This window comes from Petromyzon marinus, chromosome 18 (assembly GCF_048934315.1).
Source record: "Petromyzon marinus isolate PM22_M1 ecotype Great Lakes invasive population chromosome 18, UKy_Petmar_22M1.pri1.0, whole genome shotgun sequence".
NCBI lineage: Eukaryota > Metazoa > Chordata > Hyperoartia > Petromyzontiformes > Petromyzontidae > Petromyzon > Petromyzon marinus.
This window is the reverse complement of record NC_133684.1, coordinates 2,813,346-2,885,434: the sequence shown is the minus strand read 5'-3', so window position 1 is coordinate 2,885,434 and position 72,089 is coordinate 2,813,346. Positions and strand designations below refer to the sequence as shown.

Sequence of the window (72,089 nt, the reverse complement as noted above, 5' to 3'; positions counted from 1 at the left end):
CAGATGGCATGTGTAAAGTCTGCCCCCCCCCCCCACACACACCTCCATACTTTGTCACGAATAAGAGGAGTTGTGCTCTTCTATAATAATCTTAAATCTACACAACTACTGGCCACCGACTCAGTACCGAGGCAACTACTCCTACACTGCTGTCTATTTAAAAGTTCCAACATCAGCAAAATCAGCATACGTGTCGCCTTTTTTAATGTAGATAGACTAAAAAAAAGGTACCTCTTGTCCAACATTTTGTGAGTCTCTGAGCCATATTTAAATATTTTGCGGTGTGTCTGAACACCCACAACATTCAGAGAGTCGCGGGGAAGCGGGGGAGCAGCCGGGCGGTGGTGGCGCCTGCCTGTAATGCAGCAGAGTCATGCAGATTAAGCTGGTGCGGGGCCTGTAGCACATGTTATAAAGGGGCTCTGAATAAAAAAACAAACAAATAAATATTAAAACGCAAATTTTTCACTTGCATAGTAATGGAATTGTTTTTTTTTATTTGCTATACCGCCAGATAATACGACAAATCGACAACCTTAAACACCCAGTCGTTCATAAAAGTGTAAGGCGGTATAGTACTATAGTAATAGAGCAAGTGCAGAATCACTGAACCGGAATTGATAGCTTGAAAGCATTTAGCGCGGGGCCCTTGAAAGTGCCTGGCCCGTAGCTACATATGTAGTAGCTACGGGCTACTACATATGTATATATATGTATATATACATATATATACATATGTAGTAGCTACGGGCTACTACATACGTAGCTACTACATATGTATATATATATACATATGTAGTAGCTACGGCTGCTACGGGCTACTACATATGTATATATGTATATATACATATTTAGTAGCTACGGGCTACTACATATGTGGCAGCTACTTTTGTTACGAGGATAATCCGGCACTGAGCAAGGTGGTTGGTGGATCGGACAGATGTTGTGAAATCTCCTTCCCGTGAGCATCGCGGTGTCATACCCTGGCTTGTCAGAAGCAGGCAGTACAGAATGTGGACTTATCGCCATTTGTTTCCATCTGTAGGGGGAGCGAGTGCTGCCACCTCATGTGCGTTGAGTTTTTTTCCCGGTGCTCCGGTTTCCTCCTGCTTGCGTGAACACTCATTAATTGGCAAAAAAAATCTGAGAATAAAAACCCAATGTAGCAGGACTCTCCTGAAAAAAAGAATCCAACGACCAAGTGCGGATTTCCTGCATAAACTAAGTACAATTATATAACAAGTTTAATTCTCACTGCTGCGGGCTGAGCACCATGAGGCAACAGGAGGCATGCTGAGCCAAAGACGTGGTCCCGAGCGCGGCTGCTTTGCCTCAAATCTTCGTGATGTAGGAGGCAGCAATATCATCGGTGTGGAAGCTCAGCGCGAAGCGCTAGCGGTAGCAGAGTTCACTCTAAATAGCATATATTTGGCGTCACAAGGCCGACTCGTAATGCCTCTTAACGTACCAAGTGTTTATTTGGGTTTCCGGTTTAGTTGATTTACTGTTTTTTTTAAAAAAAACAACATGAAATGCCAGCCAAGTGATTTTGAAGAATATTTTTTGTGGTTGTTTATTGGATGACTCGGGTTGCCCGAGGATGTCCATTACGAACTTTGGGAGAGTTTTGACTAGTGGCAAACGTGCATCTGAAGATTTTCGAAGTGGGCAAATTGTTTTCACAAATACACATTATGGGGAACATGTATGAAGTTATCAAGTGTTCAATATCTAAAATGAAATGTACATGAATCATGACTAACGATCTTTTCACAATTTTTAGTGTATCAAATATAAAAAAAATAATCATCTATGACATACCAAGGGCCGTCCACAATGTTTTGCCACCCTCCTCTGTACACCTCAAATTTTTACCACAAAGTCAAATGGTATAATGTCTTGATCAGGAGCCTTTAACCTTGTGAAAGCATAAACTCTATGCATTCTATATTCAATGAGAGAGAGAAATTCCATTGAGATTATCTTCTTTGGTTCTTTCGGTAAAGTCACGTAGAATGAGAATAAAATAATAAATTGATAAAATAAAATAACACAATAATATTCTCACGACGTTTCGGCCACAACACAAGCGGCCTTCATCAGGTGAAGGGACGAGACTGTCTGGTAGGACAGCGCTGGAGCGCTAGAGCGCTGTCCTACCAGACAGTCTCGTCCCTTCACCTGATGAAGGCCACTTGTGTTGTGGCCGAAACGTCGTGAGAATGTTATTGTGTTATTTTATTTTATCAATTTATTATTTTATGCTCATTCTAAAGCTTTAAATCGAAATCCATTGAGATTAATTTGCAATGGTGACCCGTGTGATTATATAGACTTACATTAGGATTGTTATTGTATGATGAATCTTCTCTTAAAAGGGTAATTTTTAAATGTTACAATTTGGACGTGACATCGGCATGCAGTAATGTGCTCTCGTCATGGATGTCACAGAGAGTTCGAGAGCACGCTGTGTATCTAACAGCAAACTGCTGCTCACTTTTGAAATTCCACACAGCATTTACCAGGCGGCAGTACGCACGCATCAGACTGGCAGCTTTGTAAAAATCGACGCAGTGTTGACCATTAAACCATCCTAGATGAGAATAGGTTTTCAGGTGTTAAGATGTTAAAACACCAAACTGCAATCTTTTACAAGGAATCATGTCTGCATTAACCACGATACTTGTGGTCAGAATGCAAACAAAAAACATACTCTGATAATATATGCATTGTCTTTGAAAATGATTGGTCCACACCAGAGACAGCTTTCTTTCGAGCCTCGTCTCAAAACGGTGTTAGACCAGAGGACGCCAAAAGGCGTACTATAGATATCTGTGGAAAAGAGCATCATAGCTCATCGGATTCATCCAGTCTAAATCAAGATTCTGATCTGATCCTCCCCACTCGACCTTTCAGAAGTGTACATTTGTGAGCTGGTAAGCCCGGACAATTAAATAATATGAAAATGCATTGATGTATCAGGGACTTAATTTCTCACTCAATATTTTCCGGGTCAATCGAGGACTGCAGGTGGAACGACAGAAGTAGCCAGGATGGGGCGTGCCAGGTATGGAAATTTGGTTGCGTAGCTGACTCGGACAGACTCGTCCGAAATGGATCCCTTGATGTATTTATATTCAGAATGTAACTATATCCATGGATTGACTTCCTGAGTATTGATTCTTAATGCTCAGGGTGCTTGCATCGAATCTCGTCTGTAAGAATGAATGTATGAAGCGAAATGATGCTCACATAAATGTCGCACATCTCACAAGAGGGATAATAGAGTGAAGACAAATGTACGAGCAAGCCTTGAGAAAATGATCAACAATACAATCGGGTTGGTAAAAAAAAGAAACGAGGCAAAAATGAAACAATTCTTGAGTCGAATCGTGGCCAAGAATCGCGAAATCAATTCAATATCCAGGGAGATTGCACCACTGTGCTCCTCGTGTATTGTGTTTGTTAGCACCGTTACACTAACGTCCACGTACGAAGCTGTTCGATGTTAAGACAATCAACAGAGGCAAGCAGAGGAAGACTTGCAATTAAGGTGGGCGAGGCTTTAATGGAGCTACCCTTAAGGAATATCGGAAAGGAACAATTGTATAAACCGCAAACGAGGCACACACAGGGTACTTGAGAAATGGTGAAACATAACCCTGTTCTACGAAGCAGGATGACACCACTACCACAAAGACAAAGTTCACCCGTAAAAAATGTTTTACAGACTGTTGGGGCAAGTTCTGTTTGCGAGCACCTTTGAAGGCCGGCACATCACACGAGGGGGTGGGTGGCCAGCAGCACGCCTAGTGACAATCTTTGCACACCACACCAGATACTAATTTGAGGCGGAGTCGACCTAGGTGAGGCCCAGGACCGGTTCATAAAATCGTCACTGGTGTTGACCACGAGCGGGAATCGAACCCGGCCGGCTGGGTACGTAGCACGGCGCGCGAACCACTGCAGTGCTGCTTCCCACGGATGACACCAACACCACCACCACGCACACACGGGCACAGGCGGCGGTGACGTACCCAGGATGTGCGTATCGGCCATCAACACAGAGTTTTTTTGGCAGAGTGCATTAAAAAATAAAAATAAATACCGGATGCGGGCTGTAACAAAATAAATGGCAAATAGAAGAAAATACCACAAGTTACAAAAAAACCCCCACAAAGTTTTCTTGCAGTCACGTCTGCACATTTCAATTATGGCTCGGATAATTGTTCGGTTTTAATTATGGACTAAAATTGTTGATAACAAGTTAATAACTATACTTTGGGGTTTGTCTACATATTTGGCTAGCACGAATGGAAAACAATTGAAGGTATAACACTGCCATGCTGCTTTGAGTGTGGGAGTGTAAAGCCGGTAACCCTTTAATTTGTTATTCAGTAAAAGGGAACGGTGAAGCAGTAGGATCATGTATGAAATAAACGAAACAAAAATCTAAAAGTGGGAAATAAGCATGGAGAGATGCATGCTCAGATCTAGATTGAAAGATAGAAAAAGGAGCACATGGATTATAGAATAGAGCCAGGCTCAAGGCATCATTCTAACTGTTAAAATAAATAAATGGGCTTATGCGGGATAGATAGGTCACTATAATGGATGATGGCCGAGAGTAATAACAGTGGCAGCCAAAGGAGCGAATGCGCTCAAGAGGATGCCCACCGAGGAGATGGAGCGATGTAATCAGCACATGTGGTGGATTGTCACGTTGCAAGATCGTGAGATATGCCAACGGCTTGGGAAGGCCTTCATCCAGCAGTGGATTGATAATCGATGATGATGATGTGCTAAGGGCAGCTCCTCACATGGGTGGGGGGGGGGGCTGTGGGTGACGTTTATCCAGTTTACAGTCACATTTACCCCACACATGGCCTGAGAGTTTTTTTGTGGGCAGACTTTTTGAAGTAAATGTTAGAAATTCCATCGTGCTCCTATGAAATGCAAACGTCGAAAGGAAAAAAATAAAAAAAATGTTTTAAGCGTTTGTTAAAGCTTTTTGAATTGTGCCAAGTTACATTTTTAGCCCTCTGCTGCGGTAATGTCCAAGAAGAGGCATCTGCTGATATTGAACAGCCTCATTAAAACATGCCTGTCAGCCTCTGCATTCACATTAATCTCCATTATGGAATGAAACAAAGTTACGTTATTAACTGTTACACGATAGTACTGCGACGTATTTCAAGATGACAAATGCGCGATCTTGATCCGAGGCATTCGAGGCATAATTGGTGGCATCCTTGGAGTGAGCTTGAAGGTGAAAATACACAGGGTTGGTGCCTCTGTAGCCTAAACTTCCGCTTGACTCAAACCTGGAAGCTGTGCTGGATCCGGAGAAGATTCCATTGGATGGCTGACAAAATCCGTGACCTCGTTACGAAGTATGAGAACTCATGCTGAACGCTGCGATGCGATTGGGTGGGCGGTGGGATTCGGGTGGACGTTCCATGCTGTCTCCGCAGTCACCTAAAATAAAATAGGCAGAGCTGCATGATTGCCCAATTGCAGAGTGAGTCAGAAGCAAGGCAAAAGTTTTTTTTTCATATTTAGGCAAGTGCCAAAAATAGGAATCTGACGCATCTCATCATGTCAATTTCTGTGTGTTTTAAAAAAAAAGTTAACAAAGTTTCGATTCAAAGCTTTCGTGACTGCAAGGATTCATCTTCTTTGGTTCTTTCGGTAAAGTCACGTAGAATGAGAATAAAAGAATACATTTGATAAAATAACACAATAATATTCTCACGACGTTTCGGCCACAACACAAGCGGCCTTCATCAGGTGAAGGGACGAGACTGTCTGGAGGAGAGCACTCCAGTGCACTCCAGCGCTGTCCTCCAGACAGTCTCGTCCCTTCACCTGATGAAGGCCGCTTGTGTTGTGGCCGAAACGTCGTGAGAATATTATTGTGCTATTTTATTTTATCAATTTATTATTTTATTCTCAATCTACGTGACTTTACCGAAAGAACCAAAGAAGAGGAGTTAACAAAGTTGTTTCACATTAGGTTGACGCCTCGGCAGGTTAATTGTGACCCTTCGGATGCCCTCGTTTGAAGTAAATTTTACCATCGCTTAAATAAGACAAAATGCTTCAACAGGGCACTTGGGATTATGTGAGTGAATACAAAGTGCGCTCTTTGCAGAATTCAGGCGCTGGCCTCGTTCGGTCTACCCCATGCGTATCAACGCCGAGAAGAAACTCCGTAGATTCTTATGACAACATTTATCATTCCAGGTCCTGAATGAAGGCATTGTACTATTTTCACGAGCAAATACACATTTGCAGGAAATGATCTTCTCCGGCATTAAATCACGTGCTGCTCTAAACTTCACAACGAGCCGATAGCGAGAGCTTTCTTTTCCCAGCGCAGTCGTGACTTCACGCCACTCATTGCTTGTCGGTGTGGGCTCTTCACAACGGCGAGGTGGAAGGTGGAGGGGCTTTCAATGGGACGCGATAAAAAAAGAGTATGCTGTCCTTTCACGGCTACTCGGCTCAGGGAGTTGTAAATTATTCTGCGGGTCACCAGTGACCCGCGTCGGCAGTGAATGGCTCCAGGGTGATGTTGAGCTAACCCGTGCCTGAAAGCCCCGCATGTCAGCACCACGGCCACCTCTAACATCGACACCCACCCACCACCCCCCCCCCAACGCGGACCTCCCACTGTCGCGGTGCAAATCGCCCGCCTCTACATGGGTTCGCGTGAAAACATCACACGCACGACTTTGACTCAGGCTAACTGTTGTACCACTGGGTACGTAGATAGGGGCCGTCCATAAATGACGTCACACACCTGGGGGGGGGGGTCAGACATTTGTGACGATGTGTGACGAGGGGGTGGTGAGGAATGTGACGTCACATCAAAATGCGCAACTTTAATACATAATTAAATATTATTTTCAATAAATGTTTTCTCCTACAACATCAGAGTGCAGCGCCCCATTAAATACGCACTTCAATGACAATAGTTTAAAGCGATTTGAAGGATGTTTAAAAAAGAAATTGGAAGGGGGCAGAGCTTTGTGACGTCATATTTGAGGGGGGGGGGGTCTTACTTTTTGTGACGCCGTGTGACGAGGTGGCGTGGGGGTCAAAAATCGTCAAAAATCGCGTGACGTCATTTATGGACGGCCCCATAGGGCGTGGATGGGTAGGTTGGTAGTTTTAAGTAGTTTGTTGAGTATCTAGGTGAATAGACGGGTGAGTAGGTAAATATGTGGTGGTTGGGTAGGTAGGTGAGTATTTTTAGGTGGGAAATTGAGCAGGTAAGCAGATAGGTTAATAGTTAGGCAGGTAAATAGGTAGTGGGTTTGTAGGTAGATAGGTAAGAGGTTTTCTCTTAGGTTGTAGGTAGATGGATAGAAAGATAGGTTGGTGGTTTTAGGTAAATGGGTAGGTAGGTTGTAAGTATATAGTTTTCGGTAAGCAGGCAGATAGGTAAATGAGTGAGTTGTCAGGAAGTAGTTAGTGGTTAGATGATGGGTGGATAGTTAGTTAAGTTGTTATATAAGTAGGTGAGTGGTTGAGTGGATCGGTAGATAGGTATTTGGGTGGACATAGGTATATAGCTGGTTATGTATGCAAATAAGCAAATAGGTGCTGATACGTCAGTAGGTATGCAGGTGAGTGGATAAGAGGTAGGATCATAGATTGGTAGATATGTAGGTAGGTGAGTGAGTGTATGTGGGGAGCGGTAGTGTAGCGGTTAGCGCGCTGCACTATGAACCCGGCGACCCAGGTTCGATTCCAGCTCACGGCCAACACCGGTGACGATTATCTGAACTTGTTCTGGGCCTCCCCTAGGTCGACTCAGCCTCAAATGAGTACCTGGTGCGGTGTGTTAACATCGCCACTGGGGAGACAAAGGCGGTCGGGCGTGGTGCTGGCCACCCACCCCCTCATGTACCGTTCCGGCCCTCATAGGTGCTCGCTAACAGCACTTGCCCCTACAGTCTGTTAAGGCTATACGGGGGATCTTTGTCTTTGTATGGATGGGTAGGTAGTAGGTAGGTGGTAGGTAGATGGCTTGCTATGTATGAAGGTCGGTGATTGATAGGTGAGCAGAGAGCCACATAGGCGAGTAGGTAGGTGATTTAATTGTGGTGTGCCAGGTATTCATTCCCAGCAAAATAGAGTCTCGGAACAAAACAAACAATCGCAGTAAATTCACTAAAGTTAACTGCAAGCAATGTACATCTTTATTCCAAACAAATACCCCGTATTTTAGCACGTAAGAAAATACACTGTGTGGTTGGCCACGCTTTTGGTCGTCTTTCTTGCCAAGCAAGTCTCTGGCAGCTCTCTGCTTAGAACTGTTTGTAATTTAAAAACCCTTTGGCTGGCCATAGGTACTGGCTGTTCCTATCCGGTGATAAATGTTCCATAATTATGAAATACCAAATTGTAAATCTCAAATGCGCCATTAGGTAATAAAAGCAATAGTGGTGAAGGGTTAAACAACATACTTCAAGCGAGTGAGTTATGTTTTTGAACGTGTATGTGGGACCTGTGAAGTGGGAGCTCTGATGTCTAGCGGCATCAGAGCTGATGCTAGATTTTGCCATGCATAAATTAATGTTCCAATAAAAAAAAATATACAGAATATATGCAACCATTATTAACAAAGTAATGCCACAGCGTGAATTAAGCTGCCATGGTGTAATGATTATCAAACTGGACTAAATAATAATACTTTCATTTTATATAGCGTCATTCATACCAATAGCATCCCATAACGCTGTACGTTACTACAAGCAAATGAAAGCCCTGCTACAACCAATAAAAATAAATCAATGAATAAACAAATTGAGAGATGGCACCATTTCGATCTCCCAGCAGAGCAGTTGAAACAATGAGCGAGTTTCTTGAATCCCTCCACCTCTGTCCACTGAGCACAATACACAGGTTCAACCACAGTGATTGGAGAGGCAGGTCACGTGTGGTGGAATAAAATGCAGGTACTCCCATCTCTACCAAGACATTTGGTCAGCATGGAAGAGTAGGCCAATTAGCATCTGGAGGTGTATGAAGGTAGGTGATCTGGAGGTGACTCTCTGGAGCTGCCTCTAGTAGAAACAATTCCACCAGCAGTGGCATGAGCAAGCAATTGCAGGGATGGACATTTTACATTACCGTATCACACATGGCATTGGCAATTGACTTTCAGAGTTCTCGTTTCGCGGCAAAGTTTGGATTTTCCTATGTGTTTTGGCTGTACAATTGAAATTTAATATCGGTATTACGATTTTGCATTTAAGACAAACAGTGAGGGAAAAAAGTATTTGATCCCCAGCTGATTTTGTACGTTTGCCCACTGACATAGAAATGATCAGTCTATAATTTTAATGGTTGGTTTATTTGAACAGTGAGAGACAGAATAACAACAAAATCCAAAAAAACGCATGTCAAAAATGTTATAAATTGATTTGCATTTTAATGAGGGAAATAAGTATTTGACCCCTCTGCAAAAAATGACTTAGTATTTGGTGGCAAAACCATTGTTGCAATCACAGAGGTCAGGCGTTTCTTGTAGTTGGCCAACAGGTTTGCACACATCTCAGGAGGGATTTTGTCCCACTCCTCTTTGCAGATCTTCTCCAAGTCATTAAGGTTTCGAGGCTGACGTTTGGCAACTCGAACCTTCAGCTCACTCCACAGATTTTCTATGGGATTAAGGTCTGGAGACTGGCTAGGCCACTCCAGGACCGTAATGTGCTTCTTCTTGAGCCACTCTTTTGTTGCCTTGGCCGTGTGTTTTGGGTCATTGTCATGCTGGAATACCCATCCACGACCCATTTTCAATGCCCTGGCTGATGGACGGAGGTTCTCACCCAAGATTTGACGGTACATGGCCCCGTCCATCGTCCCTTTGATGCGGTGAAGTTGTCCTGTCCCCTTAGCAGAAAAAACATCCCCAAAGCATAATGTTTCTATCTCCATGTTTGACGGTGGGGATGGTGTTCTTGGGGTCATAGGCAAACACGGCGAGTTGAGTTGATGCCAAAGAGCTCCATTTTGGTCTGATCTAACCACAACACTTTCACCCAATTGTCCTCTGAATCATTCAGATGTTCATTGGCAAACTTCAGATGGGCATGTATATGTGCTTTCTTGAGCAGGGGGACCTTGTGGGCGCTGCAGGATTTCAGTCCTTCACGGCGTAGTGTGTTACCAATTGTTTTCTTGGTGACTATGGTCGCAGCTGCCTTGAGATCATTGACAAGATCCTCTCGTGTAGTTTTGGGCTGATTCCTCACCGTTCTCATGATCATTGCAACTCCACGAGGTGAGATCTTGCATGGAGCCCCAGGCCGAGGGAGATTGACAGTTCTTTGTGTTTCTTCTATTTGCGAAAAATCGCACCAACTGTTGTCACCTTCTCACCAAGCTGCTTGGCAATGGTCTTGTAGCCCATTCCAGCCTTGTGTAGGTCTACAATCTTGTCCCTGACATCCTTGGAGAGCTCTTTGGTCTTGGCCATGGTGGAGAGTTTGGAATCTGATTGATTGCTTCTGTGAACAGGTGTCTTTTATACAGGTAACAAGCTGAGATTAGGAGCACTCCCTTTAAGAGTGTGCTCCTAATCCCAGCTCGTTACCTGTATAAAAGACACCTGGGAGCCAGAACTCTCTCTGAATGAGAGGGGGTCAAATACTTATTTCCCTCATTAAAATGCAAATCAATTTATAACATTTTTGACATGCGTTTTTCTGGATTTTTTTGTTGTCATTCTGTCTCTCACTGTTCAAATAAACATACCATTAAAATTATAGACTAATCATTTCTTTGACAGTGGGCAAACGTACAAAATCAGCAGGGGATCAAATACTTTTTTCCCTCACTGTATGTGTATGGAGGATGTGAGCTACCTAGGTTAAATCCCCGACCACAGCTAACATTAGTGAAAGTGATGTACAAACTTGTACCAGGGCGTTCTCATCACCAAAACCCACGCTGACCAGCGGGATTAAATATTGTGAAACAATCCCCATGACCGGTACGGCGTGGTGTGGCTTTCATGCAGTACTGGATTGATTAATGGCCGAACATTATAATTGTTGGCTATATGTGCTTATGTGTGCCTATACGAATACATTTCCTTATACAGACAGCTTTTGGGGGTCTTTAAAGCATTTATTACGTATGTGCATCTAAAGTGTAACGGTTTTGTTGACTTTGTGACCTAATTTCCACCCCAACCCCCCCCCCCCAAATGTAAACCTACATACATTTTTACTTTGTACAACGTACATAATCTGAGACATAAAACAAAAACTTTCTTTTTAACACAGCATGGACGTGAAACCATAAAGTTGTCTCGAACGTGTAGACATTTTAGCACATGCTATTTATATTTGTTTTCACGATTGCTGGCTTACACAGCTGAACGTATTTCCATGAGGACACATTGTTTTTTTGGCACCAAAACGTGGCGTGCAGACTCCCCTGCCGACCCCGATAATTATAAGCAGAGGCGGAGGAAGCAAGGGGGATGATGTTTTCGCACTTAGCCTGCCACCTGCTGGCTTAAGTCTCCCTAGGCGCGGGGTACTGTGTCTTCTCAAAAGAACATGAAAAAAAAGAGCGGCTGCAGTTGCCTCCTCCTCTCTATCGGCCACTGTGCGTACATCACACAGATGATGTACATACACAGCTGTTTTGTGGCATTGCCGGCTGGAACGCTCTTCCTTCCGATATTAGGAAGCAACTGGAGCTATTTACTTTTACATCATCTCGATTGAAAACTTATTTATTTGAAGCTGCTTTTTGTGCTTAGTTTGTTGTCCTTCCCCCGCACCTCCGATTGACACGGTTCGCTACGTACGGTGCGAAAGAAGATCAACATACATACAAACTGGAGTTCTCAAATATATTAGTGAGCTGCTGGTGTCAACCCAGTTACTAATGACTGCATAAACAAACTCCATTCCATTTCGTCTGTTACTTGATAATATAAGTCATAATAATTTACAGCTCTTTGTCCATCCATTACTGGATGAAGGTCTCCTCACACCATGGCGGACCATACTTCACCATGTCAGTGCCGGGTTGGTGAAAGAGGCCAGGTTTGAATCAGATACTATTAGCCACTGATGTTAGCTGTGGCCAAGACTCACTCTCAGGGGGTTCAAACTGAATAATTCGTGCAGTGCGCTAACCATTGCACCGCAGCTCCCCAAGAATAATGTGTAATCCATGCTTTTTGCGTTTTTCTCAGCACAAAGAGCACTTTCTGAGAAATGTTGTAACATCGCTGGGCAATTCGTTGTCTGTGTGAGGCAATCAGTTTCAAAGACAATGCATATATTATCAGAGTATGTTTTTTTGTTTGCATTCTGATCACAAGTATTGTGGTTAATGCAGACATGATTCCTTGTAAAAGGTTTCAGTTTGCTGTTTTTACATCTTAACACCTGTTTTGTTGCCAGAAAAAAGGGGAAAACCTATTCTCATATTTTGGTACTGGCAAAGGAGGTCCCATGATGTGTGAGGCAGTAGAGCAAGTAGGTTTATGACCTGTCTGTGTGTAGTGTTGATTATTATTCTCTCATGCGTGTGTGTTTTCTCATGGAACTATGGCTTCCTACCATAGATAAATAAATATAATCAAGGGATTGACTATGAATCTCACACATGGGCCTTTCTGAGAAAGATTATCTGACACTTATGCAGACTTTCATAACAGGTAAATAAATTGCTATATTATGAATACATTCTTCTGTTTTATTTTAAGTTTGCCAACCACGTTAGACTTCCGGGGTACAAAAGAATAATTATACCAGGCACACTGTGGACTGTTCTTCAGCTTTGAAGATGCTCCGCAGCAGTGAGGCTGCTACCCTGTTGGCTATAATGAGTCCAGAAACTGGTGAGTCTCATCTTTCCATATTCCAATTCAATACAATTCAGAGCTGCCAGGTGGTTGTGGAGATATGGGGTTTGGGGCTATGTGTGTCCTGAGATTACAGGGCTAAAAAAAAATATTATCCTGGCGTCGGGCGCAATGTTATCCAGTCCAAACATGAGCCATCACTGCCGTTATTGATTCTTTGCAGTTTCCATTGGTTCTCCCAGATGGTAGCGATCTCTTCTGAGAGGCGATTGGCTAAAGATAACGCCAGCTTTTATCACACACCTGAGGCTGTAAAGGGCCCTGGCTCTGCCTCGCCTGTACATATGTCGAAGGTGAACAGCCCAATCGGTGGCCATTTAGAGAGAGCGATACGTCGATTGTGCAATGAGGTGCTGTTTGCAAAGTAACCGCATGTATATTTCGCGTAAAAAGTGTGAGAATTAATACAATGTGGCTAAGTTAATGTACAGAATGTTTCCACTAAAAGCCGCAAATGGAACATTTTACAAACGAAGCTTGACAATTCATTGTGCAATTGTGGATGTTTTAAAAAGTGTATTCGATTGCATTCTTATTTTAAACGGTGATAACAGATTTATGTATTTTCAAACTAGCTGTTAATTTTAATCTTCTAATTTTAATGGTCCTGCATACATTTAGATGTTGCGGGTTTTCTTCTTATATAATTTTATTGTGTACGGTTTAAAAATAACCTGGTTTTATTTGTATGTATGTTGAACTTAGTTGGCACTATATGTAGCCAACCGCATTAATCGGAGGTGCAGTGCGATATTAAAGGGGCGAATATAAGAAGAAAAGTATACCTTTAAAAATAATGAAGCTACCAAAAACATTTGAAAAAGAACATACTACGGAGAAGAACGCAAGTGGAGAGGTGGAGTGACTCATAGCCAAAGTCCAGCCAGTGTGCATGCACGGCATCATAAATCTATAGACCTGTCGTCATTGCAGTATCAGCTTGAAGCCATGGTAGATTTTTGTGGTTGTATTGGCGATTGCAAACTTTGTCATTTTTCTTTCCCCCACCCCAGGTTTTACTGCTGTGTACACAAATTGATAACCCTTCTGCAGGCAGCCTGGTATCTCGCATGCTACCTCCAGACCAGCCACATGGCGTTAATGATTAATGTCAGTGCTCCCCCAGTGGGCCTGTTTCTATCCCGTGCCTCCCCACCCTTCCTCTCTTCAGTTCACCTACAACATCCCTGCCCACTCTTGCTTGTTCTGACATCTATAGTCCAGACTAAAAACTCAGGAACAGAGAAAATGGTAGTGTCGGCAAAAACTGCTTATATAGTTTACAGGCAATAAAACATATTGCGATGGCACTGGTACACAGTTAAACGTTGTGACTAGTTTTCACATCCTCTTTACATCTCAATGGTGTAAGCTACATAAAGCCACTATTGGAATTAGAATAAGTGAATGTGTAAACTGGTGGATTTGCAGTCATCCCAGAGACCACTAGTCTAACCACTATTTTCATGTCTGTTTTGACAGTCTATATGATGTCTCTAAATGTATAGTTTTTCTGTAATGTGTAAAAAATATACATTTTGTGTACATGTAGTGCCTATTTGTCAATCCACGTGTGGGTCCTGGTGGTTCATTGCCCATGCACTAGTCAGTGCTGGTTTGTGAAGGCGGGGAGCATACCGTTTATGCCATATACTCTGGGCCATAATTCTGGACAGTACAACAACATATTTTTCTGCACTGTCATCTATTGGCAACATAGCTCCGCTGCAGCCTCACACACCTGTCTGATGCATGGTGGTCGCCCATCTAAGCACTATTCAGGCTTAACTTTGCTTAGCTTTCGAGACTGACAAGATCAGGGACATTCCGGGTGATATGGTCCACTTGTGTAACTGTGGTGCGGAACATTTTTCATATGGTGGCATGCTCACGGCATACATATGTACCAACAAAATGTTTTCAAGTCACAAAGTTACCACTCTGCTTTTTCCACCCCTTCGCTTTCCCAGCTGGTCAAGACGATTGTGATTACCCCACGTGTGTATGCCACGCAGGTTGCACGGCGTGCCAGACACAGACAGTTCAGGGTCCTGGTGACCTGGCATTCACACTTGTCTCACCGTGCAAACAATACGCGCCCGGCTGAAACAAACAAATCTTTGACGCAATAAAAAAAAGTCGTCTTTCAAACATAACCTTCCCTGGGCTCTCTGGGCGAGATCCCCTTCGCGGTTCGTAAAAAGAATCCTCCAAAGTCGTAAATGAGCAGTAAAGACATCATGGAAGGCCACGGTGTTCTGGGACAGACAGCGAGACACACTTTGAATGATTTGCTCAAAAATCACTGACAAGTCGACTAACGAGTAGAATAAGTGCATGGTTATAGAAAGCAAATTCAGTCAAATATGACGTGTTTTACAATTCGTCAAATTCAATGCAAACCCGCAAACGGCGTGGGGAGGCCTTCATGCAGCAGTGGATTGGAACGGGCTGTAAATTCATATTAGTGATGAAATGGGCACATCTATAGTGTGTTTACTATGGGAAGGGAAATTATGTGGTTTAGTTAGGATATCTGTTATTGTGTCTGAGCCATTGTTTACTCCATTATCATTAGGTCTACACGTCTGTACTGTTTTGCCAAGTTCTAAGTAAATCCGTGATTTGTTCACTGCTTTGAAAAATATAACGAGGGCTGCTTTTTTCAGGTGGCTAACCATGTCGGCATTTCAGCTATCCACATTTGTTTGCTGTGGCATGTCCACTGAAACAGCAACGTCTTTTCGAGTAGGCGCTGACATAATTATATAACTAAAAAATGCAGGGTAATAGTGGCACAGTGGCTAGCGCAGTGTGCTATCAACACAGAAACCTGAGTTCGATTCTCAGTCAGCTCACGCCCAACATTGTGTGAATAGGCCTTCATCCAGCAGTGGATTGACAAAGGCCTGCAAATTATTCTTCTTTTTCTTCCAATGCCCATCACTGCTTACACAATAACATGAGTATAACTTAGTGATGGTGTGGCTGGGGAAAAAAAAAGCAAAGCACTAGACGCACACAATGTTTTAATATTCTATTTCAAAAGCCTTTTGATTGACCCTCTGTGTATACATGTGGCCGGCATCTTATCTCCAGCTACCGTGGCCACACACAAGTCAAGCACTCTGTTTAGAACATTAGAGCACTCCATACATTAATGGTTATTGCCATTGTAGCGGCGCAATTAGCAGACTTAACTGGCCATATATGTTGAAATGTTATCTTGTTCCCGGCAATAGGACGTGTAATGCACTTTATGGTCCCATCAAGTGCTCTCTGGCAGAGAGCTCATTTGATTGTTACAGCCATTCCCTTGCCTATTCAAGTGACTTCAGCTGAACTCTGCTGTGTTTGTGCAGTTTGCATACATTGTTGTTTTAACAGTTATCGATGCAATTTAAGTGTCTTCTTCATTACACCAGATTTAAATGCGCTGGTTGGGTTTTACACTCGCTTGAAAAAAGAAAAAGCGCTTGTGTTTTTTTATTGACCTTTGTATTTATACAGTATGCAATTGTGGGTGTGAATACTGTAATTTAAATGGTAGGGCGCTCACCGGTGACTATTAAGCAAACAACCAATTGCACAGCAGTTACAATTTAGGAGTGATTATGTTCTGTGTGGAAAGAGTTAAATATTCACCCGAAACAATATCCTGTTTTCAATGAAATGCTGCCATCTACTGTTCAGATGTATACCTAAAGTAATTTTACATTGTGAACCAATTTTCCTCTGGGTGTCGCCTAGAGGAAAAATGAAGTTTACACTTTGTATGTACTGTACATTGTTAGCTGCTTCACAATGTATGCTGATACAACTTTATAAAGGGAATATTAACTGACAATTTGGGATATATTGACAAATTGCAGTGTTAATCATACATAAAACAGTCAACATAGGACGTTCATTATTTATGACTGATGTATCAAATACGGCAAGATTATTTCAATATATTTTTTACTTCCATTGCATAGCACTTTAAAGGCTCTAAGATACATACAAGTCCCTTCAGGTGTATGCGTTTTCTTAAGATACTCCTCCTGAGTATTTCAATATTCATTACGTGTATCAGGCTAGGGAATCTAGGTGAGATCAGAATACATCCAAGTCACACATCGCTATTACCAGCCATTATCTATCCACTGCAATACCATGTCTCTGAATTGTTCCCAGTGAACACTGAACGTTATGCGAACGTTGTTCCGAGCATGCATCTCTCCGCGCTGCTTCGCACACTTGTCCAGTTTTTGTTCCACTTGATTTGTCAGTGACAACATTTCAGGTCTAGGCATTGATGACATGCGTTGTTTAACCGTGTTTATTTGCGCAGCTTTCAGTATTTGTTCCAAATTATTGTTAATAAACATTATTTCGGAGCCATGCTGTGAGCAAGGGAATACATTGGTGTAACTTTTGCAATTCGTATTTGTATTTACCTATAGTGACTTGCTTACCTTCTCTTTACTTTGCACTCCTATCGGTGTGTGCATTGGTTGTTGTTGTAACTTCTAGATTTGAAGCTCTCGTGATTGCAAGGATCCATACTCTTTGATTCTATTCGGTAAAGTCACCTAGGTAAAAAATAAAACAACAAAAATCAGCGCTGTCCTCGAGACAGTCTGGTCCCTTCACCTGATGAAGGTCACTTGTGTTGTGGCCGAAACGTCGTGATTTTTGTTGTTTTATTTTTTACCTACGTGACTTTACCGAATAGAACCAAAGAGTATGTTGTTGTAACTGTCTGACCCCGTGGGCCCCCTCCTGGACATCTGTGTGAAAGAGCTTCATAACTCATCGGATTGCTCCAGTATAAATCGAGATTCTAGTTCTAATATGCGCTGATAAAAAAAACACACGTTTATATTGTCGTTCCCAATTTCTAATTTGCCAGTGGTCTTGATAAATGTCACGGCCAGGTAATGTCACAAATATTTAAAACTTTTGAGTCCACGGGTTGAGTTCAAAGACTACCCAAGGACACGTGGTGTCGCAAAAGTCGACGGCGCCGATCGCCTTTACGGCACAAGGCCATGGCGTCGTACGGAGGGTTTTTCGAAAGCACGCAGAGCATCGACGAGCGGAGAGAGCAGAAGAGGGAGGCGAGGCGAGGGGTTCTCGCGCAGGTGAGGAAGCGGAAAGGGGGGCGGCCCAGTGTGGACGAGCCAACAGACAAGTGTGGGTTCGGGGTTCCAAATTAGTCGGTGCTTTGTAGCGGTCGAGCGGCCGACTGGTTTTGTAGGCCTCGAGCACCCCCTCGTCTCTTTCCTAATTTGGGTACCCGGTTCGCGAGAGGGGGGAGCGGGCAGAGAGCCGAGCGTGGGGCGGCTGTGGGAGGTGCGGTGAGCAGAGCTGTCAACCCATACGGTTTAGCCCCCGTGTTATTGTACAGGGAAGTCGAGTTTTCAGGTCCATACGTCGTACAACCGTTACAATACGGGCAAATAAAACATTTTGTTTTATTCAAAACCTTTTGTTTTATTTGCCCGTATTGTAACGGTCACCGTTTGTACCCCGATGTGCGTTCGGTTGATTTCATTTTGTAGAACGACTCTCAGTGAAAAGGCAGCGCTACTCGTTGGTGTTCACTCATACTGTGGTGATGTGGAATTGTTTCGCTCCTGGCCCAGGGATGTAAACAGTAGATGTGTGCTGCCAACCCTCGTCTTAGAGAGATTAACCTTGTGGTTTATTTAGGAATTAAGAATGTAAATGGAAGATATTTTTGAACATCCAGAAATTCGTTAAATGCACGTCGTGGCCAAGGTGTACAGCAGTTGTCAGTAGAACTTTTCCTAACCATAAGTTCAACCATTAACCACTATTTAGCATTGTTGGGATTTAAGAAGCACTACACTAATTTGTATAATCTGCCCACAACATCAATGGCCGGTGAACTTGTTATTTAAATACTGTATACATGTTTGTAATACATCAATTGCATACCAATTGTGTAATTAAAGTCAAGTAGTGAGGTGGATAACAAAACCTTGCATAGCTCTTGCAGGTAGGAAACATAAGAGTCCTGGAAGATGACTTGAAAGACCTACATAACTTTTTGAGTCGCTACAAACTGCTTGCAAGTTCTTGCTTCTGTCTTATTGCAAACATGTGTCATTGAACAGTGCTATAACACTGAGAACAGATATACTAAACATGCTTTGTACATATTGTGTTCATTGTAACATTTAAACCAGGTAAAAGCTGAGTACGAGCGAGATCAGAAACGTCAGGAGCAGAAGCGACTACGTGGGGAAGACACATGGATGCTTCCCGCCGTAAACGAGCGTCTCGAGGAAATGGAAAAGGTGTGTGACATTCTAAAGGGGCAACATAAATGTCCAAAAAGACACAATGAGTATCAATAACATAAAATGTATAACACAGACATTACACTCAAGACAGCGGCACCACATGTTTAGCGGTCAAAGGCAAGTAAGTTTTAAATTATAGGTTTGTTAATTATTTGTGTTAATTGCCACATCTTTAAGGCAGACTACTTGTTGGAGAAATACATTCCTGAATTGAGGAGCAAAACATAATAGGAATTTCTGCCTCCTTTCCACGTCATTATTACGTCACATTTCTTGTGAATATTTTTGGTGATAGTCACCAACTCAAAAGAGACAACATTGTTGTTTTTCTAACTTTTTAGCGACTTAACGATAGCTGGGCAACTTGTCTCCCTGTTGCATTGTTATTAAGAATTATTAGTAAGGCATAATGGCAGTCTTCTTCTTTGGTTCTTTCGGTAAAGTCACGTAGAATGAGAATAAAACAATAAATTGATAAAATAAAATTATATTCTCACGACGTTTCGGCCACAACACAAGCGGCCTTCATCAGGTGTGAGCATATTATTGTGTTATTTTATTTTATCAATTTATTATTTTATGCTCATTCTACGTGACTTTACCGAAAGAACCAAAGAAGATGAATCCTTGCAGTCACGAAAGCTTTAAATCGAAATATAATGGCAGTCCTTTACAAATGCCGCTTGAATTTTACCACAAACCTCTCATTCGGCACTGTAGGACAATTTATACAGCACGTGGTGTATGTGAGCTATGATACTTTTAAGACAGCCTAATTATTTTACTTTTTAGACAGCCTAAAGGAACGAAAGAGAAGGATGTCCACAAATCTGGCTGTCTGCCTGATGATGCTAGTTATAATCACTGGTGAAATGTCATACTCAGTTGCTAAATGTTGTGGATTTGCTCTCCAACACACCGGTGTGCTGTATAAGTAATGCATTGGCATGTTATGTTCACGTGACAAACCTTGCTAATTGGCTAGTGTCGGGTGGTGGCGGGTTTAACGACACATTTATTTGTATGCGATATAACTCAAAAAACCTATATTGTGGATATTTTAGTTAACTTTACTGTCATAATTTCTTCTTTACATGCACGTGAATAAGTAATAAACTATTATTATATTATTACTCTTCTTTGGTTATTTCGGTAAAGTCATGGGGATAGAAAACAAAATGAAAGTAAAGTTAATTAAAAATATCACGACGTTCCCATCGCAACACAAGCGGTTGTCACCTACGTGACTTTACTGAAAGGACCAAAGAATATGAATTCCTGCAGTCACGAAAGCTTTAAGTCAAAATTATTATTACTGCCTATGTAACCTTATTTTGTGTTCGTTTAACAGGAACATGGCAAGAAACACAAAAAGAAAAAAGAGAAGTCGAAGAAGTCTAAAAAAGAGAAGAAGAATAAAAAATCTAAGAAAGCTGAGAAGTCTAACAGTGCCAGTGACTCTACTTCTGTACGTAACCTTGTTTTACGAGATGACTCGCAATGAAAACACTGCTTGGAATAATAATAATTGATACTGAGTGCACACGTTGGTATCCGCGATGAACATATGAAACGGGTTTAATGACAGCCTTGCCATTTTTCTTCCAGGACTCAGAAGAGGAGTGGGTTGAAAGTACCGCTATTGCTGCTTCCGGAAGCAGCCAGTCATCGGACTCTGCCAGGGAAAGATCAGCTGATGCTGTTAACGCTTCAGTGGATGCCCCCTTAGTGGTACAGTGCTCATGTCCTCGCGTTGGTTGCCCTGTTTACCACCTTTATACATCTGAATTGCTCGCTTGGTGACGCGGTTCTCATGCATTTGTCATCATCAACATGCTTGATCTATCCACTGTCGGATGACAGCCTCTCCACGTAGGCATCCTTTTTCACAGTCTTGCAACGCCGTAATCAATCCCGCTCCTGCACTTGAACATTTTATATACGTGTGACAGGAGGTTAGTGGGTCTAGTTCTTCAAATCAGTTTTGCCTGCCTTCATGAATAGAAGAATGATGAACACTTTAATCGTGAATTGACGTGTATTTAATTCCTGTGGATACATCCAGAAATTAGGTCCACTAATGTTTTTTCAACAGCTCGTCCTGCTTCTTTAATGACGTTCAGTTATGTCATCTAGTCTGGGAGTTTGCCTTATTTCCATGCTGTGAAAGGCAATTTCAAGTGTGACATCTTAATATTCCACTTCCTTTGAAAAAAAAGATTAGTTTCCCATAGTATAATGTTTTGTTGATATAGAGATCTGCATAAAATGTATCTGCTAGTTTTGCAATTCTGTCCCTATCATGCTGTCTGAGAGCTGCTATTCGTTATCTACCCAGCATCACTCTTTTTGCTGCTTTCTTGCTTCCATTTGTGTGATTTTTGCAGTCACCGTTTTGATTTCCTATCCCTTTTCTCGTGATTTTACCAATGTTTGCTCGTTCTATCTTTTGTTTAACATTTTTCATCTCTATTCATATATCTCATTTTATTCATCTTGGTTTATCTGGTTTCGGATAGTTTTTTCTCTATTTAGATTTTACTTGCCCCCCCCCCCACTTTCACTGCACTATCCATTTTAATGCAAATTAATCCATTATTTATGGTGGTGACATTATTGCTTCTCTATAGATATGAAACTATAGCCAAGGATTGGCTCAAATTCTCCCACCCCAAATAGATGTTTGACGTTACCTGTGTGTTTTGTCTACTTCCACTTGAATATGTTGCAAAGGCAATTTGAATTACCTAATTTAAATCTTCATAGTATTTTATTAATGTGCCATTATGAGGACTAAAACGGGAAAGACAGGAAAATGCAACAAAAAAACTGAAATGTTTTTATTTCTGCATAAAATGTACTGTACTAATCATTGCATTGCCATCTGTTAGAGGGATGATTGGATGAACTTCGACTTCCTGACTATGAAGTCATATTCTAGAACAGACGTCAAATCAGAAAAACAGAAAGCCAAAGAATTGGATAAAGAAATCAGGGATGCGATCGACAAGGTATGTATTTATCGTCACGGCACAACTCCGGCGTGACTTTGGGTCAAGTGAGCCCGGCTCAAGGCCATGCTTCACTTGATCTGTCTCTGAACACACTCCCAGCCATGCTTGGGATATCTGTGAGCTGAGCCTGAGCCAAGTCATGGCTGAGCCACTTGTGCATCTTTGGAAGCGACGAAGTGGCTCAAGCCAGAGCCGAGCTGTGACTTAATAAAACAGCCCTAAGTGTTTTGTACACTAAATTCGTTTAGAATTTTATCACATTGCTTCTGGGTTTACGTGTGTATAATTTAATGCTATGAAATGTTGGCTTTAATACATGGACAGTTTTTGAGGTTTTTATTACATAAGAGAGCTTATTAGTCCAAGTGCTGCTGCTCTTCATTGGAAACCAGGTTATGGTCTTACCTTTTGCTTAGAAGGTATAATACACAGGTAAATGTTAAAAACCGTTATAAACCCTATGTCAAAATGTAATGATGGAGCTATTTGTTAATTCGATTTTATCGTCACTTTCCCAATAATGCCTTGAATAATTTGTATAAGAAACCATTATTTTTTATTCATTGATGGAATGTGACTGGTTCACACGATCCTGACAGCCACTAGAGGTTAGACACAATCCACAATGGTAAAACAGACAATTTCAGAATCGAATTGTGACTATGATTGGCAACAATTTATCAAATCGCCATGGCAGTAAATTGTTACTTTAATGAGCACCAAAGTGATACCTGCAACATCTTCCCTCGGCCAGCCTGGTGTACACGCTCGTGAGCTCAACCCATACTGGAAGAACGGAGGAACAGGCCTCCCCCCACAGGAGAGCGAGCAATCCGTCGCCTCGGGAGCTTCTCAGGGTACGTCCAGCTCTTGTTGTTTTACCCCAGAATATACCCAGACCTGGGTCTGTTTTAGTGCCCTGTATTTTATAAGCTTTTGGTCACCTTTTAGGTTTTTGGCTCAGAAACGTGAGTAGACCTAGCTGACCAGAAGAGCGTCACGAAAGCTAGTGCCAAATGGGCATGCTGGTGCCAGCATTGACCATGGACCTCCCCACCCAGAACTGACACTGATGGATTTGCGAAGTGTTTCATTTAGATGGTTAATGACATTGCAGCAAGTTGCTCACCGCTTGTTTAATGGTGTGGCATTCAGGACCATCAGCGGTTGGTGACGGCGGGCTCAGCTGGCTGAGACGCGCTCGGCAGAGAATGCAAGAGCAGGCAGACAAGGAACAGAGGTCACTGGATGAAGTTCTCGAAGAGCGATATGGAGTGAGTGTACAGGGATATTTCGTCTACGTTCGTTTCCTGGCAATTATGGCCCAGAACCTCTAAATAACGTTTACCCTCCACTTCCCAGTTTTTGTTTTACATATATGTACAATAATTCGCTGTATTTGACAAAATCACTCTGAATCCCTGGCATGGATTGCCAGAAGCTTTGCCTGGGTAGTGCATTGGTGGTTGATTGCCTTGCTTTCAAAAGTTGGTATAGGCTGTGGCTTTGTTGTGGGCAGCAGAATTGACTGTTTTATTTTACTTCTATATTCCCATCCATGCTCTTGCCTTCACTAGGCTACACTGTCCAGCATGCTGAAGTATGGTCACAAAACCCCATGACCCTATTTCTCTGGGGACGTCCTAAACCAGCAGTGAATTGAGAAAAAGGACTGCACACATACATAGTTGTAATACTTGTTGGCACATTTTATACTTTCTAGAGAAGTTAGAACAAAAACATGTTTTTTACATTGACATGAACATTAAAACAAAGTTTAACGATGCTTTAATATGTTTCTGTACTTGTTTTTCCAATAACATTTGTAATGCTTGTGGCTGAACTATTGTCTTCCCATTTTTTCAGTGCAAAGAAAAATTTTATTCGATGCTGGCAGAAGCAGAGCGCACGGCAGCATCTCAGCGGTTCTATAACCGGGGCGGTCAGAGGTGGAGGAAGACTGCAGAAAACAACTCGTCAATTCCTCCGGCGTGGAAGAGGGAAGAGAGACACAGGGACCGCACGGATCGTGACAGCCATGAGGAAGGGGAGAGAAAACAAGATGTAGACGGCACACAAGAAAGAGACCGGGGTCGCTCTGCTGGTTCGGACATGGACCGGGATAGGCAAAGAGACACTCAAAGAGATAGACAAAGAGGGGAGCAAAGAGACAGGCAAAGGGACGGGCGCAGGGATGATGAGAGAAGTCGGCACCAATATCAGGGGAATCGCAGAGACTGGAGCAGGGACGGCGAGCAGGACAGGGAGAGGCGGTCGCACTGTAGTCCGGATAGACATCGAGGTCAGAGAGATCGACATAAAGAGCGTGACCAAGAAAGAGAGGGAGGAAGGTGGTCTCGAAGAAGTCCTGATGTCCGCACCACCACCAACACATCTTCATGTTCTCTTAAGTCCAAGTTCATGAAGCCTTCAGACGACGATGATGTGGATGCATTTTCTGGAAGTGGCTTGGCCTTGAAGGAGCCACGCTCAGTGGAAATTCCTCGGAGTGCCTTTCGAAGGCCGAGAGACGATGATGATGATGGTGGTGGTGGTAATGCTAAAGATGTTCTTTCTTCCAGCTCAACAGTACCACAGAGAAAAGAGGTTGCTAAAAATGACCAAACTAGGGAACGTTCTGAAAGCCCAGCAGAGGAAGACAGACAGGAAACAAAGCAAAAAGCCCACTTGCGGGGTATAGGTAAAAGAAGTGAGCCCTCGTTAAAGCAAGCAGCAGATGATCGGTAAAACATGTTCTCATTGTTCTATTTACTTTGCATTAAGCTTTTACTGTGGTAATGTCCAACCAGATTCTGTGTCATATATTGAGTGTGCATGTTTGCACATGTTGCACACAGCGAATTGATGGCATGAGGACGGTTGCATTTTTTTATGAAAGTCTGTGGTTCACATAGTTGTCGAAGAATTACATAATCTGTTGACATTTCATCGACAAGTAATACGGAAAAATCAGTTTGCTAAAGCCATAATTTGTTTTTCAGTCCTAAGGACAAATCTTCCGCCACTACCGATGGTGCTGAATCTGCTCCAGTGGCTCTGGTTGCTGAGGCTACCCCAGCTGCTCCTTTGCAGGTGCTGAGTGAAGGAGAAATGAACCAGCTGGGGGCACGGCTGGTTAAAGCGGAGCTCCTGGGCAACCAGGTTTGTGGCTTTGTGTGAGCACGAGCGCTAACTGTGGGCCCAAGTAAATTGATCATCAATTGAACGTCAATTGGCTCGCCCATTGTGCAGTAACACGTTCTTGATTTTATACCCTATGTATATCTCGGCCTATGACGAAATCATCGGGACTGCACCCGATATCAGATCTTTGAAGCTCAGCAGCATTTAGTCGAAGGATTGCTTGGATGGGGGACAAGCATGCTGCAAGGCGTCATTGCCAGCAGAGGGCTTGTACATAAATAATATAATGTTGGACTGTACTATTCTGCAATGTATTTTGCTCCCTACACCAACCCACATTGTAAAGCATGGTGAAGTATGTTCAAATGACCCGCACGGTGTGGGGAGGTGCTCATCCAGCGTTGGATTGACAAAGGGGCTGTAGGTGTACATGTGTCTATCACACTTCACTGTGTGGGGACTGCTCATATCCTGTTTACAACCTTCAGCCTACTCGGGCAGCAGCGAGTCTGGCTATACGACAACTGCTGTGAACCGCCCACATAGTGGTACTCAAGTTAAATCCAAATTCTATTGAGTGTTATTTATTGAGCCCAGAGAGAGATGTAGAACCACGTTGACCGCAACCAGGATTTGAACGTGCAACCTTCCGATTGCAAGTCATGCACACTAACCGCTGAGTAGGTTAATTTGTATGCACTATTTATGATTCATATTCTTAGCTCTTTTGGTAAAGTCACGTTGAAGAGAAACAATAAAATAACAATAAAAATAACAATAAAATAATAAATTATATATAAATTATATATAATTTATTATTTTATTGTTTCTCTTCAACGTGACTTTACCAAAAGAGCTAAGAATATGAATTACTGCAGTCACGAAAGCTTTAAATCAAAATTTATTTATGATTGTTATTATTATTACATTTACTACTTTGGTTAGAAACTATCATTATAACTACAAAGATGAGCACTACATGTTGCATACCTTCTGGTGGCCAAGAATACTGATGGGGAGAGGCAGCCAGGGCAAGGAACATGCCTGAGACATCGACCACCACAGGGATATGGAGCAATAAAAGCAGCTCGTGTGCGCATTCTGGGTTGATTGTTACGTTAAAGGACCATGAGAAATGACGACGGCTTGGGGGATGCTTCATCCAGCAGTGGATTGCACTTGGCTGATGATGATAACAGCTGAGGGAAACCCTCTTTAAATCTGTACAACCTTTTTGATGTGATTTTTGGCGTGTGGATGCAGGAGCTCGCTGAGAAATTGAAAGCCCAGTTGGACGAGGCTCGGAAAGTCAAGCAAAACCAGACTCAGCAGCCGGGTTTTGCAGCCAGCCAGCAGATGACCAAGGTTGGGCACACTTATCATCTCCGTCAATCGTGATCGCAGCATCGTAAGAGCACAGTTATGATGTGGGATGATAAAAGGCCATGGTGACAGTTATGGCTCATTCCTCTTTTTTCGTGACTTCGCTTGTTGCTAGGCTCCTGTAAGTGCGTAAATTCTAACCTTTTCACCCCAAATGCATTATCGTCAATCTTTCCTTTTAAATTGCGTAAAATTCCGAGGCTTTTTTTGAGCTTTGTAGAGATCGTTGGCAAAATAATGTTGCGTTTATCTGTAATGGTTGAAAAAAGCCTTTATATAAATTAACTCTACAATGGCAGACTAATTTTGCAGTGCAATCCATTTTGCAGTGAGTGGTATTGCAGTCTCCTTTATTTATTTGCGTCTCATTAACAATATTTGTATGTATGGTCACGAATTGGAGTTCTCAGCTCCGCCATGGAATGCTGTTCTGCATTTGCAGAGCCTAATTTAATTTCAAAGCACTGAGCATATGTCGCTTTATTTGTGACAACTTCCATGACTTGTATAAAATGTCTCTAAGCCAATTTTCCCTTGTCTCATCCCACGTTTTATGTGGTCTTCCCAAGCATTTAAATGTGTCTTAAATGGCCTTTTGAAGTAGATATAAATACTGTCCATTCTTCCCTTTATCTTGGATCGTGGTGATATTCTCATTAAAAAAAGATTGGATAAGTGTGACCTACCTTTCAGAAATCCTTAATTAATATCCGTAATTGATTTTCACTTGTCTTCTCATGTCTGCAATTATTTAATGATTATCCAATTTTTTTTCTTGCCGATTAACTTCAAGCTTAAGTGGCCCACATGAGTCATGTTCATCATCATCATCATGGGACCTTTCTTGCCAGTATCAAAATATAAGAATCGGGTTTTACTCTTTCTGGCAATAACACAGTTTGTGTTAAGATAATAAAACACCAAACTGAAACCTTTTGCAAGGAATCATGTCTGCATTAACCACACACAGTACTTGTGGTGAACATGCAAACAAAAACATGCTCTGGTAGTATATGCGTTGTCTTTGAAACTGATTTAACCACACACCAGAGTATTGCCAGAATGGGTAAAACCTATTCTTTTTGTTCATCATTTGAACAGATTAGAGTTATAGCAGAATATATTTTTGGTTAAATTGTGTTTTTTCTTTGTTAGCCTCGGTAGATTAATTTCGCCCAAGCAATATGTTGTCGATAGCCTATCACCAAATGACCTGGAATGTCAGATCTTAGAAGCTAAAGCAGGGCTGAGCCTGGATGGTGCTTGGATTGGTGACCACCACACCCAACGTGTCGTTAAAGATTATAGGCTACGTCAATAATAATAATAACGGTGATATCTTTAGCACTTTAACACCATGACAAGGACAAACCATTACACACGTGAGCAGCCTAGAGCAGTGCACAACAATCCATTGTTGTGCCTTACGACTTTGCTCCCGAGTCTCGCTCCCCGCCTTTACCTACCCACACTGGCCAACATTGTGAATTCTGGTCATATAATCCCCTCGACCTGCGCAGTGTGGGGAAACCCTCATCCAGCAGTGGATTAACGAAAGGGTTGTACATGTAGTGACTCCTCATGTCTGAACACTCATCAATATGTGTGTGAAACATCACATGTACGGAATATAAATATTAAACGATGCAGATGAAAGCGGCATACTAATATCTGGCAGATGCTTTGACGCAAGCTGTGACGTACAATGTCCCACATACCATTGACTGTCTGGCAACAGATAAAAACACATCAATGCATGTTGTCTCAATGTGTGCCTTTCTTACACACACCGTCATACAGGCTGCAGGTGCAAGAGGCAGAGGAGCGGAGGATGAGACAGACGTGCTGCTGTACAGGACAGATCGAGCTGGGCAGTCGTGGCCTGTATCCGCTCCCACGCACCTCGCGGAGTCCAGAGGGGGACGACACAAGAACCGCCCGGTGAGGAGCGGGAACAGAGGATCGGGGCAGGCAGATGACGATCGCCTGCGTAGCATCTTACCAGACCGGCGCCTTCACACGAGTGTCATATGTTGCATATGCTGCTGCACTCGGGTGAATGTGCAGCACTGTGGCATCACCGACCATGCTGTATAATGCACGCAGCCTTGTTTTGAGACCACCAACTGATGACATCGAAGAAATACAAATATTGGCTGCATTGTTTCATGCAGCAGTGGGACAATGAGACAACTGAATTACCGGTTTCTTGCTACGAATTATCGGTAAAGTGCTGCCATTGACCACTGCTGCCCTTTCCCTTTGGGGCTGTTACGTCGATAAGCCCTCCCTGGTTACTGTGGATACAGTTGCCACTGCCTAAGGGTGACAAACGTTTTTTTTTCATCATGATCAATTTTTGCCTAACGTTATCCTGATTGTGATATCGGTGTCATGTCATGAGGTGAAGTGCCCATTTAGATTCCTCGCAGAGCAGTGCGACCCTTCGTGTTACGAACCCGCAGAACCGGATATCACAGAGCTACCTCCAAAAATGCCTTTAAGTGACCTCTGGTCTGCACAATAGAGGGCAGTGCTTTCCCACCCACTTTGCATATGACAATTTACTAAGTCTACCACTTTCTGTGCGATAATAGGCTCGTCAGACAGATAAGTGCTCGCTGGCTGAAAAACAATAAAGCATATGCACGTGTTGTGGGGAGTGTAGAACGACGGTGAGTTGGTTGCCCCCGTCATGTGCCGTACAGGTGGAGACGCACACAGCCGGGGAGCGTGCGCGTTACTTTGGCGATGACGATCAGCACAGTCTGCAGGAGCTGGTGCGCAGGGAGCGCATGAGCACAGCCGAAGATCAGAATGCGATGTTTGCTCGCCTCTCCAAGGTGAGACCTCATCGTGTCAGCGACCTCGTCACTCCTGTCGTGACATTGTCGCAAATTGTAATTTTTTTTCTCTCCCGTCCACTTTCTATCTTTTTTTTTTAGTAATTTTCACTTATTGTTGACTATTTCGATTCATTGTTTTCTGCTGCCTTTTTTTTTTTAAAGCAAATTTCACTTTGGCTCACGCTGCTGAGATTGTACACCCATTCTGAACAAATTGACTGACTTTTAAATTGAGAATATCGTTTAGGAAATTCTAAAGTACAGTATACAGTTGACACGTCAATCATTCGCGAATTATGAAACATTCACTGAAGCATCCCATAATATACAAGTTAACTTAGAGCATTGACAGTACCTGATCCAATCCAGGAATGTTTTGCAATGTTTAGATGAAAACATTATTTTGTTAGATGGGCGACAAACACACAAAGTACTTGCCACAAATGAATCACAATACCCTGCTGATCTCATCAAGAAGTATAAGCCATCACGCAAACTCCGGTCATCCTCGCATCTGCGTTTTGGCTAACCATGAAACAAAGAAAGACGGTCACTGCATCGCGCGCTTTCAGATGTGCTTCTGCGCCCATCTGGAATGCTCTTTCTTCCGATATTAGGAATCCACTGGAGCTATGCACTTTTAAATCTAGATTGAAAACTAATTTCTTTAGAATGGCTTTTTGTGTTTAGTTGTCCTTCCCCCACACCTCCCGATTAGCATGGTTGTCTACGTACAGTGCAAAATAAGTTCAACATTCATAGAACAAACCCCTTTTTGTAGGGGTAATGTTCACAAACTAAAACCACTCATCTCTCTCCCCTGGGGTCCGCTCCACCACCACCTGCCGGCATTATCCCCACCGCCCAGTTTGCGGAGAAAACGGACCGTGAATATTTCACGCTGGACGACATGTTCGTGTCGAAAGCGGCGAAGGGGGAGAGCACGGGCCGTGAGGACGAACGGCACAAGCAGCGTGCTATGGAGGAGCACCGCCGCCTCGTCGGAGAGATGGCCAAGTGCAACCACTGCTTCGACAGCGCCGACCTACCAAAGCACCTGGTGGTGGCCGTCGGCAGCAAGGTACTGGCACGGACGCACGTGCCGTGCTGGCCTGCGCTCCCATTCAGCTTTGCTCATATATACAGGATGTAGAAGCAATATAGGAACAATTGTAGGTGGATAGTCTCGTCAGGTCAAAATGTGGAAATATTCAATTTTGGTCTTGGTTTGTGTCTCCCAAGTTTTGGTTAACCCCTTGATCAATTTGGCCAGTTTTCAATCGGGTGAGGCTATAAATAGCAACACAACTTATTCTAAAATATAATTTATATCGCTTCACCTTAAGGTGAACTACAATACCCCCCTTATTATGGATGGACAGAGCTAATGAACCAACATTTTCAACCTTCGTTGGAAAGCCTTGATAAGTTGCTTTATGTTTCCATTAAGTCAGTAGCATGTGGAACGTTGCAACGTCACAGCCCGCATTACATGGTCTGCAAAAATTATTCTTATGCTTTCATTTGCATTATTATTTATTCTTAAGATTGATGCATAAATACATTTTCCAACATTAGGAACCGTTACGCACACATGTAGCTTATATACACGAATTGGCACGCCATTTTAACCAATAATGCATTGAGCGGAAGACTCAGCTCCTCTAGGATTCTTAGGGGTCATTATTAATTCCCAAGGCTCACAGGACCAGCAACAAAGATGTGCAAAATGTTGAAATCCTCGACAAAGAGTGAGCGGAATGGAATTGGGAAACCACTTGGCTGTTTTATGCTCAGAAATCATGCAATCCATCATTTAAGAAACAATAATTTTCTCCATTTGCAAGTTATATGCGAATATGGCCTCAAGGCTAATTGAACAAACGAGGCAGAATACAGGTTTCCCGCAATTTAAGCGGGAGATGCGTTCCAAAAAAGGGCACACAAAGAAAAATTCCATTTAGTAAACCGCACAGTCGCCTAATCCACGCTATATTTCTCCTGCCTCAACAGTTTGCCTGCTGTATTTTTTCACCTGAAGACGATTGCTCGTGTTGCGATCGAAACGTCGTGATTTTTTTAATTGTTTTTCTATCTGCGTGACTTTACCGAAAGACCCAGAGTACAATCCACAATGCACCGTACGAGGAAGCAGCTGCCTGCCGAGTAACGCATACTGTGCACGCAATGTTGTCTCACATCCGACCGCGTAGCCGCATATGAGTGAATTCAAACGGCATATAGCGAATTTGGGGCAGAAATAGGTTAGTCGCATATGCAACGCGAAATTCCACAAACCGAGACTGTAGCCTGGTTATTAAGTTTGGTTAGTGTACTGGTAGCCTATAATGTAGACTAGCCTGGTTCTTAACCTCGGTGAGTGTACTGGCAGTCTATAATGTAGACTGTAGCCTGGTTGTTAACCTCAGTGAGTGTACTGGCAGTCTATAATGTAGACTGTAGCCTGGTTTCGACCATAACTCAAACGGTCATCATCAGGTGTGTCGGTTTGCATAAATTTATTTTGAAAACGGCATATTTATTTATATATATATATAAATAACGTTTGCGTCACGCGCAACGATTGGCTGTTTGCCAGGACTAGTCCATCTATTTTTTTGAAAAGAGGAGGGGGGAGACGAAATTTGTTTTTATGTATGCTGTCTGAAAGCCACTGTAAGCATGAACAATCAATCAAGAACTGAAATGATTTATCAAATCTTTCCAATGATTGCTAAGATAGAATCCATCTTCTCGGTTGAAATTGTCTCTGTGTTTGTATATGTGGATAGCCTCATGAACGAATCTCTCATGGAAGCCAGATGGCTTACAAAGAACCTCCGTCTTGGAAAAGTCAATGGCATGTGAGCCTACTGAATTAGAACAATGATCTGCTACGGCCGAGGTGTTGGTCCTACCGTGTTTAAGGTCTGCTTTATGTTCACGAATGCGGTCCGAGATATGGCGTTTGGTTTCTCCAATGTAACTACTACCACAGAGGCAACTTATTTTGTAGACACCAGGGTATTGTATGTCCGGAATCACATCTTTTACAGACGGAACCAGATCACGGATTTTATGTAATGTGTTGAAACGGACCTGGATCTTGTGTTTATTCAAGATTTTGGAGATCTTTTTTGTGATCCCAGCAATGTAGGGTAAAGTGATGGTTTTGAAAGGCTCCTCAAGAGGGTTCTTCATGGTTTGAGTGATAGCTTTGCGGATTGTATAGTCGGAGTAACCATTAGCCCTAAGAGCTTGGTGTACGTGCTTGAGTTCACTGCTTATGTGTTCCTGGTCGGATATGCATTGGGCTCTATGATACAGAGTCTTGATGAGAGAATTCTTCTGTGATGGATGGTGGTGGGAATCCGGTTTCAGATAAGCATCCGTATGGGTAGCTTTCCTGTAGACAGAGTGGCTCATTGAACCATCAGGTCTCTTTTTAATTAGGACATCCAAAAAAGGTATCTTGCCATCTATTTCGACTTCCATGGTAAATCTGATGGCTGGGTGTATGGAATTGATGTGGTCGAAGAATTGGTCTAGAGCAGGCCGGCCATGTGGCCAGATGACAAAAGTGTCATCCACGTACCTCTTCCATAAGGTTGGGCGCAGAGTGGCAGTCTGGATGGCGTCAGTCTCAAATTTCTCCATGAAAATGTTAGCTATAACTGGAGAAAGGGGGGAGCCCATTGGGGTGCCCTCAGTTTGTTTGTAGAAAGTTCCATTCCAAGTGAAGTATGTATTGGTTAAACAGTGTCTCACCAGGGGGGGTACCTCAGTGTTTAGTCCTTGATGAACCAAGTCTTCAATGATTGCAATGGTGTCAGGTACAGGAACCTTGGTGAATAAGGAAACTACATCAAAACTGACAAGCAGGTCGTCTGGGGACAGGGAAATACCCTTGATTGTTGATACCAGGTGAGTAGAATTTTGTACCGCAGAGGTGGTCTTTCCAGTGAAAGGACGCAGGATTTCAGACAAAAAACGAGCTAGTTTGTAGGTGGGGGAGCTGATAGTAGAAACTATGGGACGAAGAGGTGTATCAACTTTATGTATTTTTGGTAAGCCGTATAATTTCGTCTCCCCCCTCCTCTTTTCAAAAAAATAGATGGACTAGTCCTGGCAAACAGCCAATCGTTGCGCGTGCCGCAAACGTTATTTATATAAATAAATAAATATGCCTTTTCAAAATAAATTTATGCAAACCGACACACCTGATGATGACCGTTTGAGTTATGGTCGAAACGTCGTGAGAATTTTTTATTGTTTTATATATATTTTGTTATTTTGTTGTTTCTCTTCAACGTGACTTTACCGAAAAAACTAAGAATATGAATTACTGCAGTCACGAAAGCTTTAAATCAAAAATGTAGCCTGGTTCTTAACGTTATTTGTATTTTTTTATTCACTTTATTTTTATATCTAAGTGACTTTACCGAAAGAACCAAATAATAATCGATCTTTACATGCTCAATTCGATCATTGCATTCTGAGCATAAGAATTGTTTTAATTTGAATTATTCCACACCTACACGAGACCCTTCTGCTCCGACTGTTTTCATTATGAAGTGAATTTCATTTGAAAGCAGGGTGCTCTTTGATGTGCTTTTTTGTTCAAAAGGAAAATTATTTAAGCCACCATTGAACACTGAACAGTTGGCATATGCACCCAGGGGCGGTTGCCTTACTCTGATGTGCTGCCACCGAAACCCAGCGGGCTGCAAAATCACTGCCGCTACACTTTCTACCATTGGTTAATGCAGTCTTGAATGCGAAGCTAGGATTGGCTGCCCTGAAATACAAACTTAAAGCCAAAGCCTCTATTCACATTAAAATCAAACACACAGCTTATTTCATAAGATCCAACGCTGAGAACAAATCCCATCAAAATGCAGCGACTTGCTGTGGATTCATGGGTTGGAGTATTTTCCGCATAGTACCTGCCAGTCTTATTTTTAAATCTGTGAGCCTGAATACATATTGAATGGTTTACAGGCCGTGTGTGTGTGTATATTCTCATCGCTTAGGTGTACCTGCGCCTGCCCAGCCAGCAGTCGCTGGCTGAGGGCCACTGCCTAATTGCTCCACTGCAGCACTTTTCGTCCGGAAACATGCTGGATGAGGACATCTGGGCTGAGATACAGGTGTTTGCCATGTTACGCTCTTGTGTGTCGCAACACCTCTGCTTGAGGTTCACTTCACGTTGATACGGGGTGGCCCAAAAGTCAGAACACATCGGGTTAGCATATTTAATTTAACAAATCACAAAGGATTATTTCATTTATTTTAACAAAAGTTAAAACTGACTTGCATTGATATTATAGCATGCGTGAATTATCTTCTGAAATGAATTTAGGACTTTTTTTTAAGATGACAATTGTAATCTCTGAGCATTCATCAATTATGTTTTGTCTAAATCCATTAATGGATCTTGGTCAGGTTTTAGAAAAGACTGATTTGAGGTGACCACACAGGATGAAGATTAAATATTTACTTAAAGAATAAAAAAAATCATTTCAGTGTTCAAATTAATTAAATAACCCTATGTGTCCTGACTTTTGGGTAACCCTGAATATACAGCCCTTTTTTTTTCAATCCACTGCTGGTTGAGGGCCTCCCCATGCCTTGTGCCCATGAGGGATATTTGACCATACTTCACCATGCTAATCGTTGCAGGTTGTTGAAGGTGGGAGGAGAGCAGTAAAGAGATGCATGTTTTTCTGCACTGCCTTCAATACCTATTAACAACTCTTTTGCGCGTTGCAATCACCCATCCAAGTCCTCAATTGGCACGAAACCCCCTTTACTTTCGAGACCTGCTGGTATTGGCAATCCAGAGTGTTTTGTTCATGGGCAAAATACTGTTGAAAACGATCAAAATTGGGGGATAAATTGGGCAATAATAGTGGCCGAGCTTAACAGCAAGTGAAATCAGTGCATATGATGCAATGATTGATGGTTTTAGGGGAAATCACAGCAACATCGTAATTTACTTGAAATCCATATCCTCTTGTCAATTAAATACCCCTGCACTTGTACAAATTCCACCGTTCCATTAGCCTGAGAGTTATAAACTATCTTGCGATGGATGTGGGGTGAGAATTGAGCACCCAGGACATTGTGTTAAAAGAGGCCCAAGAGAGCGTGCCATGCGTGGAAGCTGTACGTGGCCCATGTGTGGATTAATTGTCATTAATCTCGGCTTCTTTGTTATGACTCGCGCTTTGTGCATCTAATCGTATATTGATATGGAGTGACAGGCCCACGGATGTATATGATGGGTTGCGCCTTGTTAAAACCCGTGCTTTGTTATAATTTTTAAAAATTAACTTGGATGGCTTGTCAAAGTGCACATTATCAACAAATACAAGAAAACATTTATACAGGGAAAGGAAATATTTCAGTAATTTAGTACTCTCTTTTATTCACAAGCGAGAACAAATACTTAGTGAAATAATATTTCACGGATATAATTGTAATGACGTCGATGGAAATTTGATGAGCAACATAATGTTCTATTTTTTAATTCGCAGTAACAAGAGTATTGCAAGTAACAGCACCACAGATCATTATAACTACATTTGTATTTATTTTCAACTTGTTTAAATGTGCTCTGACTTGGCTAACCACCACGATACATACTGGATTTCCATTCAGAAGTAGGAGAAATAACTTGTTCGAATCACAATTGCCATGTTTTAATTAGAATATGTTCAGCAGCTTAATGTTTATCAAGATGGAGTTGTTTCTTTTTAAGTCACTAATATGTACAGTGATTTATGCACTGATGTATAACGTTCATAAGCTCGTGGAATCTGTCACTTGGAGCTTAAAACCCTTACACTTTGAAAGGACGTGTAAAGTATTGTCCTGATTATGAGCACGATACGTATTTTGAACGGACCTACGTCTCAACCACCCCATCTATTTCCAACGAAAATAAATTACGCTTAATTCTTAATGAAAAATGTAATTGGAAACCCAGAATCAATTGGCTTTTTGGCGCTGATTTGCAGGTATCAGCTATGCGTGGCAAGACCAGTCGCGCGAGTTTTTAACTGCCACGGTTTGCCACGCAGTCTTTCCGCCGTGCGCTGGTGAAGATGTTTGCGGAGCAAGACGAGGACTGCGTCTTCATGGAGGCGAACATGCACCTGAAACGCCGACCACACATGGTGTACGAGTGCGTGCCCCTTGCCCGTGAGCTGGGTGACATGGCTCCCATCTACTTCAAGGTGAGCTCATGTAAAACAGCCCCGTGTGCATCCGCTGCTTGGGTTTCTTCAGCTGTAATTTCCGGCGGGCGGGCTGAATACTAAGACGAGCGCCCTGGCGAGCCACGTGACACGATACATGACGTGTATTGCCGTTGTGACTTAACGACGTGTGAATACACGTTGGTGATAATCTCGACCCCACGTCTCGGTCTTCCATCATCCCGTTTATTTTGGTTTCTTCTCACCAATATTGGTCTCTTGTGTTACAGCTCTGTCATTTCTGTCTTGCTTATTTCTCTTTCGTATCACTCAATCTTTTTCTTTTGAGGCTGATTATGTTGGCATGCTCTTGACATCTTTTGGACAGGCAGTGGCACTTAAAAACACACACACTTGGAAAATTATTTGGTTTCAACAACATTTAATAATTTTTGGAGGGAGAAAAATATTCCTTGACAAATAAGAAAATTGTCAAATGTGCTTTTACAGAGGTATATTTTGGATTATCCTGTAGGTTTACTTATGTACTTTATTAAATGGCAACAATGGTTTCGATATTTTTGGGGGCATTTTGCGAGCAGATAAATAGAGGATTTTTCAGTGTTTTCACAGCCATGAAAAGTTAATCATTTGTAGCCCTTTATCAATCCACCAGTGGATGAAGGCCTCCCCATGCTATTGTCGGTCTTATCGGTTGTTTTACCATACTTCACGCTGGTAAGTATGGATTGGTGAAATGCATAGCCAGGAACGTGTCAGATGCCCCTCACTACTGTTTGCTGTGGCCAGAAATCAAACTCAGTTCTCTGGGTTCATAGCACAGTTCACTACCAACTGCACCACCACTCCAATCACAAGCACACGTGCACACATACAAATAAAACCCATCTGATGAAAAAAAAAAATTCAGATAAAAATAACAGCTGCAGCTTACAAACTAGATGCTATGAAGACACGTTTCAACCCTGTATTGGAGGCAGCGGAAATAATGGATCAGTGGGTGTTCATGTCTAGAGAATGCCAGATCGGCAACTTCACAAGGTGACATTTTGGAGCAAACCGTAATAAAATACAATTTTCCATGATCCAGTTTTTTTTCACTTAGATTTGAGGTAGACCACAGTTGTCCTATGGCCTCTGATGAAGTGGATGACAACAATGGTTAGTATGACTGACGACGATGATGGTGGTGATAATGATGGTCGTGGAAATGGCTGTTGTGTTCTGTAAATGTAGAAAGCCATTCAAGAATCGGATGAGGAGTGGGCCATGAACACCAAGTTGGTGGACCTCTCCCAAAAGGACATTCGCAGAGCTGTAAGTTACATAACCGTCCATTCTACAGTGCCACACACATACACCAAAGATTGTTACCGACTCGATAAGTGGACGAGCACAGATAGCCGGCAGAAATGGCAGGCAAAACAGTGTTCATTTGCTCATCGACAGTTCAGTTAATCTAGAATTGAAGCTTTCGTGACTGCAGAAATTACTATACTCATTGTTTTTTTTAGTAAAGTCACGTATGTGGAAATAAAATAAAATTTAAATAAATAAAATAAAATTCGATTCAAATAAATCACGACGTTAAGTTTTTGTAGATTTGACCGAATAGTTCAGGTTGACATTTGTCCCCATTACATTTGCAGTCATGTTGGTTTTTAATCACTTTTCTGATGTGTGCGTACAGTGCATTAAAGAACAGTGTTAAATATAAAAAATCAATGTTTTTTCTGGATGGGATTAGGTAATTATGCTTAAAAAAATCCAACTGAGACATGAAACTTGCTTCGTAAAAACTTAAGGGATTTAGAAAAGTTTAGGAATTATACACGGCTTGGCACGTTTCCACCTTTCTGGAACACTGATCTATTACCAATCTTAATTGCTCGGTTCATTCGGTGCAATGGCCCATTTCATATGAATCAAACTTACAACATTTTCATGCATATCATCACACACACTAAAAACTGTCAGGAATGCAAATGTATTTGTGCGTAGATGCATGGTGATAATTTCTTTAAAGCTTTCGTGGCTCATTTATATTTTTCCATATCGATGAGCCAGCAGTAGAATTTTTCCTTGACCTTTATTGAATTTAGGTACCATTAAGTTGTCATCATCATTATCATCCACGCCTCGCAAACTGTTGCCGTCAACGCGAGACACTCAAAGAATAAATCAAACCACGGAAAAAACACCCAAACACCGCATTTTAATGTTTGTTGAAAAATTATTACAGGTCTGTAGAATTACATTTTTGTACAATTTCCAAAGTGAGTTTGGGAATGCTGATTGCTATCAAGGAGACTATAGGCATGGTAACATTCCCTCGAACAAAAAATTATGACGTTGACAACCATATGATTCGGTTGAGCTGAATTATTTCAAATTGCTGCTTAGAACAATATTAGTCATAATCGCAATTTCACAGTGTTGGATTTTAGTGAGCATATTTTGTGAAATTATAATGATGAATATGCTTAACCCTCCACGAGGCCATCATATTTGTAAAATGTATACAATCCATTGCTATACTAGTAGACCCTGTACAGTTCTCATTTGTAGAGGGTATAACAAAGTGCCAGTAAACTTGTTACACAGTAGACAATTACAACGTTATACTGGTTGGTACAACAGCACGCAGTGGGGGGGGGGGGGGGGGGGGGGTAGGGAATGGTGTGGCCAGCATCATGTCTGCCCACCTTTGTCTTGACAGTCCTAATGTTGCTCATTTAAGTTTGAGCCAACATAGGAAAGGCTCAGGACCGATTAAGGTATCCGAAAATCATAAACTCGGGTATTTGGGTTTACAGTGCAGTCTGTTAACCACTATCCCTCCGCTCCACCCTACAACAACAACAGTGGCCGATTGCCACCAAGTGGCGGTGACGTCTCCATGACGCCTGTGCCAGGCAAGGTGCACTAAGAGGCCACGTGAAGTGTCGAAGGCTCGCTGACAGGAGGTCACGGTACAGACCCAGCTGCTATGTGTTGACTGACTGAGATAACTGGCAGATGCACCAGCTGCGCCCACTACTGTGCCAACTTTTTGAATTTTAGTCGCCCGGTGCTCCACTCGTGGTGAGCATCCTCTGTTCTCTGTTATTGAAGGGCGACTCCTCCAACTGCCCAGTAGCGCCCTTCATGAGCCTCCTCCATAGAGGCTGATCTTTATACTGCTGCTACCAGTCCACTCAGCTCCACATCCTCCTAAACCGAATAAGTCCATCACTTTTCCAGCTCATGTCACACCCCTTTAGCCCCTCTATCCAGTCAAACAGAAGCCGCGTGGGCATGTGGTAGCTGGGCATGCAGGCTACGTAACCCAATCAATGCAGCCTTGCCCACCGGAGGAGCTCACTGATGGGAATGTGTCCAGATCTTTCAAGGCACACACACAGAAGACACAAATGTACCTACTTTGGGATTGTGATACCGCAAATCCACACCTTTTACACCATCAGGAGAAGGGACAAGATACCCCACTGCAATTTGGGTTTTTACAATGTGGCTCAAATTGGTTTTTCTTGCTGCCAGGAGCAAAGTGGAAGTCTTTAGGAGATTGGATATTGATTGAATGTGTTTGTACCTCCATGCTTCACTACACTTATTTTATTGGACAAGGATCTTTGTATATGTATGCGATGCACAGAAAAGTCTCTCTACCGTAGTGTTTTATTGGGTTCTCAATGCACGTGTGTCTCCTTGTGATGCTTTGGGTGGAGCAGTAGTGCAGTGGTTGGGCGCACCGTGCAACTAACCTCTTTGATTCGTGCTCACGGCCAACATCAGCAGTCCTGGGCCTCCCATAAGTTAACTCGGCCTTTAACTGAATACCTGGTGTGGTTTGTAAAACATCGGTAATGGAGAGCTCAAGGTGGGGGTGCGTGGTTCTGGCCCCACCACCCCCTCGTGTGCATTTCTGGCTCACAAGGTGCTCACATACAGCACTTGCCCCAACAGTATCTACTGCTATATGAGGGATCTTTGTTTGTGTTAAATAAACACAACTTTTTTCCTGTGTACACCATGGGAAAGAAGTACAATAAGCAATTTAATATTACCCAAAACATTTTTTATCTGTACACATTTTCTCATCCTGTTCTTAGTGGTGTCAAGATGCACGTATAAAATCGCACGCATTCGATGTTATTCGGTTAATGTTGAGTGCATTTTTTTATCCTGCAGCCACTCCAGGTTGCTACATCCATCACTGCTACAATATATATTGAATTTAATTGTGACCCTGAATTGGGATTAATGTATCCTAATTGCCAGGGAGCAAGAGTGAAGCTGAGAAAATCATACTCGTGTCACTGTCTGCATAAATATCGACAGCCTCTGGCCAAATCACCTGCAATGCACGCAAACTCATATCTCACAAGCTAAGCAGGTTTAGCTGGTTGAAAGCAGGAGAAAGTGCTGCAAAATCCATTGTTGTACTGTATTGCTATGCTTCCGTGTTTTCTCCTCGCCTTCTCCAACCCTGAGGCCAACGTGGTGATGTGTGGTCAAATAACCCCCACGACCGGCATGGAGTGGGGAATTTCGCATCCAGCAGTGGATTGCATAAAGTGCTGAACATGTGTACATTCAGAGAGACGAGCACACTAAACATACCTCGATCATCAGCCGAGTCGGCTGTATTTTATTGAGACAATGTAAAAGGCAAATGACGTGAATGAATTTAATCTAGTTGTTAATGGTGACGCTGCTTCCCGGTAGCAATGGAACATATTACTATTTCATTGAATTATTTTTGTGAGGTCCACAATGTGTTTAATGGAGAGAAGGCCCAAGTTCTGACACAACAAGCTTAAAATGTTTTCAATCACACGGTCCCATTATGTTATTTTCCTCATTTATTGCTAACTAATACAATTGGAATGCCTATCTTTATCATCATAATCGGCCATGATCCATCCACTGCTGGATGATGCCTTTTGAAGTTCATTCATTCGAATGACTATGCCAACTTTAAATCTGGTAAATACTCGAACCGTTTATATTTCAGTGTTTCTTTCTCAAATCCAAAGTTTTGGAAAATATCATCCTATGTTGTTTCTGCTGCTGCTGCAATTAGCCTTGATGAGATGCCACTGTTACCGTGTATTGTAGTAATAATCCAGCCTGTCCATTTCCTTCACTCCCTGTATATCGGCAATTGGCGCTGCTGTTCCACGGCTGGCGTCCACGGGCACGATGCTACTGTTGTTCAACGTATCACGAGTCATGTGACTGTGTGCCTTCCTTGTCGTTTCAGATTCCAAAGGGCTTGCCATACTTCAGCGTGGATTTTGGCATGCAGGGTGGCTTTGCTCACGTTATTGAAAACGAGCAGAAGTTTCCCGACTATTTTGGAAAGGTGAGCGTTCACCTCGTCACCTTCACTGCCGCATGATACGGGTGCATGTATATTTCCGCCCAGCATCTACGCTGCTGGCTCTCACTCCCATTGTTATTCGATTGTCATCCGAGGGGATGTTCCTCGATGTGGAAGGAGCAAATTAAGTCGGTCCATTTGCAGGTGCAAGGTGAATTGTTACATCACATGATCTTGAGAGCTGTCGGTGGCTTGGGGAGGCCTTAATCCAGCAGTGGATTAAGATTGATGATGAAGAAAGATTGACGATGAAGTGCTTGCCACAGTGGCAAGTGTTCCCAAACGCACGTCTGCCTCTCATAATCAGAATCTTTGTTCATCCTGGAGAAATCCGATGGGTTGTGATGCTCATTTTCACACACGTCCAGGGAGGATGGGTCAGAAAGTTACAACAAACAATACAAAAAAAACAGATTGGAGTCCAAGGTATAGGAAAGTTAAGCAAATCACAAAAAATGTCAGCTAGATATAGTATATGAGTACAAATTGCAAAACTATTGAAATTCCTGTCGATTTTTCAAACATAAATGCGAGCTTTGGCAAGGCACTTGGGAAGGGCTGGCAAAACAAAACCCCTGCCAGATTGATTTTGTTTTCACCAGCAGTGCTAGTGGTAGGCGTGTACTGTTTTATCGCTTAACTTGTCACAATTGCATATATATGGATTGATTACATCATTTGTATGCACATATGCAATCAGATTGCGACCCTAACAGTTAATCGAATTGCGGGTGGTAAGGGGGGAGTGATTACTTGCCCAAGTGTAATTCTCCTCTGGTATACAATTTTGTCACCATGGCAGAAAGTTCTTCCCAAGCAAAACGGTGATACAACCAACATTCCTCCCTTGAAATATGGATTACTGTGAGCTGCTGTACTCCTGCATTTATACTTATGTATGAGTATATGAATATGTACATATCATTTTTAAGATAGGATGCGACATCAGTTGCTGCGAGGCTATTGGCAGGTTTTTATGTCTGCGTTCATTATTTACGAGCTGTCACTGCGATGCTATATATTGTATATCTGCAGGGGAAATGCACATATCTGTGCCTGTGATGACACATTTGGGACGGTGACACACTGCCCGCTGCATTTTATTGAAGCATTGACTGTACGATTTATTTCTAGTTTGGGAAAGATTAGGTTGATGTAAAACATTTATAAATGCAGCATAATAGTATGATGCCATCTTAATACTTCCAACAGAGGACTTGGAGTCTTGGAACAGAAAACAAAAACTTTAATCTTGGCATCATAGGTGGTGTGACTTCACACACAGCTTAAATAAATGCTTGCACACGATTTCAAATAAATCATCTCAGTGCATATTGTATTAGTTATCATGGTAATGATATTGATGTCACATAAGAAAACACATTTGCAGTGTATATATTAATACCAGGAGTGATGTAATAAAGCCCTGAAATACACATTTAAAGCAGCTGCTTCCAAAAATAAAATGCTAATACTCTGCCAGGCCCAGTAATCCAGCACTTTGGAGGCAAGGATTGGTGGATGGCTCATATTTGTAAAACACCAAAACCCGCTGGGCTGGGGAGATGGCCATGGGTTGGTCATTCGGCAAATGGATTGAATCCATCTGTGCGGAACTTTTGTTCTTAATCTCCCACATGCCAAACATTAAAGAGTGGAACCGGCCAAACATCTCAATGCAGGACCTTTTTCTGACAAAAAGCGGGTCTTAGGGTGAGATTGAGGAATTCAACGAATAAAGCCAAGGGTAGCAGCGTTATTGTTGTTACAATAATACGACAGTCATCACGATGGGGCATGCTGATGCATGTTGCGGCGGGGCGGGAGAGCAAACTGACGCTTTTTGTGCTGCCTTGCGAGAGATTTGAGGCAGCCAATTGCGGGGGGTTGTCTCAGATAAATTGCTAGCTTTCATGCTCAAATGTCCCGTGTGCCTGAAACAATTTGCCATGCCTGCGATGCCGGCCTCTGACGTTGTTATCGTGCAAGACAGCTGGTATTTGAGCTTGTGGTATATATTTTTTCTTTCTCTCGCTTTTCCATGCTCATTGGCTGTCAGTGTTTTTTTTTGTTTATTTTGAATTCGCTGCGGTGATTGTGTGTAATGAGCAAAATGCCCCGCATCTTTTCAAAACGCATTATCTATTTTTCTTCACGTGCAAGTAACCTTCAACATCAAACGTGGTTGAGTAATTGCTTGAATGTAAATGTTTTGCCATCGGTTTTTTCCGCCACTATTCTTTCTTGGCAGTGGTTTGAAATTAATTCATTTTCCATTGCAGGCTGATTAACTACCATAGCCTTGCAGTCCATAACTGGGTGCAACGGGGTTTCAGCAAGCATGTGTATTCGAGTGCAGTGCACATCGCTAAACATGCGGTGGTGCGACGGTGGGGTGGTAGCACAGTCGTTCACACAATATGTGATGAACCCGGCGGTCCGAGTTCGATTGCCGGCCACGCCTAACATCAGGGGCGATCAATATCCAAACCCTGTCCCTGAGCAGCCCCCTATCCCTTAAGCAACCCGTACTGACCAGCATGGTGAAGTATAGTAAAAGAAATACCCATGACCAACACGGTATGGGGAGGCTATCATCCATCCAGCAGTAGATTTACAAAGAGCTATAAATAAATATACGCATTGGCATACTCGTGCCCATGTGTAAATGCACTGTGGGCACGGAGAGCCGTGATCGGTTTCCACAACGCAAATTTACACTGGAAGGAAAAAGATCTTTACTGCACGCACTCACTGGAGCCTGATCTTGTATACGTTTTCGATAAATGCCATCGCAAAGTGAAGGAGAGGGGAAAAGCAATTGTCGTGGCAGTTAGTGGGTATACTGGGAAATGAAAATCCATGTATGAGGTGAACAAGGAGCAGAGTGAGAGTGGTGTATGTGCACTTGTGCCTTGTAACCCAACGGCGCTCACAACAACGAGCAGAGCGCCAGGTGGCTAAAGCACATCAGGTTGGCACAGTAGGGGGCACAGGTGGTGCATCAACCAGTCGTGTCAGTCATCTTAGTCGACCCGTGGCACCTGGGTCTGCCCCGTGACCTCCTGTCAGCGGGCGTTCGACACTTCACGTGGCCTCAAGGTGCACATGGCCTGGCACAAGCGTCGTGGTGACGTCACCGCCACTTAGTGGCGAATGGCGGTTGTTGTTAACCCAAATACGTGTTGATGTACAGACCTTTATTAACCCACTGCTGAATGAGGGGTTATTTGCCATACTTAACCACGCCCATAAATGTGTATTGGCGAAGGTGGTGAGCATGGAGTAGCGAGCATATAAGCACAGTACAACAATGGATTTTGCTACACTGCCGTCTCTGCTGCCTACAGAGTTTTATATTTCCTTACAAAAATGAACATTTTATCAGTCACTGCACAAAAACTCATCACATTACCTTCGGTTGTCCACTGAATTTAATTCAAATATCGGTTTTACTGTCACTGACAAACATTCTGATATGCTGAGCGGGTAGGAAAGTGCTGCCCCCTACTGTGTCACTTTCTGTTCATTTGGACCCGAGAGGTCAATTGTGATATCCGCCTCCGCGGGGCATTCTCTAAAACGACAGCTTACACTGCTCTGCGATAATACCAGATGGGTTTATCTTGAGAGACTAAACTCGCCCTCACCTATGTCTTAGCGTGGTCTGCTGGGATTATTTGAACATCTCCAGCAAGTGTGTGTACATGATGCAGATGAATAGCACAATTGGAACAAAATTGTGAGACTTTTGCGATTTATTTGTTTTAAAGGGCCGATATTTTTAAAATGCGGTGGTTGTGCCGGGCTGCTCTCTTCTCCTCCCTATGCCACCTGCAGGAGATCTTGGGGGGCATGATGGACCTGGAGCCGCGGCGCTGGCGGAAGCCGTTTCGGGAGCCATTCGAGGAGCAGCGCAAGAAGGTGCTGCAGTTTGCACAGAGATGGAAGCCCCACGACTTCACCCGGAGCTAACAACGAGCGGTCGCGGTGCAGGCAAGGGATAGCTCGCAGCACGAGGAGCCGCTCCGCGATCCATTGGCTTCTGACATCTATTTCGCTCCTATGCTGGGAGCCTCTTCCTTCACCTTCTTGAAGGAGGCTCTCAGTTCCCGAAGCTCCCCAGGACGTGGAGCGAAACGTCGGACGTCAATCCGAACGCACGGTACAACCGAAAAACACATTGGAGAGCTAAACCGTGACCGATGTCTCAGTGTGTTTTGCGGAGATTATCTGAACGTCTTCAGCAACTGTGTTATACGATCTCAAAGTGTATGTTAACTCGGTGCTTTTGTAAAATATTTCTACAGTGGGCTGCCGTGCAGCCGCCATGCAGCTAGTCACATGAGCTGACGATGGGGTCACCACTTCATATATAGAGGGCTTTCAGGGACAGCTGAGTATGGTGCCACTGTTGATGTCTGTCAGTTCCTTTCCTAGTAACCAATGGATGGGCATTGGCTCACGGTTTTGAGCAATTGGCTTTGTGAACCACTGGGAAATGAATTGCGTAAGTCAAGTGAGCAAGTTGCAGATGGTTTGGAAACTTGATCCAGGTTTAAGTGCGAAATTGTGGCATGATGTAATTCAGCTGGACATTGACATGTTCCTTCCATTTGTACAATACTGCCCGTACAATGTAACGTTTAAAGTTAATGTACTTTTAAAAAAAAAAATCCATCCCTGTGTATTCGTGTCATCTTTAACAAAAAATTAAAATGATGTGCATACACTTTTTTTTTTGCATACTACCTGCTATGACGTGGTTCAGAAGGAAGGTCATCGACACAAAACACGGAGAGAGAAAAAAGTGCGCGTAAAAACATGGGAGAGAGACGCATCGTTGGAATATACATTGAGATCGAGAAAGAGGAGCACATGGAACATTCACGTGTTAACTTCATCATTCACGCTTAACACAAGTGAGCGGTCTTAGGCAGGTCACGGCACTATTATAAAGTGACGGTGACCGATGATCAAGAACAATGATGTTGTGGCAACCAGGGATTGGGATGCATCTGAGAGAGGACGTCCTCCGAGGAGATGGGTCGATGAAATCTGCTCCCGTGCAGATGCTAGGTGGATTATTACGTCGCACGATTTTTAATGCTGAAGACTTGGGAAGTTAGCCAGCAGTGGATTGATCATGGCTGATTGTTTTTTTAAATATTTGACGTTTGAAAATACACATTTAAAGCATGTTTTCTTTGAAAGTTTATGCATACCGTCAAGGACCCAGAACCCATTGCCTTTCATCTCATTTGTGTAAAGCTTCTTAACTTTCAGTGTTTGATCAGACCACAAAAAGCATACTTCCTTTGATGTAAATTGCAAATGCGGTGCCGATATTTGAAATAAGAATCCGATTGGCTTATGTAACGGGTCATATTGGGTTGTGTACTGCACAAAAGCCCTCTATAATCAACGTGTCTCAACTACCTTAAGTGCTATGCACTTAGCTCTAAACCCAAGGTTATGCAGCAGTCATGCCTGACAACTTGGTAATAATGCTCTTCACACCTTCAGCATTGGGGTGCTTTGGCATTATGAATTCTGTCGACCATAGCTATGTAAGTTACCAGACCAGCTACGGACGATTGTATTCCTACTTCAAATGTACATGCTAACTGAACAGTGTCCTGTACTAATTAACACTTCTGAATTAAATGTTTACCCTTTGACTGAACATTTTATAAGCCGGCTTGTGGAAATTCGTGGGGTTTTGTACCCAAACGAGGGGAGCAAATGTCACTGAAATGGAAAAGTCAATGTTTATATTTTGTGTCATAACCTGGGGATGTATTTCAAAATGTAAGCTAAATGGGTTCAGAGATTCTTAGTTGTAATTGAGAAAGTATTTTAGCATTGCAGTGAACATTGCGTTGAATTTTGCATTGAACATCGCAGTAAACATTGCATTGAACATTACAGTGAACATTGCATTAAACATTGCATAGAACATCGCAGTGAACATTGCAGTGAACATCGCAGTGAACATTACAGTGAACAATGCATTTAATGACCTTCACTCGAATTGATGCATGTATTCTGAGCTTAAAATTTTACATTAACGATGCAATGCTGCACCGATACCCTTGTGATGAGCCATCTCGATATGGGCAATATATTTACCGTACTTCCTATTAGCCAACGATAGCGGCGAGTGATACCTGCACTGGAACCCACCCCTCTTCAGCAACCCGCTTTGACCAGCGTGAAGCATGGCCATACATTCCCCATTACTGACACGGCATGGGGATGCCTACATCTAGCAGTAGAGGACCGAGAAAGCAAGGGTGAAACGATCGATTGGGAAGATCGCTACACACAACATTTCAGGTTGTTGCCTGTTGATGTTAATGGTACACTTTCACGAGCCGTTTGGTTAAGATACCACTTATAGTTTAATGGCACCAATCCATTAAGCTAAAGTAAAGACACAAGCCTAACAGACTACAGTATAAATAAAGCAAGATTTAGACGATGTTGGGCCTTTATATGAAAAGTCACATGCAAAACATTAAGGCTATGTGATTGGTTCAACCGGTGATATTAAAAGGTGCCAATATATGCACACAATGAAGGGAATTAATCAAGTTTTAGAGCCCTTAATTACACGATAGATGTTCTGCTTATAGCATTAAAATTGATGACATTCCACCTAATTCCATGTCATCTTGTCTGTTAATGCAATTAATTAAATAGCATAATGTCATTATCGCTGCTCTATGGAAATCCGAACAAATGTTATAGAACAAGACAAGGAATGCAACTTTTATTTTTAAGTGCTGCTTTATTGACATAAATATTTAAATTAGAACGCTGAGTCACAACATTTCTGCGTATTTCAACGGCGTTATTAATCCATATTTGCGACAGGGAACGCTTAACAGATGACACAATTCTTTCACACCTTCGCACGATGGGGGCTATGTGGTGGGCAACAGAGCACATCCATTGATTTACTGTACTATGCGCCCCACATTCACCGATTGGCACTTACCAGCACGGTGAAGTATGGTCAAATTGCCCCCATGACTTGCATGGCGTAGGGAATGCCCTCGTCCAGCTTCAACAGACCCAAATCGACTCCGACCACGATCCGCAGCTCGCGGTGACCTGCTGCTGCAGCCACGTGTAAACCTCGCGTGCGATACGGCCAGCGCAGTTTCGGGGTCTCCGGCCCAAAGACCCTGAGCACGCTAGCAGCTCATGTTCGGGATCCATCGCCGAGTCTGAGCCAGTTCCGCAACAGACCCAAAACTGTGTTTTCAGAGAGCCTACTTTCAACGTGGGATCAATGCACATTCGTGACGGACTGGACTCGTAAGAGTGTGCAATATCAAATGTTCTTACTCGTCAGCAGTGGATCAACAATAGAGCTGTACATTTACGTGCCATATGATGATGCTCGGTTTAAACGTTAGGCATTTGCCTACATTCTTCCAATCTGTGAAGGCCACAATTGACTCCACACGTAACAATTCACCTCCTCCCCCAAGAAATTCCATTCATTCGAGGTCGCAATTCAAAAATATCTATAATCATGTCTTTTCCTTCATGGTGTCTCTCATTCATTGTCCCGTTTTAAGCTTAATTTGCTCCTCCTTTCCCCCAAAATTAACATTTACCCGATCATTTGTGTATCGGTTGCATGCACTAAGTAATTGAATCTCACACGTGACTCAATCCGTGTGTCACGAGAGTAAGGATGGATATGGATCAATGCAATGATACAACGTTAGGTACGTAATGTCGAGTTGCCACGAAGCTGTACTCGGTTCATCAAGGACTCAATAATATGTGACGTGCGTAATGTAGAGTTTCCATGAAGCTTTAATCTGTTTATCAATGATACAACGTTTATCAATGATTATCGGTTTATCAATGGTGCAACGTGACGTGCATAATGTAGAGTTGCCACGAAGCTGTACTCGGTTTATCAACCTGGGAGCGATGGAGGAACGAGTCGACCCCATAACCGGACCTCAACTCAGAACTTTTGCATTGCAAGTCATGCTGCTCACTACTGTACCACCCGGCCAGATATGGGGGAAAAAGAATGGACAAGAATAGCCACAATTATAAGGACAATTAAAAACATTCACTATTTACTGCCATTTTTAATGACAGAGACGGTGGGTCCGCTTTGAAATCATGAAGGGAAACAAGCTTTGGCTTCCTAAACCGCTCTAAACGGGCTCATTACATTCCATAACGATGACATATTTGGAGATTGCACACACACAACTTTTAAATAACCATACAATACACGGTGGCAAAGTTTGCCTCTAGTGCCAAAGCAAAATCACCTGAGCAATACGATAACATTTACAACACAACCTGCTAGCGACATGACAAGTTTAATATCGGTACAATTCATCAATATTAGTTGTCAAACACTTTCGTCTCTGGCACTAATGGGGCTCCAGTGCTAATGTTCCATGGGCCAAGACCAGATATTTCACTTGCCAGTACCACCTAAGGTGTAGGTTATCATACAATTATTATTTTTTGGCTGAATGCATAAATGGCTCCTGCTAAATCAAATTACATGTACATTTGGTATTCGTACCATTTTAAAAGTGCAAGGCTCTCATGAAGGTAAGTTGTACTTCACAGACCTAGTCTGAAGCAGTTTCCGCTTTTGGGGGCAATGTCGCTAACGTGTTTTCCCATCGAGTGATTTTTAAGGTAATTCTACAATTCTTTTTAAACAAATTTAGCCACCTTCGGCGGTAGCGATTTCTGCTTTGGCCCATGGACAGCGAGCGCGCGCCCCCCCCCCACCGACCCACCACCCTAGCTGCTGTTGCGCAGCATCTCGCTGCTCTGGCGGTTGTACTCGAGCCAGCTGAGGACCTCTGGCGGCGGGTCGGGCCCCTGGACGGCGCGGCGGCACAGCAGGCGCAGGATGTGCTCGGGGCTGGTGCCCGTCACGTTGAGCCGCACCAGGGCGATGGCCGCCACGAAGCCATCGCTCTGCATGATGACTCGCTGCTCCACGTAGAACGCCTTCTCGTCCCAGCACAGGATCTGCACGGAGCCGAGGGTGATGGGGGAGGAGACAAAGAGCGGGCGACGTTGACGCGCCGGGCCGTATTCATTTAGTGAGTTCTTCTGAAGAATGTTAGTTTAGTCGGTGACAACCTGTCAGTGTTAAAAATGTATGCGAGGTGCATGCAGTACACCCTACCGAATATCAGGTCAGCCCATCAAAAACTCAGTAGATATGCTTTTATACGTACAAATCTAATTAAGACGTGCTTGCCAAGAGTCCACTGCAGTTTCTAATAATGTCAGTACAGCCTCGGTGTGCACCTTTTTTCAGACTAGTTAATTTTACCGTGTCATAGTCATCGTCATGCCTCATGGGATTCGTCCACTCATAGCCACAGTGGACTAAAATAAAATACTTTGCAGACAAATATTTAATTCACTAACATTACGAACAAAATAAAATCTGATGCCAGATAGAGTTGCTTATTGATCATAGGAATCGAGTCATTGAATCCAAAAGTCAATGAATCGAGTCATTGAATCCAGCACCCTTTTCATCACAGTGGCACCGATTACCACGCCCAAAACGATCCAATGTCATTGCTCAACGACAGCCATCATAGGACATCAGTGGCAGGGCTCATTAATCACCACACGGCGTGTTTGAACAGACACCGAGACACAAACATGGCCGGACTTTTAGACATCGATGTATGCAGCAAACGGATGATCATCAAGTGTATTCATTTTATTTTGCATATGAAATTATCGATAAAGGAAAAATGCCAAGCAAAGGTGGAGAGAGTGGGTGTCGCCTAGGTCAGGAGGTCAACACGGACAGTACCACCGATGTCACCGCACCTCGTTATATCCTTTATTCACCCAGGAAAGCATCGCTGGTCTTTCAGTGGGGTCCTGCTTGGGTAGCATATGGCCATCTTCCGGAGTATTTTTTCACAATGGGGAGGGGATAAAAAAAAAGCCTTGAGTACGAACTCACAGCCCTGTTGGTGGAAGTCACGTGCGACTCTCTTTTCAGTGACAATATCTCGTTAATAATTATGCCATGCTGTCCAACCCTCTTGGCGCGGATTCGGCCTAACGACCGCGAGGGGTACGTTACGCTGATTCAACCCAATATGATGCAGCTGGCGGTGGTACGGATACGCGTTATGGGTCCGTGCGATTGTGAATGGCATTCACTTGTTATTCACGAACTTGCTATCCGCGATTTTGGCTATATGCGAACCGCATCTGGAACTCTACACGAGTGCATCGAGAGAGAGAAAGAATATGATGAGATAAAGTGATAAGAGATAAAGTGATAAGAGATAAAGTAATTAGATCACTCAGTCAACCCTTGCTTGTCTATGGACTATCCAGATCACGCCCAAGTCTATCCAGATGTGTCTATGTAGGAGCAGTAACAACATTACAATGATCATCATCATTGTCAGCATCATCGTCACTGCATCCTACTGCGCTGCATCATCATAGTTGAAGGTAGGTTAATTTATAAACTATATTTATTTGCATTTACTTTTTCATTAAAACCATTTTTGTATTTGTGTTATGATAATTTTCACATTTAATAACTTATTTATGTATTTAAAGGTTCTCCTAGACCAATATCACTATCCGCTAAATGTGCTATTCACGAGCGTCTCACGAACGTATCCCTGGGAAATAACGAGGGGAATGCCGTACATACGTCCCTGCGCCGCTTCGGCGGAAACGGCGTAGCAAGCCGTGGTGGAGGTGCTAGTGGTGGTGGTGGTGTGACCCTCCTCACCCGCGACCGGATGACGAATCTCTGCAGGAAGCGCAGCGAGCGGCGGTAGCGGATGGTGGAGGCCCCAAGCACCATGCCACCCCGCAGCTCTCGCATGGCCTTGATGATCCCATGGGTAATGCACAGCGCCGTCCTGTGCATCCGTTCAACAAGAGACGCTCAGAGGTTATCATTATTATTATTATTGCTTGTTAGGTCAGGAAAGCCTCACTGCGCACGATTGAACTTTATTTTTTGCGCGCGGCTGCACTTTATTTTGCTCGGTCGATTGTTAGACGCTGAGGTCGTGACGAGTTTTTTTATTATTATCATTCTTGATGTTCTATGCCCCCTGTACTGTTCCCATTCTGTTGCAGTGTGTAATGATGCTTACTTTATTGAGGGCGATATTGACATGTAAATTAAATACTGATTGATTGAATAGTATGACTTTTTTTAGGATGGTCCTGCCAAGTTTTCACAGTAGGGTGGGGGGGGGGTGCGTGAATGCTACGTAGATTCCAATTGAGTAATTTAGGGGTCGTTTTTCAAACTTATTGGCAACTTTGGACTACAACGCCGGCCCGCGGCGGCCTACTCTTGCGAATGATGTCACGGGATCTTTGACACCACTTTACCCGTGAAGCAGACGGCACGTATTATTACTGTTATGCGTCCTCTAATAACCAGGGCGGCCACTGGATTTGAACCAGGGCGGCCACTGGATTTGAACCAGGAACGTCTGAAACAAGCGGCGAACGTGCTACTGCTCGGCCGTGTCGCCGCCCGTGATGATCCATTGAGGGGTAGGAGAGGTCAACCGGCGCTGTTTCTGTTTCTTGCTGCCATCAGAAGCTGGCCTCAATGGGGCTCATGAGGGAGAGGACCTTATTGGGGCCAACAGGGCCCACTCCATGAGCTTGCTTGCTGTGTAAACGACGGATATATATTCACCACCTTCCTGTTCATTCGTTCATTCGACAACACAAGACGATCTGAAGTTAGTCAAGAAGCGATCTACGTGTACCGAAATGTAATATGCAGGTGCATTTCGGGACCTCCATCTGAACAGACTTCCATTGGCTGAAGCTTGGGTCTGATGCAGCATTTCCTCCCAGACTCCAGTTCTTGCACCCCAGCGCAGTACCAATCTTTTCTCCCGACCACACTTACCAATCTTTCACCATTCAAATACACATTCGGCCCCTTACTGCATGAGCTTGTTTGATTCGTAAACACATCCCATGTAATGTAGACAGCACCAAATCAAATGATGAGATCTTGTCTCCGTGCGGGAAAGTGTGTACCAATCATCAGGCGGGTGAAGCATGTAACATCTTGAATGGTACTTGACTGGAGAAAATAGGCAAACGTTAAACAGCTGACGGTGTTATGTGGGGCTGTCAATGTTGTGGGAGTTGGATATTAAATTAATATGTATCTTTATAAATCTACACACGTCTTATTCTGCTAAGACATCAGCACGTAAGGCTGCATGAGGTATTCATAATAAGCCGAACATGTTGAGCTTTTGCTCCTACATTGTCTGCCAATTACACATCAGGGTTGGTTGCCAGCCAAAATAGAACCTTGTTAACAGCACTTTCCGAAACATATATATAACTGGGCTTAAAGGATCGGCATTTTTATTTAAGTTGTAATTCTACTATGGGAGTTGATGCTTATAGGTTGACTATTTACAGTCAATGACGAATGTTTTAAATAATTTAATGAAACCACCAAGAGGCACTTGTGTGACTCGCTTGCCCAGCAGCTTGTCTGCACGGCACGTCTCGTCAACGCCGCTGTGGCCTACGGACGGCCGCTCGGACACGGTGCGGTGACAACAGTGTGTGTGCCGCGTCAAGCCGCTTCAAATGGTTTTTGTACTTGAACCTAAACATCAAAAAACAGGCCACCACAGGCAGTGTCATCAGCAAGGTGACCTTTGGACTGTCCCCGAATGAGACGCAGTCTGGTTCATGACAAACAAACAAAAATCAGCCGGGCTAATTCACTGCTTGAAAATAAGGAAGGTGCGGTTCACATTTGGCTGTGTGCCTTGGCGTTACAAGACGGGTCGCCCATAGCGGGGTGTGGGGCCCGGGGACGTCTTGCCAACGTGCACGTTGACACTCCAAGTGGTAGGAGGCAGGGCGGGGGGCCAGGGCCAAGCGTTAAGAGTGAACTCGACGTTCTGTCTGGGCACGGCACTGTCCTGTGCGTCTCTGGAGAGCGCCGTGCCGTGCTGCAGCTGTCTGTATAAACGAGGGCAGGTGCCGGTGAAAGGTTGTCTGGACAATGATGTTTACCGTAGGCCTCCATTTTCCAATTATTCCACAATCGCAAGGCGCAGTCCCTTGAATGAAAAATCATTGCACGGCAATTTATTTTTCTTTTCAATCGGTAAAAAAAACTGGTGGAAATAAATAAAACATTGGTGCGCTGTGCATAATTAAATGCGTATGCAGACTCGCCCTGCATCAATGTTTGTTTCGATCTCTGAAAATGCACCACTGGCCCAGGCTTGATTGTCCCAGAACAACATTATTCCGCGCAATTGGGGTTATCGCCACTGATAACGCTGTCGTGGCTGTCGTCACCTTGAATCATCTCAGATTTTTTTCTTCTGAAAGCCACACATACGTACGTGTGGCTTTTATATTAACTTGCGCGAATGATACCACGGTGTTGTCAAATTGTAACACAGACACACACACTTACAGACGGAGGTTATTACATTTCTTGCGGATGACGATGCCTCTTCTGCAATGCTGGAATGTGAGCGAACGTCACCCATTTGTCTTACCCGAGGACACGGGGCAGTGTGCAGCAAGGGCAATCACAAACGACAGCAAGCGGCCAAAGGTCAGTGTTGCCACTTATACCTGTTCTTTTTAACCTATCCTGCCACTGGGTCTTGCCGCTTACATTTCCACGAATACAACTAAATTCCGTATTGCAGGTTTGCAGCATGCACTGCTCAACGGAAGTGTAATGATGCTCTGACTCAGCGATTCATATTGATCCTTGAGCTCACGATACGCACACCGAATCGCGTGTGTAAAAATCGTCGTGTGGGTTACGCGATCATACTTCACCACGGTGGTCAGTGCAGGTTGTTAAAGGTGGGCAGTATGGGCGCAGGGGCATAGAAGCACAGTACAACATTGCATAATTCTCCACAGTCCTCTGCTGCCTACATATGTAGCCTCGCAGCTTTTAGCTTCCCAGGTCTGGCGAGATCGGGTGCATTCACGTTGATTTGTTCAGCCGGCTTCTTTCACAATACGCATACTGAACCATATTCACACAATTTGGTTACAACCCCAGCACAGTACTCGGGATGTACAGCAGTGGTAGGCCCACTCTGCCGTGAACCCGGTGACCCGACCTCGATTCCTGGACCGCGGCGAACATTTGTGGCAGGCGAAATCTGAACCAAACCTGGGCCCCGCTTTTCACCAACATGGCACTGACCAGCGTGGTGAAGTATGGTAAAATAACCCCCGTGGGGAAGCCTGCATCCAGCAGTGGCTTCACAAAAGAGCCTGTAACTTATAGATGTATGTAATCGGTGATCAGATTGCAGCTGCAGGCCAGCCAATAGTGGCTACTGGATGTAAACAACAACACAATCATTGTTTCCTGAATCGAACCACGGCCGTGAATGGTGACAACTCATGGAATCACGATTGGAGGGGGGGGGTGGGTGTATCGTTACACCTCTGGTGATCAATCACACCTGGATGCAACTTGAGCCCTCGTTAAAAGTTTCTGCACCTGACGGTACGGCTGCTGCATAAGCGGAGAGGGAGAGATATTTTGTTCCCGGGGTTTTACGAGCTCAGGACTGACAACTCTTCCCTGTGGCCAAAGCCGGGGAGAGAATTGCAATCCGGACTTCAAAGCAACGAGCGCGGCGGCTCAGCGCGCCCACACTGCGATAGACGGGGGCGGCCGAGCGCAAGCGTCCGTTGTCTTCCGAGTTAATGTGGACGCCGCCATACCTGGCAAAGTCGCACTCCCGCAGGTAGCGCGCGTTGTTCATGTGTCCCATGTGGTCGATGTCGCTCAGCAGCACGATGCCTGCGAAGGCGACACGGGGCGGACGTAATGAGCGTACGTTTTCAGGGAGGGCGGGGGGGAGCAGTAATACCCGGGGGGGGGAGGGGGGGGGGGACCTGGGGGTCACGGTCACATTTTAATTGTGTTCTGATACCGCTCCGCTTTGAGCGGCGGTGCATAGCTTAGACACCTGGGGCCAGCACGAAATGCAAGCCGTACAGTTACGCTAAGGGCCCGAATTTCCCACTCGATATTTTCCGGAACGCCGCTGGACCGGCTTGGAGTGCGAGCTATCGGCATGAGGCACTACCGCCGGATAACAAACCATTCATAACAATTTGATATTATTGTAACGTATGAGTATATCTAATGTGCGGGCAAATTATATTAAAATTATGAAATAAGCATTTTCCAGTTCAATCTTGATTAGAAGCTTTCGTGACTGCAGGAATCCATACTCTTTGGTTATTTCGGTAAAGTCACGTGGGTAGAAAATTAATAGATCACGACGTTTCGATCGCGAAACAAGAAATCGTCATCAGGTGAAACAAACACACAGCAAACAATTTAAGTCCCATAGCCCCTATTTAAATGAACGTCAATTACGGGAGATGCTTGCTTCAGGTGTTTTATGCAACTGGCCACTGATTTGAACGTGGGATCTCAGCAATGCCAGCTCACTGCTCTGACACGGTATTAGCCTTCTGAACCACCCCGGGGCCACTTCCTGATGGTAATTTCTGCATTCACCTGAACACATGCTTATTAAAAATGTTGCATTATTATTCAAGTGAATATGTATCGTCCACTCATGAAGCTATAGGAACGTATTACCTACTCGGGATGACATTATTACACACACGACTTATTTAGAACGACCGATAATACCCTTTCGGAGGGATCCGTGGCAACAGTTGTTCGCACACTATAATTAACCTGCACACCTGAGCTTCCCTCTAGGCCGTAGCTACTAACATCATTGGCGAGTGATTTTTGAACCAGTCCTGGGACTTTCACCAACAACCGATGTGGTGAAGTATGGTCAAACAACCCACATAACTGATACGGCATGGGGAGGTCCTCATCAAGCATTGGAATTGCAAATAGTGTATTTATTTATTTATTCCAAGGGAGTCCAAAGAAAAACTCAAAGTAGTGCAATGCGACAGGAGCACCAAACTCAAAACTCGGCTGTTTGCATGTGAAATTTAAATTTAGCCTGGGCAAAGATATTCAACCCATATTAAAAAAAAAACAGTTCAAATGACACCGTCCAAGTAATAAAGAATATAAAAGCCAATGTTAACACCGCGTATAAGGAAAATGTTATCATTGACTACTTCTGTTTATGGCCCATTATTCGGGCTCATTAAAAAAAAAAGTCGTTGGCCACATCCTGTCTCCTGAAGGCAGGAAACCCCTGGAAGACATCGGGGCTGATGATGTGTATGACGTCATCAAGCCCCGATCACCACCTCCCGTCCAGTGGCACACATGGGACCAGAGTTGGGACTTTTCCCCCTCCCCCACCCTATCCAACTATATCCGTCTTGTCTAATTAGTTGAATCATTGAAATAATTACTGGTCCCATCATCGCTGACCTCCAATTATAATCAGCAGAGTAATCAAATTACCCACGTAATTGGATATCCGAGCTGGGCAATGTCAGGTTTACACTCTATGACTCTAAAACACAATTGTTACGAATGTCACATTCTGAATGTGCCACTGATGAATCCGCGAGTTGTATGGAGAGCTCAGACTTGACCTTCACACGAAACCCTTGGAATTTTCAGCAAGCATGCATTTGGTAGCTCTTGCTGTGCGGCGTAAGGATGCAACTGCAGTCTCCGATACTCGCAGTGTACACGACCACCCTCTTGTATAATAAACAACATGTCCTGTCATATCGCAGTGATAAAGCTTAATTTTTACCTGGTTTCGCACGCATTTCAACACCTATCTTAGCTAAAATACCCAAACCTTCGTGTAAAACTAGGTTTCAATTATTGCTCAAACCGCTGTTAAATTATAACCCACCTAAAGAAGATACGGGGGTTTATGTATACTGTGTGCATGTGTATATATTATTTTGATATATTTGCAGTAAGTCGAGCTTTTTTAAACACAGTTGTTGAGCATAGGCCCGAAGGCCCCAAACACACCTAGCGGCCAGCAACAAACAGGACCGCCAACTTTGTCGTGCGTGAAAAAAGGGTTGTTTTGTAAGAGCTTTGGGAAGGAGACGATGATGGGAGGAGGCGGGGAGGGGATTCCAAAGCGGAGCAGTCGTACGGGGGAAGAAGCGTTAAGCGAGACGCGTCGCAACCTTATGCTATGTTGGTGGTTTGAGCACAGCATGGAAGACACGAAACAGGCCGGTAAGAGCGCGTCGAGTCCTCGCCACCCTGCAAACCTCCGTGGCTATTATAACAGGACGTGTGCATGGGGAGGACAAGCGAATAAAAATATTCGATGTATACGTGAGTCTGGGGTGGTGGCTGTGGTGGTGGGGGGGGGTGCGCGCAGATGGCAGTAGCGTGTTTGAGTTTACCGTGGTACCCGTGTTCCTTGAGTACATCCTTCTCCTGCCTGCGCATTAGTGCTGCGCCCACCGTCAGCAGCATTCTCACGAAATACCACGCGTCTGCGCTGACGAAGAGCGCCAGCAGCACCACCAGCACCAGCAGCACCATGGACAGCAGCAGCATCGCGAGCGGCGGCGGTGGCACTGCGCACAAGGGCGTGGGCCGGAACGGAGGTCGGCGTGTGTGTGTTGCGCGTGTGTGTGTGTCGGAAGGGCTGTGTATGTGTGTGTGCAGTGCTGTGGAGAGCGAGTGTGTGTGTGTGTGCGCGTGTGCAGTGCTGTGGAGAGCGAGTGTAAGTGTGTGTGTGTGTTTGCGCCTGTGCAGTGCTGTGGAGAGCGAGTGTAAGTGTGTGTGTGTACGCCTGTGCAGTGCTGTGGAGAGCGAGTGTAAGTGTGAGTCGGAAGGGCTGTGTGTGCGCGCGTGTGCAGTGCTGTGGAGAGAGAGTGTGTGCGTGCGTGTCAGAGTGGCTGTGTGTGTCGCAGCGAGTGTGTGTGTCAGAGTTGATGTACGTATGTGCGCGTGTCAGAGTGGCTGTGTGTGTGTCAGAGTGGCTGTGTGTGTCAGAGGGAGTGTGCGTGTGCACGTGGTCTGGCGAATGGCGGCGGCTGTTATTGCGTAAGAGGCGCTGTGCGCAGTGGAGAGACTGCGTGTGTACAGTGCACAGGCGGCGATTGCGCGTGTGTGTGTGCAGTGAGAGTGGCTGTGTGTGTGTGCAAGGGGAGTGTGCGTGAGTGGGCTGAGAGTGTGTGTGAGAGTGACTGTGTGTGAGTGGGCTGAGAGGGTGTGTGAGAGTGACTGTGTGTGTGTGGGCTGAGAGGGTGTGTGAGAGTGACTGTGAGTGAGTGGGCTGAGAGGGTGTGTGAGAGTGACTGTGTGTGTGAGTGGGCTGAGAGGGTGTGTGAGAGTGACTGTGTGAGTGAGTGGTCTGAGAGTGTGTGTGAGAGTGACTGTGTGTGTGTGAGTGGGCTGAGAGGGTGTGTGAGAGTGACTGTGAGTGAGTGGGCTGAGGGTGTGTAACAGTGACTGTGTGTAAGTGAGTGGGCTGAGAGGGTGTGTGACAGTGACTGTGTGTGTGAGTGGGCTGAGAGGGTGTGTGAGAGTGACTGTGAGTGAGTGGGCTGAGGGTGTGTGACAGTGACTGTGTGTGAGTGAGTAGACTGAGAGGGTGTGTGAGAGTGACTTTGAGTGAGTGGGCTGAGAGGGTGTGTGAGAGTGGCTGTGTGTGAGTGGGCTGAGAGGGTGTGTGAGAGTGACTGTGTGTGTGTGGGCTGAGAGGGTGTGTGAGAGTGACTGAGTGAGTGGGCTGAGAGTGTGTGTGAGAGTGACTGTGTGTGAGTGGGCTGAGAGGGTGTGTGAGAGTGACTGTGAGTGAGTGGGCTGAGGGTGTGTAACAGTGACTGTGTGTAAGTGAGTGGGCTGAGAGGGTGTGTGACAGTGACTGTGTGTGTGTGAGTGGGCTGAGAGGGTGTGTGAGAGTGACTGTGAGTGAGTGGGCTGAGGGTGTGTGACAGTGACTGTGTGTGAGTGAGTAGACTGAGAGGGTGTGTGAGAGTGACTTTGAGTGAGTGGGCTGAGAGCGTGTGTGAGAGTGGCTGTGTGTGAGTGGGCTGAGAGGGTGTGTGAGAGTGACTGTGTGTGTGTGGGCTGAGAGGGTGTGTGAGATTGACTGTGTGTGTGTGTGGGCTGAGAGGGTGTGTGAGAGTGACTGTGTGTGTGTGGGCTGAGAGGGTGTGTGAGAGTGACTGAGTGAGTGGGCTGAGAGGGTGTGTGAGAGTGACTGTGTGTGAGTGGGCTGAGAGGGTGTGTGAGAGTGACTGTGTGTGAGTGAGTGGGCTGAGAGTGTGTGTGAGAGTGACTGTGTGTGTGTGTGGGCTGAGAGGGTGTGTGAGAGTGACTGTGTGTGTGTGTGGGCTGAGAGGGTGTGTGAGAGTGACTGTGAGTGAGTGGGCTGAGTGTGTGTGTGAGAGTGACTGTGTGTGTGTGTGGGCTGAGAGGGTGTGTGAGATTGACTGTGTGTGTGTGTGGGCTGAGAGGGTTTGTGAGAGTGACTGTGTGTGTGTGGGCTGAGAGGGTGTGTGAGAGTGACTGAGTGAGTGGGCTGAGAGGGTGTGTGAGAGTGACTGTGTGTGTGAGTGGGCTGAGAGGGTGTGTGAGAGTGACTGTGTGTGTGTGTGTGGGCTGAGAGGGTGTGTGAGAGTGACTGTGTGAGTGGGCTGAGAGGGTGTGTGAGAGTGACTGTGTGTGTGTGGGCTGAGAGGGTGTGTGAGATTGACTGTGTGTGTGTGTGTGGGCTGAGAGGGTGTGTGAGAGTGACTGTGTGTGTGTGAGTGTGGGCTGAGAGGGTGTGTGAGAGTGACTGTGTGTGAGTGGGCTGAGAGTGTGTGTGAGAGTGACTGTGTGTGAGTGAGTGGTCTGAGAGTGTGTGTGAGAGTGACTGTGTGTGTGTGAGTGGGCTGAGAGGGTGTGTGAGAGTGACTGTGAGTGGGCTGAGAGGGTGTATGAGAGTGACTGTATGTGAGTGGGCTGAGAGTGTGTGTGAGAGTGACTGTGTGTGTGTGTGGGCTGAGAGGGTGTGTGAGAGTGACTGTGAGTGAGTGGGCTGAGAGGGTGTGTGAGAGTGACTGTGTGTGAGTGGGCTGAGAGGGTGTGTGAGTGTGACTGTGTGTGTGTGGGCTGAGAGGGTGTGTGAGAGTGACTGTGAATGAGTGGGCTGAGGGTGTGTGACAGTGACTGTGTGTGAGTGAGTAGACTGAGAGGGTGTGTGAGAGTGACTGTGTGTGTGAGTGGGCTGAGAGGGTGTGTGAGAGTGACTGTGTGTGAGTGAGTGGGCTGAGAGTGTGTGTGAGAGTGACTGTGAGTGTGTGGGCTGAGAGGGTGTGTGAGATTGACTGTGTGTGTGTGTGTGGGCTGAGAGGGTGTGTGAGAGTGACTGTGAGTGTGTGGGCTGAGAGGGTGTGTGAGATTGACTGTGTGTGTGAGTGGGCTGAGAGGGTGTGTGAGATTGACTGTGTGTGTGTGTGGGCTGAGAGGGTGTGTGAGATTGACTGTGTGTGTGAGTGGGCTGAGAGGATGTGTGAGAGTGACTGTGTGTGAGGCGTGCGTGCGAGTGATGCGGAACCGAGACAAGCGCGAGTGTGTTGCGGGAGACGGGTGTGTGTGTGTCTGTGTGTCACAGTGTGTGTGTGCAAGTGGGGAGCGATAGTGTAGCGGTTAGCGCGCTGCGCTATGAACCTGGCGTCCCGAGTTCGATTCCCGCTCACGGACAACACCAGTGACGATTGTCTGAACCGGTTCTGGGCCTCGCCTAGGTTGGCCTCAAATGAGTACCTGGTGTGCTGTGTAAACATCGCCACTAGGGAGACAAAGGCGGCTGGGCGTGGTTGTTGGCCACCCACCCCCTCGTGTGCCGTGCCGGCCTTTATAGGTGCTGCTCGCTAACAGCACTTGCCCCTACAATCTGTTGCAGGCTACACGGGAGGGGGGGGGGGGTCTTTGTCTTTTTGTTTTGTGTGTAATCGCAAGAGGCCGGCGAGCGTGGCGGCGGCGGCGGCCCAAGAGCGCCGACGTCGCCTTGACGTCGCCCGTCGCCGTCTGGCGAATCGCGGGCGGCGATGTTGGCTGTGGGGTCAGGTGGGGGGAGGAGGGCGGTGGGGAGAACAGCGAGAGAGCACGCGCCACGCAGCACCAGCACGCACAACCAGCACGCACACCAGCACGTGCCACGCGCACCAGCACGAGCACGTGCCACGCGCACCAGCACCAGCACGTGCCACGCGCACGAGCACGTGCCACGCGCACGAGCACGTGCCACGCGCACCAGCACGAGCACGTGCCACGCGCACCAGCACGAGCACGTGCCACGCGCACCAGCACGAGCACGTGCCACGCGCACCAGCACGAGCACGTGCCACGCGCACCAGCACGAGCACGTGCCACGCGCACCAGCACGAGCACGTGCCACGCGCACCAGCACGAGCACGTGCCACGCGCACCAGCACGAGCACGTGCCACGCGCACCAGCACGAGCACGTGCCACGCGCACCAGCACGAGCGCTCTCGCTGTCGTGAAGGTCGACTCGGGACTCGGCCTCGAATGAGTTTGTTGCACCTGCAGGGCCGGATTAAGATTTTGTAGCCCCCTGGGCTATAGGTACTGTGAGCCACCCTCCAGTAATATTTTTTTAAACGGGAAAACAAAGTTAAAGAAAAATAAATTGTATTTTTACAAGGCTAACAACAAATAAAATTCAGCATTCACAAATTAAATAACTTTTCACTTCATCTCTGGAGGCCCTCTTTCTGGCGGGGGACCCTGGCCTGCAGCCCCTAAAGCCCCGTGCCTTGATCCGGCCCGGTACACCTGCTGCGCTGCGTAACAACAACAACACAAAACACATCGCCTTTAGAGAGACAAAGGCGGGTGGGCGTGGTGCTGGCCACCCACCCCCTCGTTGTGCCGTGCCGGCCTGCATAGCTACTGACTTACTCTCGCTCGTGGCACTTGCCCCAACAGTCTTGCTACAGGCTATGCGGGGGCATCTTTGTCTGCGTTGGGAGGGCAATGCCCAAAGCAGGTGGCCGGGTGCTGCTACCCGAGCCCGCTAGACATCGACTCGCGAGCTGTTGGGTGTTGGCCTAATTTGACATGCGATGAACATCCCATCGTCATGGGTCGCGTGTCATTTTACTTACACGCTTTCTTTGAACTCACTCTGTTGTCATCGTAGTTGTATCCTCAAATCTTGTAACTCAATTTTTAACTCACTTCCCAATGTGGTATCGACTGCAAACTTGGTATACTTATGTCATACTGAAGACAATACTATATTCTATCATTAAAAATATATATAAAAAACATCTATATTTTAAAACATTATTTTTTATATGTTATGTTTCGGCTTGGGTCTAATTGTACACGCTCAACTGACGTTGGCTGTAATTGACTAAGGTCCCGTACGTTATGGCAAGTTTCGGGCCCACTTCCTGGAGTCGTGGAGTTCTGACATTACTAGTACGGTACATTTCATAAAAGCGTGATTTAAAAAAAATAAAAATTGTTAAATATTACTTATTCGTTGTGTGTTCGCTCGCCATAAGGATCGTGTATATCAGCTGGGTCAGATGCCCCGTTGAGCTGAGCGGGCTCTTGTATTTTTTACAAGGGCGTCCACAGCCCAAAGGTTGTGGAGAGTGGCGGCGGTTAGACACCAGTCGAGGTGGGAAGTGTGCCAACTATGTACAGCATAGCAAGGCGGGGAACAGAAGCAAACACAACAAATATATTTACACGAAGCATGCCAGTCACGTGTCAGGTCGCTTCATCACACCAAGTGATCATGTTGCACGGCTGACAAGTCTCTGCTATGAAGCAGGGTCATTGCCCGTAACGTTGGATAGTTTTATTGTGTTTACCTTTTTAGGCCAGTGTTGCTGAGGAATGCTGTTGAGCTGGTGTTTAGTTCGTGTGTCATTTGAAATGTGCTGGCCACGTCTCACGGACCGTTGGTGATTTGATGTACGGGGTCGTGGGTCATCACGTCGTATGAACAATCGTAACTGATCAACATTCTGAAGGTGCTGCCGAAGGGCTGGAAAGCTGAGTGACTGATGTCAGTTTAGTGGTGCTCAGGAAGGGCATGAAAGCTAAAATGTGACACAACTCCAGTCAGCACCACGCTTACTATAAACATCGACCATAGATTGCTTTTTTATTGGGTTCCAAAAAATTTGAGTTTGGAGGCAGATTGGATTCACTCTTATGATAGGCTCAGCCTACATTTCCACAATCCTTCAGTTTCCTGAAAAGTTAACGACCCCTTAATCAGTGAACCAAGTACTTTGCCTTCCATGAGTGTGACTATAGAGCCAAAAGTGAGCCGAACACCCAACTACAGCTTACTATTTTCACATGCTTACCCATCAATATCAGCGCACTATATACTTAATGAAATGTGTTTTCATAAAGAGATGTGCATATCATTCCTCCACGAATTGTTAAATTATATTGATTGCCAATAATGCACCTTGTTTGCTACTCTCGTGCTCCCATCGCGACATGCACGGTTGCTCTGCACCCCAAAGGCCCTGGCGTTTAAAGCCCTCATAGGTGGGGGAGAAAAGCCAGGAGCTATGCCCGGAGACATTGATAACCCTTGGGAACCTCTGATGAACCTTTTGAGAACGCTGCTACCGACTCCGATTCCTGCCTGCAGTGAAGTCTGTGAGGCCCAATGCCTCGTGGACAGCCTCACGCTTGCATGGAACTGCCTTGCGGACCTCTGCAGACTCACTTTTGGCCGCACGTGAGTGCGCCACCACGTTCAAACTCACCGTGCACTCCGTCGTCAAGTGCAGATGCCTTGTCGGGTGCACCGTCTCGTCCAGTGCAGTGCTGTAGCCGAGAGTGTGTTCGAGTCCATAATAGAGTGTTTTGAGTTATAGTGTTTACCTGGTTATAGTGGTGTCTACCTGGTTATAGTGCTTACCTGGTTATAGTGTTACCTGGCTATAGTGTTACCTGGTTATAGTGTTTACCTGGTTATAGTGTTTACCTGGTTATAGTGTTACCTGGTTATAGTGGTGTTTACCTGGTTATACTGGTGTCTACCTGGTTATAGTGTTACCTAGTTATAGTGGTGTCTACCTGGTTATAGTGTTTACCTGGTTATAGTGTTACCTGGCTATAGTGTTACCTGGTTATAGTGTTTACCTGGTTATAGTGTTACCTGGTTATAGTGTTTACCTGGTTATAGTGTTACCTGGTTATAGTGTTTACCTGGTTATAGTGGTGTCTACCTGGTTATAGTGTTACCTGGTTATAGTGTTTACCTGGTTATAGTGTTATAGGAATTAAACCCGATTTTGCCGATTAAAACCTGCTTTTATTATCGGCGTCTCGTGCACACTTCAATCCTGCTCCTCGTCGTCGTCCGCCGCCACGTCTTCGTCGTCGCTTTCGCCGCTGTACTCGGTATTGTCGTCGTCAGGCGCCGGGTAGTCGTAGAACGCGTTGAGGTTCGACTTAATGAAGACGAGCTTCTCGACTGTGTTGACCGCCAGGCTGTTCCTCAACTTGGAATGGATAAATCCCATCATCGAGAAGTTTCGCTCAGACGCAGCGGCAGCGGTCGACGCGGCCATGCTGAACAGTTTGATGGCTGATCTTCTGGGGCGCGGGATAGTCGCCTCCGACGAGTGACGAACTGACGACGAAGGCCTGGGCGAGGGCCGAACGCACCGCGTGGCTCACGCGCATGGCGGCTGAGCCCGTGCCCCGGCCCGAACGCCGCTAATGGGTGCGTGCGACTGAAATCCCGACGTAACTTTAATAAAACCGAGAAAACCGGATTTGGGCAGGATGCAGGTGCTCCGGTTTTATATAAAAAACGATTAAAACCCGAATGAATAAAACTGGGCCGTGCCAGCCTTGGTCTAACAGGGGACAATGCTATCTATTGATGTTGATCTTCTCTGTTTGGTTTGTGGTGTCTCATTGCCCGGTATCTCTCAGAAACTCTTGCACACTCCCTCGTGTTATTTGATGCCAACCCAAGTTAGGGCACCCCAGTGCCGAGATGTTATCTGCCTCGCCTGGTATACAGGAGGTCCTGGGTTAAATCCTGACCTTGACGGTGTCTGTATATTTAAAGTTTGCATGTTCTCCGCGTGGTCGCGTGGATTTTTCTCCGGGTCCTCCGGTTTTCTCCTGCACATTTAGAAACACGCGTTTAGAGTATTTGGCTGCTGCTCGAGATGTCCACGTGATAAGCCGCTTCATTGAGCTAATATTTGTGATAGCCAGGTCGCTTTTGAAAAATAGCTATACAGTATATACAGTGAGGGAAAAAAGTATTTGATCCCCTGCTGATTTTGTATGTTTGTCCACTGACAAAGAAATTATCAGTCTATAATTTTAATGCTAGGTCTATTTGAACAGTGAGAGACAGAATAATAACAAAAAAATCCAGAAAAACGCATGTCAAAAATGTTATAAATTGATTTGCATTTTAATGAGGGAAATAAGTATTTGACCCCTCTGCACAACATGACTTAGTACTTGGTGGCAAAACCCTTGTTGGCAATCACAGAGGTCAGACGTTTCTTGTAGTTGGCCACCAGGTTTGCACACATCTCAGGAGGGATTTTGTCCCACTCCTCTTTGCAGATCTTCTCCAAGTCATTAAGGTTTCGAGGCTGGCGCTTGGCAACTCGAACCTTCACCTCCCTCCACAGATTTTCTATGGGATTAAGGTCTGGAGACTGGCTAGGCCACTCCAGGACCTTAATGTGCTTCTTCTTGAGCCACTCCTTTGTTGCCTTGGCCGTGTGTTTTGGGTCATTGTCATTATGGAATACCCATCCACGACCCATTTTCAATGCCCTGGCTGAGGTAAGGAGGTTCTCACCCAATATTTGATGGTGCATGGCCCATCCATCGTCCCTTTGATGCGGTGAAGTTGTCCTGTCCCCTTAGCAGAAAAACACCCCCAAAGCATAATGTTTCCACCTTCATGTTCTTGGGGTCATAGGCAGCATTCCTCCTCCAAACACGGCGAGTTGAGTTGATGCCAAAGAGCTCCATTTTGGACTCATCTGACCACAACACTTTCACCCAGTTGTCCTCTGAATCATTCAGATGTTCATTGGCAAACTTCAGACGGGCATGTATATGTGCTTTCTTGAGCAGGGGGACCTTGCGGGCGCTACAGGATTTCAGTCCTTCACGGCGTAGTGTGATACCAATTGTTTTCTTGGTGACTATGGTCGCAGCTGCCTTGAGATCATTGACAAGATCCTCCCGTGTAGTTCTGGGCTGATTCCTCACCGTTCTCAAAATTATTGCAACTCCACGAGGTAAGATCTTGCATGGAGCCCCAGGCCGAGGGAGATTGACAGTTCTTTTGTGTTTCTTCCATTTGCGAATAATCGCACCAACTGTTGTCGCCTTCTCACCAAGCTGCTTGGCAATGGTCTTGTAGCCCATTCCAGCCTTGTGTAGGTCTACAATCTTGTCCCTGACATCCTTGTAGAGCTCTTTGGTCTTGGCTATGGTGGAGAGTTTGGAATATGATTGATTGATTGATTGCTTCTGTGGACAGGTGTCTTTTATACAGGTAACAAGCTGAGATTAGGAGCACTCCCTTTAAGAGTGTGCTCCTAATCTCAGCTCGTTACCTGTATAAAAGACACCTGGGAGCCAGAAATCTTTCTGATTGAGAGGGGGTCAAATACTTATTTCCCTCATTAAAATGCAAATCAATTTATAACATTTTTGACATGCGTTTTTCTGGATGTTTTTGTTGTTATTCTGTCTCTCACTGTTCAAATAAACCTACCATTTAAATTATATACTGATCATTTCTTTGTCAGTGGGCAAACATACAAAATCAGCAGGAGATCAAATACTTTTTTCCCTCACTGTAGCTAAATAAAGAAAACTTTTTTTCTACATTTTTTGTTATTTTACCAGGTAAGGCCCACTTTCCACTTACCTGGTAAAAATGTTTTTAGAGTTTCAAGATACTTATTTTGTATTTTCCTGCCCCATTGTCTTTAAATCGGCTTACTTTAGCCGGCTGTGCTTTGAGACAAACGCAAATAAGGCCTTGTATAATTTGGAGTGTAGTTTATTTCCATTTTGACGGTGAGAATTCAGATGAGGTTGAGAATAAATCTTTTGAAAAACCAATCTGTGACTGGACTCTCTTTCGTGTTCATCGGTGGCCGTTGTCTGCGCTCGTGCGCCATTCGGATTTTCTCCAATCCACTCGTTTAGAGATGATATCCTCCCAAAAACTTAACCGACCATCACAATGTTTAGTTATTTTTTGTGTGTTGAACTTTCCAGTTAAATGTCGCATTCCTCTTGGTGACCCGGCTCCCGGTGGTTGCTCGCCGGGCCACACCGTCGCCGGTGCCGTGCGACTTCCTCGCCGTCCCGCGTGACCGGATGGGAGGTCGAGCCCCGGACGGGGGAGAAGTCTTCACCGTGCCAGCGTGCCGGACACAGAGGGAAGCTTCGCGTCCGTGGCAAGCGAGCCGGGCCGATGCTGTCCCTCTTCCTCGTCGCGGGCCCGGCCAGGACTCCGCTGATCCACTGCGCCGACGTTGCGGACAGTGGCGGCGTTGCGGGGGGGACTCGACCGTGGTGGTCCCCTTCTCCCTCCTGGCCCTCGCCGTCCCTCTTTGTCTTCCCAATTCAACGATGCCTCATTACTTTTCATCCCCCCCCACCCAGCTTTCTGTCGACCCATCCAGCTACGTCCAGGCCTATCCCAACTCCTACTTATCAATCCCTCTTGTTTTACTGCTCCAAAACTACACCACCACTTATGCTCACACAATGTATCATTTCAAAGTATCATGCTATGTACAATTTTATAATTGTTGTAAAGCGCCTTGGTAAATGTGCTATATAAATCCCATTAAGATAACATTTTGCAGAGTTCTATGTTTCCTATATGTTTGGCATTTTTTTCCCAAGTCATATCTCGCTGCTCTTGCTCATCTTGTCTTTGTTGTGCTTTCAGCCAGCAACATTTTATTACATATTTATTTTTTATAATATATATGAAATGTTTAAATATGTATATTATAGTCTATTTTTTTATTTACACATGAAGTTCCAGATGTTTCAGTTGAAGGTGTACAGTCTATCCTTTCCAATGTGAAAACACTAAAAATATCCTGAACCATATCAATTGAATGTGGATATCATCAAAGATATAGGACCAGCTCGAGAAATACATTTAGTGGAAATAATTATTCTACTCAAAATTAGAGACAAACTGACTTAAAAAGTGATACCCAATCACATCATATCATGTATAGCCGTTTGCATGGAGAATACTGAGAGGAGAATAACGGGCATTTAGATACCAGCCAACCGTCGTGTAAGCCAAGCTGAATTTTTAGGAAATATTTCTCTGCCATCAACCGCATGCATGGAAGAGGCGAATGAATATCTCATACCAGAATGCCTGGCCTTTGTAGGCATTTGAATTGGTGGAAATCGATGGAGTTATCCAAGCTGTCATGAAACAAGAGCGAAACATGTTTAGAAATTACGTAAAATGTACAAATATGGACCAGATACGGAGAGGTTGCATGAAGAAAGAATCATATATCAATGGTTAAGCTCTCACCAACATTATTCGCAGACACGTAAAATATTTTCTGAATATCGGATTGGAGAAATGATGACAAACATACATGGGAGAGAGAAAAAAACATTAAACATCTCAGATTTGCTGACAATGAAAGGGAAATCATTGCAGGAAATGATCAAATAACTTAATGAAGAAGGCTGTTAGACTGAGCTCAAGACAAATTATCAAAACAACTGGTCCTGAACAACAAGTTCGCTAAACAAATTAAGAGATTGGTTGGATGGACCAAAATTGAAAATGCATTAACAGTATGTTCAAGAATATAGGAATACAACTTCCCTTGCATGGACATCGCCTGGACTGTTTACTCCTTTACATATCGCAAACAACTTGGAAATGTGTGTGCATTATTAAGTGAAAGCGTATTATAAATTATACATTTATGCAATCGCAAAGCACATTTCAGTAAAGGGGGGCTTGCCAAACATTTCATGCCATGCGTTTCTGTCTTGCTTCCTACGACGCGCATCGTACGATAGTTTGACAGCGACATCAGCCATGATCTATTCACTGCTGGATGAACACTTCCCAACGTCATCCAACGTCATCGCCATTCTTCGCAGTCCCTTGATGCCACATTTCAGCTCATGCCTGCAACACGAGCTGACTTCATCGCTCCGTCTCCGCTGCGGTCGAGATTTTGGCCGTTTTTTCTCTCCTTCGACCATGCTCACTTATTTTAACAGTCAAATACGTGACTTTAATTCGCGTGTTTTACTCTGCTATTTGATATAGCGTTGCAGAGGTGCGCCACGGTGGCGAGATGTTAACTACCTCGCTAGGTATACAGGAGGTCGTGGGTTCGATCCCGACCCTGGCGCCTGTACATTTGGAGTCTGCGTGTCTCTCTGCCCGTGGTGGTGTGGATCTTTCTCCTGATCCTCCGGCTTTTTCCCCTCCACGTTTAAAAACATGCGTTTGGAGTATTTGGCTGATATCAAATTCCACATGATAAGCCATTTCTTTGAGCTGTCACATGTGACCAGATCGCTTCCGAAGAAGAGCTCATAGCTCAGTGGGCCTTACCTGGTCAAATAAAGTTTAGATTAACTGTACTGAAAGACGAGAAGAAGAACACATGGACCAGAGAACACACGCACATTTGATGCGTCATTTTGACATTTATGAAAACGAAAAGAGGCCCTGGACAGGACGAAACTGGTGACGAAGGCAGCCAAAAGAGAGAACGCGTCCAAGGGTACAACCGTCGTGGAGACGGAGCGGTGAGATCGGTCGATGTGCAGGAGCGAGATGAATCGTGGTACCGTGAGGGATGACG

The 72,089-nt window shown here is 44.5% G+C and overlaps 2 protein-coding genes and 1 long non-coding RNA gene across 3 annotated transcripts; 2 read left to right on the top strand and 1 right to left on the bottom strand.

The window, feature by feature from the left end:
* Window positions 1-17,877: 17,877 nt before the first annotated feature.
* On the top strand, window positions 17,878-47,900 carry CWF19L2 (CWF19 like cell cycle control factor 2). Its single transcript, XM_032956498.2, has 18 exons — window positions 17,878-18,030; window positions 19,102-19,212; window positions 20,570-20,686; window positions 20,827-20,949; window positions 22,110-22,229; window positions 22,987-23,089; window positions 23,388-23,506; window positions 24,099-24,976; window positions 25,235-25,394; window positions 26,640-26,741; window positions 28,560-28,700; window positions 29,468-29,602; window positions 30,474-30,686; window positions 34,639-34,755; window positions 36,691-36,846; window positions 38,065-38,145; window positions 42,095-42,196; window positions 46,055-47,900. Exons 1-18 carry the CDS (start codon window positions 17,938-17,940, stop codon window positions 46,187-46,189), a joined length of 3,006 nt encoding a protein of 1,001 aa, XP_032812389.2. The 5' UTR covers window positions 17,878-17,937; the 3' UTR covers window positions 46,190-47,900.
* A 1,087-nt stretch (window positions 47,901-48,987) lies between these two features.
* On the bottom strand, window positions 48,988-60,131 carry THEM6 (thioesterase superfamily member 6). The gene is made up of 4 exons (XM_032956499.2): window positions 59,609-60,131; window positions 56,996-57,074; window positions 53,007-53,139; window positions 48,988-51,250 (listed from the first exon to the last, which is right to left on the bottom strand). Exons 1-4 carry the CDS (start codon window positions 59,763-59,765, stop codon window positions 51,017-51,019), a joined length of 603 nt encoding a protein of 200 aa, XP_032812390.1. The 5' UTR covers window positions 59,766-60,131; the 3' UTR covers window positions 48,988-51,016.
* On the top strand, window positions 59,109-70,079 carry LOC142925074 (uncharacterized). Its single transcript, XR_012942171.1, has 2 exons — window positions 59,109-59,435; window positions 69,490-70,079. It is a non-coding gene; the product is annotated as an uncharacterized LOC142925074 (long non-coding RNA).
* Window positions 70,080-72,089: the final 2,010 nt, after the last annotated feature.

Coding starts and splice junctions, on each gene's coding strand:
- THEM6 (XM_032956499.2), bottom strand. CDS start 59,765: ATGCTGCTGCTGTCCATGGTGCTGCTGGTGCTGGTGGTGCTGCTGGCG. Junction 57,075..59,608: donor CAAGGAACACGGGTACCACG/GTAAACTCAAAC, acceptor TCGCCTTCGCAG/GCATCGTGCTGCTGAGCGAC. Junction 51,251..53,006: donor GATTCGTCATCCGGTCGCGG/GTGAGGAGGGTC, acceptor GGCTCCGTGCAG/ATCCTGTGCTGGGACGAGAA.
- CWF19L2 (XM_032956498.2), top strand. CDS start 17,938: ATGGCGTCGTACGGAGGGTTTTTCGAAAGCACGCAGAGCATCGACGAG. Junction 24,977..25,234: donor AAGCAAGCAGCAGATGATCG/GTAAAACATGTT, acceptor TTTGTTTTTCAG/TCCTAAGGACAAATCTTCCG. Junction 29,603..30,473: donor TGTTTGCTCGCCTCTCCAAG/GTGAGACCTCAT, acceptor CCCACCGCCCAG/TTTGCGGAGAAAACGGACCG.